Here is a 72,089-nt window from a genome sequence, read left to right as displayed (position 1 = left end):
TTTATTTTGCTATTCATTTGATTCTCTATCTCATTTACTTTTTTCTACTCTGTGTTATTTCATTGCTTCCTTTAATATGAAATTTGGCTTGTTCTCATGATTCACGTTCATTATAATACAGCAAAATGTTGCTTGAGGTTTCCCCCTTTTCTATGTGCTGGCACTGATGAAACTTCCTTAGCACAGTTTTTAAAGCAGCATATAGGTTTAGTTTCTTTCTTTGTTGTTTAATTATTTTATTTATTTACATTTCAAATGTCCTCTTTTTCAATTCCACCTCCATGAGCATCTCACCCATCCCTCCTCACCTTTGCCTCAACAAGTGTGTTCCCACACCCAACCAATGACTCCCCACTGTACTCCTCTAGCATCCCACTTCTCTGGGGCATCAAGCCCCCACAGGAGCAAGCACATACCCTCCCCCGAGGCCAGACAAGACAGTCCTCTGCTACAAATATAGCAAGGCCTATGGACTAGCACATACATATATTCTTTGGTGGCTTAGTTCCTGGAAGCTCTGAATGGTCCAGTTAGTTGATACTGTTGTTTTTCCTATGGGATTGCAATCTCTTTAAGCTCTTCAGTCCTTCCCCTAACTCTTCTATAGGGGTCCCAGCACTCAGTCCAAAGCTTTGTTGTGAGTGTCTGCATCTGTCTCAGTCTGGTGCTGGTAGAGCCTCTCAGAGGACAGCCATGTCAGGCTCCTGTCTGCAAGCACATCTTGGCATTAGCAAGTGTTGGGGGTTTGGTGTTTGAACATGAGATGCATCCAAAGTTGGGGCAGATTCTAGATTGTGTTTCCTTTAGTCTCTGTTCCCCCTTTTCCCCCTGCATTTCTTTTAGGCAGGAACAATTCTGGGTCAAAATTTTTGAGATGGGTGGATGGCCCCACTCCTCTACTGGGGGACCTGTCTATCTACTAGAGGTGGTCTCTAGGTTCCACTTCCTCACTGTTGGGCAGTTCAGCAAGTGTCATCCTCACTGAATCCTGGGAGCTTTTTACATCCCTGGTGTCTGGGAACTTTCTAATAGTTCCCCCTGTACCACACCACACACTGCTGCATATTCTATCCATTTTCCTGACCCTCTGAGCTTCTCTCCTATCTCCTCCCCTACCTGATCCTGACCCCGCTTTTGCTCTGTTCCTCCCCTGTCCAACCCAGATCCCTCATTCCCTCTGTCTCAAGTGATTAGTTTGTTCCCTGTTCTAAGTTGGAATGTAGTATCCACTCTAGGGCCTTTCTTCATTTTAAGCTTCATATGTTTGTGAATTATATCATGGGTATTATGAACTTTTGGCTAATAGCTACTTATCAGTGAATACATTCCGTAGAGTCCTTTTGGGCCTGAGTTTTCTCACTCAGGATGATATTTCCTACTTCTATCCATTTGCCTACAAAATTCATGAAGTTCTTGTTTTTAATGTCTGAGTAGTATTATGTTGTGTATATTTTCTACATTTTCTGTATCCATTCTTCCATTGAGGGACATCTGGATTCTTCCCAGTTTATAGCTATTATAAATTAGGCTGTGATGAACATAATGGACCATATGCCCTAGTGATATGGTAGAGCATCTTTTGGTTATATGCCCAGTAGTGGTATAGTGGGTCTTCAGGTAGAACTATTTCCAATTTTCTGAGGAACTGCATGACTGATTACCAAAGTGGTTGTACCAGCTTGTAATCTCCTGATCAATGGAGGAGTGTTCCTCTTTCTCCACATCCTCTCCAGCATCTACTGTAGCCTGAGTTTTTTTATTTTAATCATTCTGTTTGGCAGGGTTGTTTTTATTTGTATTTTCCTATTGACTACTGTGCTTCTAGGCTATTCAAGAATTCTCAGTTAAGAATCCTCTGTTTAACTCTGAGTCCATTTTTTAATTGGTTTATTTGGTTTTCTGAAGTCTAACATCTTGAGTTCTTATATATTTTGGATTTATCCCTCTATTGAATATAGGATTAGTAAAGACCTTTTCCCCCAATCTGTAGGTTGCTGTATTGTCCTATTGACAGTGTGCTTTCCTTTGGAGAAGCTTTTCAGTTTCATGAGGTCCCATCAATCAATTGCTGATCTTAGATCCATAGCCTTTGGTGTTCTGTTCAGGAAATTTTGCCCTCTGCCACTTTTAATTCTATTAGATTCAGTGTATCTGGTTTTATGAGGAGGTCCTTGATTCACATGCACTTGAGCTTTGTATAAGTTAATAAATATGGATCAATTTGCATTCTTCTATATGCAAACTTCCAGTTAGATAAGCACCATTTGTTAAAGACGTTGTTTCCCACTGTATGGTTTTGGCTTCTTTGTCAAAGACCAATTGTTCATAGGGGTGTGGGCTTACTTCTAGCTCTTCAATTCTATTCCATTGATCAACTTGTCTCTGTACCAATACCATGTAGGTTTTATCACTATTGCTTTGTAGTGAAGCTTAAAGTCAGGGATAGTGATTCTCCTAGAAATTTTATTATTGTTGAAAATTATTGTTATCTTGGGTTTTTTGTTGTTTCATATGAAGTTGACAATTACTCTTTGTATCTCTGAGAAGAATTGAGTAGTAATTTTGATGCGGATTGCACTGATTCTATAGATTGCTTTTGGTAAGATGGCCATTTTACTATGTTAATTCTGTAGATCCATGAGCATCCAATATCCATCTTCTGTGGTCTTCTTTGTTTTCTTTCTTCAGAGATTTGAAGTTCTTGTCACACAGATTTTTCACTTGCTTGGTTAGTTACCCCTAGATATTTTATATTATTTGTGACTATTGTGAAGGGTGTTGGTTCTTCTATAATTTTGTTGAAGATATTTGCTGGCCCTTTAAGTTGAAAATCTTCATTCTCATCTATACCTATTATCCTTAGGTTTGGTCTTCTCCTTGTGTCCTGGATTTCCTGGATGTTTTGAGTTAGGGTCTTTTTGCATTTTACATTTTCTTTGATAGTTGTGTCCAACACAACATGGATATTCTGCAACTGAGATTCTCTCTTCCATCTTTTGTATTCTGTTGCTGATGCTCACATCTATGGTTCCTGATTTCTTTCCTAGGATTTCTATCTCCAGGGTTCTTTCCCTTTGGGTTTTCTTCATTGTTTCTACTTCCATTTTCAGATCTTGGATGGTTTTGTTCAATTCCATCCCATGTTTGGTTGTGTTTTCCTGTAATTCTTTAAGGGATTTTTGTGTTTCTTCTTTAAGGACTTCTACCTGTTTAGTAGTGTTTGCCTGTATTTCTTTAAGGACTTCTACCTGTTTAGCAGTGTTCTCCTGTAATTCCTTGAGGGATTTTTGTGTTTCCTCTTTTAAGGGCTTCTACCTGTTTAGCAGTGTTCTCCTGTATTTATTTAAGTGAGTTATTGATGTCCTTCTTATAATCTTCTACCACCATCATGATATATGATTTTAAATCAGAGTCTTGCTTTTCGGGTGTGTTGAGGTATCCAGGACTTGCTGTGGTGGGCGTACTGGGTTCTGANNATGCCCAGTGTTCTTGGTTTCTGTTAGTAAGATTCTTACATTTGCCTTTCACCATCTGGAAATCTCTGGGGTTAATGTTCAAGCTGTCTCTGGCTGGAGCTTGATCCTCCTGTGATTCTGTTAGCCTCTGTCAGCACTCCTGGGAGACCAACTCTCTCCTGAGTCAGAGCACTCTCTGCAGGCAAGCTCTCCTCTTGCAGGGCAGGTGTTCAGAAGTCTGGAGCTCTGATCAACCTCCTGATTTCTGGGGTCAGAGCCCTTCCTGTAGGTCGACTCTCCTCTGGCAAGGAAGGTGCCCAGGGGTCTGGGTCTCAGCTCTGCCTTCTGGCTGAGGATGAAGGGCCGATGGGACCCTGTCCATGAAGCTCTGTTGCTTCTCTTGCCCACGTGCTCTCTGGTGATCAGGAGGTCCTGGATGTGCTAGGGGTTCTGTGGTGTGGAGAATCCTTTGGAGCCCTAGAAGCCCTTTGCCAGGTTTACCCAGAAGATGGAGGGGCTGGCCATGCCCAGTGTTCTTGGTTTCTGTTAGTAAGATTCTTACATTTGCCTTTCGCCATCTGGAAATCTCTGGGGTTAATCTCTTATGGTCAATTTTGTAGAAGGTACCATGAGGTGCTGAGAAGAAGGTATATTGTTTTGTTCTAGGGTAAAATTTCTGTAGATATTTGTTAAATCCATTTGTTTCATAACTTTTAGTTTCACTCTGTTTCTGTTTAGTTTCTGTTTCCATGATCTGTCCATTGATAAGATTGGGGTATTGAAGTCTCCCACTATAATTGTGTGAGGTTCAATATATATTTTGAACTTTACTAAAGTTTCTTTTGCAAATGTGGATTCTCTTGACTTTGGAGCATAGATTTCAAAATTGAGACTTCATCTCAGTAGATTTTTTCATTGATGAGTATTAAGTATCCTTCCACATGTCTTTTGATAACTTTTGGTTGAAAGTTTATATTAATGGATATTAGAATGGCTACTACAGCTTTTTTCTTGGGATCATTTTCTTGGAAAAAGTTTTTTTTTTGTTTTTTTTTCCAGCCTTTTACTCTGAGATAGTGTCTGTCTTTGAATGCAGTAAAATTTGTGCTCACATATTCAGTCTGTTAGCCTATATCTTATAATTGGGAAATTGACTCCATTGATGTTGAGGGATATTAAAGACAAAGTGATTATTGGTTCCCATTAGTTTTACTGTTAGAGGTGGAATTATGTTTGTGTGATTATCTTCTTTTGGGCTTCTTGTTATATGGTTAATTTCTTGTTTTTTTTCTTGGGAGCAGTTACCCTCCTTTTGTTCAAGTTTTTCTCCTAGTATCTTGCGCAAGGCTTTATTAGTAGAAAGATATTGTTAAAATTTGGTTTATCTTGGATATCATAGATTATCTTCTTTTTTTCCATCATTGGTGATTGAGAGTTTTGTTGGTATAGTAGCCTTGGCAGGCATTTGTGTTATATTAGGCTCTGAAGAACATCTTCCCAGAATCTTCTGGCTTTTAAAATCTCTGTTGAGAAATCTTGTACAATTCTGTATGGTCTCCCTTTCCCTTCACAGCTTTTAAAATTCTTTCTTCTATACATTTAGTGTTTTGATTATTATCTGTCAGGAGGATTCTCTTTTCTGGTCCAATCTATTTGGTGTTCTGTAGGCTTCTTCGATGTTTATTGTCATCTCTGTCTTTAGTTAGAAAAGTTTTCTTCTATGATTATGTTGAAGATGTTTTCTGGTCCTTTGAACTGAGAATCATCCCTCTCTTCTATTTTTATTATTCTTAGGCCTGGTATTTTTATTGGATTCTGAATTTCCTGAATGTTTTGGGTTAGGAGACTTTTGTACTTTGTATTTTCTTTGAGCATTGTTTTAATATCTTCTATGGTATCTTCTATGCCTGAGATTTCTATCTCTTGTATTCTGTTGGTGATGCTTGCATCTGTAACTTCTGATCTCTTTATTAGGTTTTCCATCTCCAAGGTTGCCTTTGTTTGTGATTTCTTCATTTGTGATTTCTTTATTGTTTCTATTTTCATTTTAGGCCTTGGATGGTTCAATTCCTTCACCCATGTGATTGTGTTTTCTTATATTTCTTTAAAGAATTTACTTGTTTTCTCTTTAAGGGTTTCTACCTCTTTGCCTGTTTTTCTCTTGTATTTCTTTAAGGGAGTTGCTTAAGTCTTCTTTCAAGGCCTTTATCATCTTCATGAGATGGAATTTTAGGTCAAAATCTTGCTTTCAGGTGTGTTACATTATCCAGTGCTTATTGTAGTGGGAGAACTGGGTTCAGATCATGCCAAGATACATTGGCTTCTGTTGCTTATATTCTTGTGCTTACCTCTCTACAGTTGGTCAACTCTGGTTGTTTCTGACTACATCCTGTCCCTTCTTGTAGGCAGGTAGAATTCTGTGATTTGGGTTTGAGCATGCCTTCTGGAAGGCTTACAGTGCTGTCTCTGGTTAGGCGGGCCTTTTGTGTCCCTGGTTACCACAGACCTCCTGGGAGATAGTCAGGCTAAGGGGTGTGGGAGACAGGCAGTAGTGCCCTATCTACCTTGGGCAGAATTGCAGAATTTGGTTTCCTTTATCCATGATTTCAATTGTTTGAAGGTATTATTTGTTTATTTATTTATTTATTCACCTTAAATCCTGACTTCAGTGCCCCCTCTTCTCAGTTCCACTCCCACAGACTCTACCTTTCCCTTCTACCTCCCCTCCTCCTCCTCTGCCATATCAACTCACTGCAGTACTAAGCACATCTTTTCCCACTGAGACCAGACAAGCCAGCACAGTTAGGGTAATGAGATCCACAGGTAGGCAACAGAATAAGGGACAGACCCTCTCCAGCTTATGGGAATCTCTTGAAAACCAAGCCAGACATCTGTTACATATGTGTGCGGGCCTATCTCCAGTGCATGATTGCTCTTTTTTGGTGGTTCAGCCTCCTGGAACTCCCAAGGGTCCAGGATAATTGACTCTATTGGTTTTCTTGTGGAGTTCATTTCCCCTGCAGGTTCCTCAATCCTTCCCACAACACTTTGAAAAGATTCTTCGTGCTCTATCTAATGTTTGGATGTAGGTGTCTGCATCTGTTTCCATTTACTACTAGGTAGAGGCTTTCAGAGGACAGTAATTCTAGGTCCCTGTCTGTAAGCATAACAGAGTATCATTACTAGTGTCAGGGATTGTTTCTTGCCCATGCGAAGAAACAATCTTGGTCTCAATTTCAGCCAGTCATTGGTTGGCTATTCTTTTAGTCTCTGACTCATCTTTGTCACTGCACATCTTGGAGGCAGATCACATTTTTGGTCCACAAGTCAGCATTTTGATTGACTGGTTATAGTTTTCTGTAATTATCTCTATCTGTTGTAGAAAGAAGATTCCTTTAAGGTTAGGACTATTGATCTGTGAGTAAAAAAAACTATTTAGATGTATTTAGGGATTATGCTGGCTTAGAAAAATGGTGGTTGTAGATTCTCCTCCAAGATCCATAATTTCATTTAGTTCTGGGTTAATGATTAGGTTTGCAGTACCTGAGATGATTGCTTTCTTGTTGAGAAGGCAATATGGTTACCATTATTACACTCATAGAGTTTGTACACCATGGTGGTGATATACCTGCTCACAGGTGACATGACTGTATAAGACTCTTGGTTGCTTCCCTCCTTTGGAAGCTTGAATAACACCATCTGGTACCATGAAAGCTATTGCTCAGAGAGTAGGCTTTTGCAGACTTAGTTACAGCTTGGGGGACTCTGAGCCCTGCATCTGAAGTAGATGACTTGCCAGTGTTGGAGGATATAAAAGCAATGGAGGGGAAATAGCAGGATACAAGTGATCTGATTTAGGAAATGTGATAAACAAGGAGGAGAGGCTCTAAATGGATGAGGGGGGGTAATTATTAGTAAGGATGTCTAAAAAAGTCAAAAGAAATCATACTCTAAACTCTACTACAGAGAGAGAGAGAGAGAGAGAGAGAGAGAGAGAGAGAGAGAGAGAGAGAGAGAGAGATATATATATATATATAAATATTTAAATAAATGCTTCCTATTTGGGCTAACAATGATCCCTTCAGGATCCAATGAGAATCTCACGAAGATCAGACATGACAAGAGATTTTTGGAGTTATTGGTTAGTGTTTCCCAAGGGACTCACAAACCATGACAGATTATTTCTAGTTCCCTTGTTTGTTCTCCCAGAGGTATAAAATAAATCTTTATTCATAAAGACACCTATAACTTGCACTATTGAAATATTATTTTAGTTCCCTTCTTTCTTGCTTGCACTCTGAGCTTTGGGGTGAAGCTACTTGTTCAATAACATGATTTGATTAATCTTGGTTTCTTTATTGAAAATTTGTGATTTGTTAGAATAAAACCTTCAGAAATGTGTTTAGAGAGTTTGGTAGTGACCCATAAATGTAATCCAAGATTCACGAAAACGAGGAAGATGCTTATTCATTAAAGGCCAGCCTGAATTAGAGAGTGAAACTGGTTATTATAAGAACCTATGTTGAAATAATATCACTATAATAAGAACTAACACCTGCCACCAATTAATTCTCAAGAATGATAGTAACAAAATGTCTTGGAACAAAGAGAAAGGTTGGAATAAATGGATCTGGCAAAAGTAAGTATCCATGCTGTAAAATGAGGTAGACCCATGTCTCACAAGCCACAAATCAAGTCAAGATGAAAAAAGCTCTCCAAGGTCTCAGCCAAACTTTCAGTTTCTGATGTTTCATCTTCCTTCTTGTAATGGTCTATCAGACAGCATATACTAAAAATATCATGTTTCTTTTACTTTGAAGAGTTAGTTTGTCTATTCACCATCTGAATGATGCTTCTTCTGTACTTAGAGAATATTTTACATTTGTGTAGCTACACCTGCATGTAATCAATTGTTATCATTTTTCCAATATTTCTTCTTACTCATAAATGTAGTATCCTTTCATCTTGAAGTTCATAATTCAAGATATTTTATGGGAGAGGTCTGATCAAGATACATTGTCTTAGCTTCAGTTTATCTGGCAATGTCTTATCATTTCGTTTTTTTCTCTTTTTTTTTTTTTTGGCCCAGAATAACTTTTGACAACTCTTTCTTCATAATGACAAAAATGTCAGGACCCCATTTTCTGTCTTGTATAGCTTCTTCTGAGAAGTCTCTTCTAAATTGGTTTCTTTCTTTTTGAAAACCTTGAGTTCCTCTCCTTACTTCTCAGATTTGTGAACTTGAATATAGATTATATTGTAGACAGATGCATCTTCCTCTGCATTTTAGAACTTCGAAGTACCCCCCCCCCCCAAACACTTTTTAATGTCAAGGCCATTGTGAATCCAAACAATTCTGGTAGTTGCTCTTTCTGTACTGTCCCAATGGTTCCATTGAACTCTTTTTGACCCTTGTAATCTTTTTGGTATTGATGACTTCCCTTGTCTCCACCTGGCACCAGGCTGTTTCAAAGACTCTACCTCTAACTATATCCATGAGTTTCTCAGATTCAACAGTTGTTTAAAATTAAGTGTCCCCAGATTAAACACTTAGTTTAATTGCAAAGCCCATAATTAAACTTGAATGGCCTCCCACACTCCTGCTATTCTGCTTGTTGAAACATCTCTTGGTCAACATGGTTCATACTAGGTAGAACCGTGCTTGATTCTCAGTCACAAGGATATCTAAGCTCAAGTTGAGCCCAGCTATGCACTGCCATTGGTAGAGACTTACACAGTGGTCCATCATTTTGTATCTCAGATGTCTGTTTGATTTGGACCAAAGAGAGTGTCTGTGAGTACTTGCCTGGGTATATGCATGTTCCTTACTTTTGGAGATGTGATACTTGGGACAATCTGTCAGCTACCAGAGTTCACATTAAGTTGAGCCACCACTATCCTCCCAGCTGTCAGGACATTCTCAGTCTTGTGCAACCACAGGTAAATTAGAATTAATTTTACTTGTATGTAGGTGTCTTAATGATCTGGGGCTAATTCAAAGGATATACCTGTGTCCTTTGGTGTCAGCCTAAGAGCTTTGATATCTTCCTAGTTCCAGTTCTCCCTCTAGTGGGCCAGGTACTGAGCTCCAAGGTAAAGTCTCATGCCGGTTTTGGTATGTAGTTCCTAGTGAATAAAGGCTAATTTACTGCTTTGTGCTTGGTGCTGGGTTAGTTACATATGTCTATCAGACAACATATACTGTAATAATTATGTTTCACTTCATTTGAATAGTTTTGATTTTCCTATTAACAGTAGACACCTTGGACACTCCACTAACAGAATGCCAGTGACTGTGTCAATAGTATTGACTTGAAGAGATCAGACATGGATATCAACTTCTTACTTTCATTGGCCTGGTACTGAGGTTTGTGTCTAATGTGCTACTTGATTTTTTTTTTCTCTTGTGGTAAATAGAATGTATTTGAGCTATCTTTCTTGGAGTTTTGGCAGGAGGGACACGGATGGCTCCTTCCTACCTTCTTAATTGCTTTGCTTTTTGCTATATATATATAAAAAAATGACACCATGGTCTTTCACTTTAATTTTTTAAATTTACAGCTAATTTTTGACTATCTGTCTGTCTATCTATCTATCTATCTATCTATCTATCTATCTATCTATCTATAAGCTAAAAGAAAATTAAGAAAAAATATCAATAGTGTTTTTCCAATACCCAAAATTGTCATCCTAAATGACACATTTTTAAATAAGCATATGGAAGAGATGTTTTTGTAAATCCAGTGGGAGGGGGGCGGGGAGGAAGAAGCCTTGCCAATTGTGATACAGCTTGTCACTAATCTCTAATTTTCATGTGGTCTTAAAGAAGATCTCTTCATGTCCGGTCTGCAGCATGAAGAGATATTCTTTAAGACCACTTGAGAATTTATCAGACACCTTAAGTTTAATAGGCATTATTTAAAGTCTAATATATACTGAGTAATAACAGAAAATTATTCTATTCTATTAAACTATATTAATAGAAAGATGTTGGCAAAAATTCAGTAAATGCAATAATGCTAGATATTATAAGGAAATTAAAAGTAAGTTATCAAAAAAAATGTGGGTTGGTGGCTTGTTAACACATGGAATTCAAAGGAGAGTTCTCTAGAGAATTAATACAAGCATTTCCCCTTAGACAGAACCAGGATCCCTTAAGCATAATTTAGTACATATAGATTAATAAGCATTTGAAGTTTCCATGAGCAAAGATTAATATGCTAAAGATACATTATAAATATTATTTTTACTGGCCATTGAACCATTTTATTTATAAGCTCTTTAATAATTGTTGCTGCTGTTGTGCTTTAAGAAAACATAAGTACACAGATTTTGTGTAACTATCAAGGTAGAACTGTCCCTATTATACACTTAGCGTGAATCACTGCAATGTTTCATATATCTTACATCTTTAACATAAGTTTCTACTTCCCTTTGATTGAACTGCGTTAATTTGGTGCCTTTGCAGAAGTGGGATAAGCAAGCATATTCTTTCTGCTTTAAGCAATCTTCATTGATTTTAGTCCTTTTAATATTCACTGCTCAGTACACCAGCAACCTTTCATTGGTTCTGTGGGGTTTCCCTCCTCATTAATCAGTCTCCTGGCACTGTGACAAAATGCCAGAGATAACTCACTTAAAGACAGAAAGGCTAATGCAGGTTTGTAATTTCACAAGTTTCAGCCCCACATTACTTTGTGCTTTATGGGAAGGTACATTGTGATAGTGCCTCCTAGATGAATCTATTCCTAGCTTAGTAACTGAGGATGAAAAAGAAAGTTTTGTATTTGTGTGTATAGAAATGGTCTTTGGGGCCTTGGGAGTGGAAGTGGGTGTGTATTGTGTCCATATAATAACAAGAAGCAAGTCCAAGTCAACATCAAGTACTAGGTTTAAGAGTGGGTTTCTGGGGGTAGCCACTAGAAAGTCCCAGATGCCAGGAAAGCAAGAAGTTCCCAGGACAAAACAGGGATGAGATTAGCTGAAATACCTAACAAAGGGGAGATAAAACCTGTAGTGATCTTACCCAGAAGTTAGGTACTGCCATCTGATTGAAGGATGGGACCACCCACACATCTTAAAAATATTAACCCAGGATTGCTCCTGTCTAAAGGAAATGCAGGGACAAAGAATGGAGCAGAGACTGAAGGAAATACCATCCAGAGACTGCCCCACCTAGGGATCCGTCCCATCTGTAGACACCAAACCCAGACATTATTGCTGATACCAGGAAGTGCTTGCTGACAGGAGACTGGTACAGTTGTCCCCTGAAAGGCTCTGCCAGCGCCTGATCAATACAGATGCTGATGCTTGAAGCCAACTCTTGGACTGAGCATGGGGACCCCAATGGAATAGTTAGGGGAAGAACAACAATATCAATCAACCAGACCCCCCAGAGCTCCCTGGGACTGAAACAACAACCAAATAATACATATGGTGGAAACCATGACTCCAGCTGTATATGTAGCAAAGGAATGCCTTATTTGGCATTGATGGGAAGGGAGGCCCTTGGACTTATGAAGGCTTGATGCCTCACCATAGGGGAATGCTAGGGTGGTGAGGTGAAAGTAGGTGGATAGGTGGGGGCACATCCTCATAGAAACAGAGAGTGGGGGATGGGATAGGTTGCGAAGGGGAAACTGGGAAAAGGGATAACATTCTAAGTGTAATAAATAACCAAAAATAAAAAAATAAAATAAAAAAGAGTGGGTTTCATCAAGTAAAAGGATAGGATATGATTTTTTATTTTTATATTTTACTTTTAGGGTATTTTCTATATTTCAAAATCAAAGAATGTATTTATTATATAATGATGGAAAGGGGGAAACTTAGCTAATAATGATATTACATAGGGGAAAGAGAAACCTTAAGATTTTTAAAAAATGAAGTAACAGCAACCAAACTTAAACAGAACAAACACCAATGTTTTCCACTGTTAGCCAGTAGGTTAGGAACTTTATTTCAAGGTGGGTAGTCAGCTTGGCTTTGCTCCCTGGCCTCAAGATGAACTTGAGCTCTTACACACAGGAAATGAGCTAGTGTTCCACTCAGAAGTGGATTTTGCTCCCTGTTCTGTTTTTCCTACGTGAGCCACTCTTAGTGGATCCATCTGACCCTTCACAACCTTGCCAGAATCTCTACCCGTTGATTCTTTTTGCACAATGAGCTGAGCAAATGCTAACCATTAAATCTAGATGTCAGTTATTCAATACTTGAAACCATTGAACATTCATGATTCCTAGGTACAGTTTGCTAGTGAATTTCTTTTCTATATCAACACAAGTCCAGTGTCTGAATTCTGAAGATCTTGAAAGAGGCAAATGCTTGTCAACACATACGAATACCCAGAGGCTCATGCTTAGACACATTTTGAACCCTGAAAGAAAAAGATGGATAAGAGAGGAGGGAGGAAATGAGAGTGATCAGGAGTAAGAAGATATTCCCAGAAGAAAACTAAAATGAAACATGAGACTGTCTGGTAGCAAGCTGTCCTTCTAAGTCAGAATTGGAGTACAGAATCTGAGAGCACTTTTCATAGTGCAATAGAGGAAAGCATCCAAGCTTTCTGAGTCCCGGATCCTCTATTTAAAAATAAAATTAAATAAAAATGCAAGCTGGGCATTGATGGTGCACACCTTCATCACCTCTACACTAGGGAGGCAGAGGAAGGTGACTCTCAGTTAGTTTAAGGCCAAGCTGGTCTACAGAGTGAGTTGCAAGACTCTACAACAACAATAACAACAACAACAACAAATAATAATAATAATAAAAATAATAATATCCAAAAAGAAAAAAGCATGTGATAAGCCTTCTTTCCATCAATGGTGTCATTTATAATTAAATACCGGGTACTAATATATGTCCTATTTTTAAAATGAAATGAATCTATTCAGATCTTTATGTTTATGACTTTTACCCCAATTGAACACTTCCTATAGAGATTTTCAAACAAATATGTAGAAACAAAAGAAGCCAAAAAATGTTAAACAGAGAATAGTAGAAGCCATGCATTTGTAAACTCTCAATTTTTACTTTGCCAAGTTGAAACTTCATTATGTGTAATTACAGTCCTTCTGTTACTTACCCTAACTCTATGAATAATTAAGGTTTTGTCAGAGGAGCTATAAAAATTCACTTTGTGAGTATAAAAGACACTTTGCCCTACAACACACACTGTCATTTCAGAGTGAGTGGAAAGCCTAGGAAAGATTCTTGCATACACTGGCAGTATTGTAGTAAACACTGCAGAACCTAACCATGGCTAGCCTTTCACTGTTGTCCAAAGGAAGAAAGCCATTCTTGGAGTCTCAGTTATTTGAGAGCTACACTAGAGCAGGAGTGAGCAGATTCATCTCTGAACTGCAGAAACCATTTTCAACCATTTTTAATATTCCTTTGTTGTAATTATAATACATGACATGAGATGCATGCTCTCAACCAGATTTTAATTGTAGAACAAGACATGGGAATTGAGTCTTAATTCAGTGTTGCACTGAAGATCTCCACAGTATGTTCCTTCATTGACACAAGTTTTATACCAATTGCTTAGGAGCTTTAAAGACCTCAGCTGCTGGGAGGCTGCACATTATCAGCCCATAGAATGTCCTCTATCTCTCTTTCCCTTTTTAATAGTCTGCTTTTGTTTTGCTTGCTTTCTGCTTTTATTGTTCGTTGTTGTTTTCTTGTGTATTTGCTGTGAAACAGGTTTTGATTTTGATTTGAAACCCAGGCTACTCTTTAACCCCAAGTTGCCTCCTGAGGTAGTGGGTTAGAGTTATTAGGCCCCAGTGTCTGTCCTTCTGAGAGCAGATTATTTTACTTGGGAAAATGCTTTCAGAATCTAAGTATGCAGAAAAAATAAAGGATGCCTAGATATTATTCCATTATATATACATAACACAGCTACTTCTCAGTAGGCATTTGATTCATTTCTTCTTTATCTTGGCTGTTGTGAAGAGAACCAATGACTGTAGAAATGTTAATATTGGGGGAAGATCCTCATTTTTATTAATTTGGATTTCTGTATCTCTGTTTTCTCTGAGGAATCTCCATATTTCTTTCTACAGGACTACTCTATTATTTTGCATTTACACCACCAGTGTACAATTCTGGGACTTCTCCAACTTTTGACCAACACTTATTTTGTTATTTTATTAGCTAATTAGCTATACATTCTGACCACAGTTTAACCCTCCCTCCTCTCCTTCCAATCCTCTCCCACACCACTCCTCTCCGTCTATCCGTTCCCCTTCAATTTATCTTCAGAAAAGGGGAAGTCTCCCATGGAATTTAACCAGGCCTGAAATATCAAGTTGCACAAATATTAGGCACGTTTTCTCCTATTGAGGCTAAACTCAGCAACCCAGTGGGAGGAAACAGTCCCAAAAGAATGCAACAGACTCAGAGACAACTGACTTCAACTGTTAGGAGTCCCATAGGAAGACCAAGATACACAACTGTAACATATGTGCAGAAGGCCTAGGGCAGTCCCGTGAAGATGCCCTGGTTGGTTTTTCAGTCTTTGTGAACTCCTATGGGTCCAGGTTAGTTGATTCTGTAGGTTTTCTTGTGTGTCCTTGACCCCTCTGTCTCCTATATTCCTTCCTCCTCCTCTTCCACAGAATTCCTCATGCTCCACCTAATGTTTGGCTATGGGTCTCTGAATATCTTCATCAGTTGCAGGGTGAAACCTCTCTGATGACAGTTATGTTAGGCTACTGTCTACAAATATAGCAGAAAATCATTAGCATTGTCAGGTCGGGCTCCCTGCCATGGCATGAGTCTCAAGCTGGACCAGTCATTGGTTGGTTATTCCCTAAATTCTGCCCCATCTTTACCCCAGCACATCTTATAGGCAGAACAAATTGTAGGTCGAAAGTTTTGTGACTGGATTGGTGTGTCAATCCCTCCACTGGAAATATTTCCTGGTTACAGGAGATGGTTGGTTCAGGCTCCTTATTCCTCATTACTAGGAGTCTTAGCTATGGTCACCCTCATAGATTCCTCAGTGTTTCCATTGCCTTAGGTTTCTAGCTCATCCTAGAAATGCGCTGCCTCTTCTAATTGTCTCCTCCATTACTCTCTCATTCTGTTTTGCCTCAAATGGGTCTCCCTTGTTCCCATGCCCACCATTATCCAACCCCCCCATACTATCTAACAACAATGTCAACTCCATTTGTCCTTAGTGAGATTCACATGCATCCCACCCCCTCTAGTCCTCCTTATTACTTAGCTTCTTTGAATCTGTGGACGGTAGTATGTTTATTTTTTATTTTATGGCTAATATCCACTTATAAGTGACTACATACCATACTTGTCTTTCTGGGTCTCAATTCCTTGAGTTAGGATGCTCTTTTCTAATCCATCCATTTGCCTACAAATTACAGTAATCCTGAAGAAGTAGGTTCCAACAGATGTGTTGGCAGGTAAGTTCAAGCAGGAAAAGAAGAACCAACACTTCCTTTTTTCCACTGACCTTATGTAGGTCTCCAGCAGAAGGAATGGCACAGATTAAAGGCATGTTCCACCATGCCTAGACCTAAGCTTTTCTTTACTTTGAACTTTCTCTGTCCCAGGCTGGTCTCAAAGTCAGAGATCTGCTTGCCTCTGTCTCCTGGGATTAAAGGTGTGTACCACCTTGCCTGGGCCTAAGGTTTTGCTGTCTGCTATGCCTCAAGATCAGAATCAAAAGCATGTGTCCCATGGCAAGATCTGGATCAAAGTTCTGTGTCTTCTAGCCTCAAGATCTGGATCCCAGGTATGTCTTCTATTTCTGGATTATAGTTTATTTCAGATATAGTCAATTTGACAACTTGGAATAGCCATCACAGAAACCCAGTGTGATGAGTTGTATATTCTTGGCCTAGGGAACAGCACTATTAAGAGGTGTGGTCTTTGGAGAAGGTGAGTCACTTTGGGTGTGCTCTTTAAGATCCTCATCCTAGATGCTTGGAAGCCAGTCTTCTCCTATCTGCAAGAGATGGAACTCTCTGTTCCTCTAGCCACACGTCTGCCTGGACACTGCCATGCTCCCACCTTGATGATAATGAACTGAGTCTCTGTTTTTTTCAGGGTGGGATAATAGGTAGATTGTGAGGGTATGATAGGGGTAGGATGCAATCATGGCAACTAAGGTACTGTTTTCTTTCACTTTAACAGGCTATGCTAGGTTGCTCCGAGCTTTAAGATTGATAAGAGAGATAGTAGCTCTATGGGAAGCTTGAGAGATATTTCATCTGTTCATACCATTTCTGACCCAGACTCATATGTTGGGGTAAACTGACTAGAGTTCAGAGACTGGTAAGCCACTAGTCAGTATTCAGAAGAGCCCCTTCTGATTAGGTGGGTTATGAGACATGTGAATCAATCATTCCTTTCCCTTGGTGAGGCTTGGAATTGGGGTACTCTTCTAATCATATGTCTATTCAGGCACATTCTCCAATGGGAATTTTCTAAATATCCCTGTAGCTTTATATTTTCAGATAAGAAACCTTTTTTTGTTTTTTATTAATTTCTGATTTCTCACAAAGGGAATTTGCTCATAAATGATTGCTGAATCGATGTGGACTGGAGGAGGGTTCAAGTTTTTGTGCACTGAAATTTTGCTGACAGCATTTTTTTTTTCTTGTTGAAGCAACTTTCAGTGCAAGTGGATTGGAATGGGAATATATCTTCTCACCTTTAAGTTTGAACCTAAGCACAAGGTGCTCAGTTTTCAAAGTGCTAACGCTGTTCAGCAATAAAAGGATGGAAATGAAATAAATGGCTTTGTACATGTACACAGCTTATGCCTTTTGATTTGCAGTAAGAGGGAAGAGGAGACTCGAAAGATGAGAAGTGCAATATACCAACTTGAACAGTTTTATTTTTATACTCAGAAATTCAGTTCTCAGTGGTGCTGAACCGAAGAGTATCTCTCTTGTGCAAAGATCATATATGAAGGGAGTGAGCCTGGAGGACTCTTTTCAATAGAGAATTTGAGAAAAGAAAGTTGAAGTCTGAAGTTGTAACTTGGAAGTTAAAACATTTTTAGATTTTAGATATAAGGCTTGACATCTAGATATAGATTTCATGATTTCTTACTGCTGATTTAGGTAAGCAGGTTCCTAAACCTCAGTTTCATGAAACACTTAATATGATCTCTGACATCTATAGAATAGACTCCAAATCCAGCATGAATTGCTATACTTATGGCATCTTGAAGTGTCAGGTGCTGCATTGTCTGTGTGCACTGAGCAGCAATAATAACAGTCATAGTACAGTAGGTTTCTTCTTATACCTGTCGACTTCTTTCTTTCTTGGGAAGGAAAAAACCCAATACATTCTTTAGTTTTGGCTCCCCTTTAATTGGTTGTTTCTACAGATGCATTTTCTTTTTGTTATTATTGTTTCTTTTTCATTCTCTGTCACCTCCATCTTCTAACTTTTGTGTTTTCATTAACAAAAATAGAAGATGTAGAATATATGAGAAGGACTTTCCAATGTATCAATCATCAAGAACATCACCCATTCTGATAATGTCTTCTGGGTGTTTGTATAGGGAAGCAGACAAGAGAATTAAATTTTAAAGTGCAGTTCTGTTTCCCAAGCTACCAGAACACACTTTAAAGAAAATCATTTTCTTTCTTCAGTGGCACCGTGCACTTTGTGTCTTTATGGAAGTTGATTTCTTTTAGGATACATTTACATCTATAACTATGGATTCCCTTTTATGGTGAGAATGTCTAAATGCTGAGCTCATATTCTAATGGCATTTAGGTAGCAGTGAATCTTGATCCTTTTTTACTTTTATTAAAAATAGATTCTTTTCTCATAAAATATATCTCAATTTCACCTTGCTCTGCTCCCCCATATTTCTCTTCCACTCCCCTCCCCACTGAGTCCAGTCCCTCTCTGACACTTATTAGAAAAGGACAAGTTTCTAGGAGGTCACAATAAAGCAGGACAAAAAAACAATACAATAAGAGAAAACAAAAACTATCACAAGGCAACCCAACAAAAGAAAAAGAGACACAAGAGTGGGCATAAGAATCAGAAACTCACTCATATATCCACTCACACATCCCATAAAAATACTATACTGAAGGCTATAGTGTATACACAGAGTACCTGCTGCAGATCCACACATGTCCTGTGCTTTCAATCTCTGTGTTTTTACATGAATCTTGCTCAGCTAGTTCAGAGGACCCTATCCTCCTGTGAGCCTCCATCTTCTCTGACTTTAACACTTTCTGCCTCATCTTTCTCTCAGTTCTCTGAGCTCTTACAGGAGGAAATTAATGAAGATAGCCAGCCCATTTAGAGCTGTGTGTTCCAAGGACTCTCTCTATGGATAATGAATTGTTGTGGGCCTCAATATCTGTTTGCTTCTGCTACAGGAAGAAGATTCCCATAAATCTATTTCCTTCTCCCAGGCATATTCATATTTCAGCCCCTCCCCTTCACATACAGTTTTTTCCTTTATATTTAACATTTCTGGGTCTATGGATTGCTGTTTGTTATCATTATTTAATGTCCAATATCAAATTATAAGTGAAAATGTACCATATATGTCTTTCTGGGTCTGGGTTACCTCATTCTGGCTGATTTTCCTTTTTCTACTTCCAGCCATTGCTTGTAAATTTGATGATGTCATTTTAAAAAAATAGCTGTGTAATACTTTATTGAGTAAATATACCACATTTTATCTATCCATTCTGATGAGAGACATATAGGTTGTCTCCAGTTTCTGGCTATTATGAATAAAGCTACAATGAACATGATTGAGCAATTGTCCTTGTGTTAGAAAGGGATATTCTTTGGTAATAGATCTGTGGTGGTTTGAAGAGGTGTTCTGCTCTCTCATGTGTTTGAATATCTGGTCTATAGGGAGAGGCACTATTAGAAGATGTGGTCTTAGAGGAAATTTGTCACTGTGGTGGCCAGCTTACAGGTCTCCTATGTTCAAGCCATGCCCAGTGTGGTTCACAATCTTCTACTGCCTACAGATCAAGATGTAGAACTCTCAGCTCCCTCAGCACCATGTCTACATACAGTCATGTTTCCAACCATCATCATAATACTACACTTCTAAACTATAAGCCAGGTCCAATTAATTGTTTTCTAAGAGTTAGCATAATCATGATGTCTCTCCACCATAATAGAAACCCTAACAAAGAATATGTCTATGAGTGGTACAGCTGGACCTTGAGGTAGATATATCCCAAAACTTGGAGAAAGCATTATATTGATTTCCATAGTGGCTGTATAAGTTTGCACGCAAACTAGCAATGGAGGATTATTCCCTTTGCTTCAAATCCTTACCAGCAGAGCTGTCCCCTGTGGGTAAAGTACTTAGCCATACTGACAGGTGTAAGACAGGATTTCACAATAGTTTTAGTTTGCATATCCCTGACAGCTAGATCAAGTGTTCCTCAGTCATTTGAGTTTCCTCTATTGAGAAATCTGTATTTAGATCTAGATCACAAATTTTAATTGAATTATTTATTGTTTTGATGTCTAGTTTCTTGAGTTTTTAAAATTATTAATATTTTTACTGTTAGCTCACTATACCTTCTAGAGTACACAAAAATATTTTTCCGTTCTATAAGCTGTCACTCTCTCCAATTAATGGATCCCTTTGTGTTACAGAAGCTATTCAGTTTCACAAGATACCATTTATCAATTGTTGATATTAGTTTTTAAGCTGTTGGTGTTCTGTTTGTATAAATTATATCCTGTGCCAATGGGTCCAAGGCTATCCCTCAATGTTTCTTCCATCAGGTTCAATGAATTTGATCTTATGTTGAGGTCGAGGTCTTTGATCCACATAGACTTGAGTTTTATGCAGAGTGATCGGTTCATTTGCATCGTTTTTCATGCAGAAATTCAGTTTGACCAGCACTAATTTTTTTTCTTATGAAGATGCTGTTCTTCTTTTTTTCTTTTTCTTTTCTTTTCTTTTTTTTTTTTTTTTAAGTGTGTATGTCTGACTTGATGTTTTTATTATACAAGCCTTTCACTTGTTTGGTTAGAGTTACCCCAAGATGTTTTATATTATTTCAGGCTTTTATGAAAGGAATTGTTTCCCTGATTTTTTCTTAGTCTGTTTGTTATTTAAATATATGAAGGCTACTGATTTTTGTTTTTGAGTTAAATCTTTATCCAACTAGATGTTTAAAGTGTTTATCAGTGATACGCCTTCTATGGTGAAACTTTTAGTTTCATTTAAGTATAGCATCATATTATCTGAAAATGATGATACTTTGATTTTTTTTTTCCTTTCAAATTTGTATTCCCTTGGTCTCCTATAGTTGTCAAACTGCTTTAACTAAAACTTTAAGTACTACATTGAATACATATTGAGAGTGGAAAACGTTTTCCTATATCTTGTTTTAGTGGAATTGCTTTGAGTTTCTTTCCATTTATTTTAATGTTGGCTATAGGCGTGGCTATAAATTACCTTTATTATGTTTATGTATGTCCCTTGTATTTGTAAACTCTCCAGGATTTTTATCATGATGGGTGATAGACTTTTGTTAAAGGCCTTATTTGCAGCTAACATGATTATCATGTTTTTTTCCTCTCAGTTTGTTGATATGGTGGATTATATGTACTGACTGTTATGGATTGAAGTACCCTTATGTCTCTGGGATAAAGTCTATTTGATTGTGATGGATGATATTTTTGATATGTTCTTGGATTCTGTTTGCATATATTTTATTGAGAATTTTTTAAATCAAAGTTCATGGAAAAATGGTCTGTAATTCTTTTTCTTTTTGGTTCTTTCTGTGGTTTGGTTCTCTGAGTAATTATATGCTCATAAAATGAATTAGGAAGGGTACCTTCTATTTCTATTTTGTGGAATCATTTGAGGGTTATTAGCATTAACTTTTCTTAAAAGTCTGGCATATTTGTATGCTAAGACCACATGGCTCTTGGAAGGCTCTGGCTTGCTGATTTTTAATGACTGTTTCTATTTCATGCAAGGCCTCTTTAAACTGTTTATTTTGGTCCCTTAAACTTTGGTAACTGGTACCTATCATGAAAATTATCCATTTCTTTTAGATTTTACAATTTGGTATAGAATAAGTTTTTAAAGTATGTCCTTATGATTTTCTGGATTTTCTTGGTATTTGTTGTTATGTCCCCCTTTTCATTTCAGATTTTATAAATTTGGTTATTCCTTCTCCATCTTTTAGTTAGATTGGATAAAGGTTTACTTATCTTGTTGATTTTCTCAAAGAGCTAACGTTTTACTTTGTTATTTCTTTGTATTGTTCTATTTGTTTCTGTTTTATCAATTTTGCTTTTTGAGTTTGTTCATTTCTTACTGTCTACTCTTGTTGGGTGTGGTTCATTCTTTTTGTTCTAGAGCCTTCAGGTATGGTGTTAAATTGCCAGCACTAAATATCTCCAGTTCTTTTTGTGGAAGCACTTTATAGTATGAACTTTCTTGTAAGCACCCTTTTATTGTGTCATATAAATTAGGGTATGCTGTGTATTCATTTTTCTTGTATTCTAGAAAGGCTTTAATATCTTTATTTCTATCTTAACTCCTTTCTTAATTTCTACAGAGTTGTTCAGTTTACATTACTTTGTAAACTTTCTGTTATTTTGTTGTTGTTGTTGATATCTATTTTTATTAGATATTTTCTTTATTTACATTTCAAATGTAATCCTGAAAGTTCCCTATAACATTCCCCTACCCTGTTCCCCTACCCACCCACTCCCACTTCTTGGCCCTGGTGTTCCCCTGTACTGGGGCATATAAAGTTTGCAATACCAAGAGGCCTCTCTTCCCAATGATGACCGACTAGGCCATCTCCTGCTACATATGCAGCTAGAGACACGAACTCTGGGGGTACTGGTTAGTTCATATTGTTGTTGTTGATATCTAGCTTTAATCATGTTGGTCTGATAGGATTCAGGGAGTTCTTTCAATGTTTGTGTCTGCTGAGCCTTTGGTTTGTGTTCAAGTCAATTTGGAGAAAGTTCTATGAGATGCTAAGAAAAAAGTATATTCTTTTGTGTTTGAGGGAAGCGTTCTGTACATATCTGTTAGGTCTATTTGGTTTATAATGTCCAGTATTAACTCTAGTATTTATCGGTTTAGTGTTTGTCTTGATGATCCATGCGATTATCAGAGTGGAATACTGAAGTCTCTCATTATCAGTGAGTGATGCTCAGTTACTTAATCTCTAGTAATGCTTCTTTGGCAAATTTGGGTACCCTTGGATTTGTTACCTTGATGCTAAGAATTGAAATGTCCTCTTGCTAGATTTTTTCCATTAATAACTGTGCGGTATTCATCTCATTCTCTTCTGACTGGGTTTGGTTTGGTCTATTTTGTTAGATATTAAAATGGGCACACCAGCTTACTTCTTAAGTCATTTTGCTTGGAATACTATTTTTAACCCTTTATCTCCAGTAATGTCTATTCTTATTTTAGAGGTGAATCTTGGATGAAGCAGAAAGATGCATTCTCTTTTCTCACTCATTCTGTTAGTTGTTGCTCTTCTTTGAGAATTGATGAAGACTATGATATTGAATGATATCAGTTACCAATGTTTGTTGATTCCTGTTACTTTGTTGTTGGTGGCTGTGGTATGACTGTGATTCTGGTGAGTGTGTGTGCTTTCCTTCTTTTGATTTCGCTCTTGTGAAATTATATATTTTGTTTGTTTTCATGGGTGTAGTTAACTTTCTTAGGTTGGAATTTTCCTTCTAGCATTTTCTGTAGAACTAGATTTCTAGATAGATGTTATTTAAATTTGGCTTTATTGTAGAATGTCTCTATTTATGGATTTTATTCTCTATTTATGGTTATTGAACGGTCTGTTAGACATGGTAGCTTTGGCTTCCTAGAATCTGTGGGATAAGGGTCCAAGCCTTGTTTTCCTTTTAGAGTCTCAACTAAGAAGTCAGTTGTAATTCTAATAGGAATTCTGTAGTGTGTAGTTATAAAAAACAATCCATGCTATGGCCATCTAAGCACCACCAATGACAGTCTCTCCACCCCCATGGGGAGCCCCAAGTTGGACTGCCTAGGGTTCTGGGGTTAGCTGCAGCAGAATTGCTCTAATTCCCAAGCCATCTGCTACAGAGCTGGAGGTGAGAGTGTGGGTTAGGGGAGCATCTAGATTTATAAACTAAATGCTGTTCCTCAAATAGTGAAGGTAGAAAATGTGCCCAGAGACCATATGAAATTTCATTTTAAATGAGAGTAAAATATTTTTATAAAAAAAGAACTTTCATGTTTTGTTTTGTCTTTATTTTCTCTTTTAAAAGTAATCTTGGGATATGATTTATTTAACCATGAAACAAAGAACATTTGTGCTTTTCTCTTGAAGGAAGACAGTTGCTTGTTACTTCTTGTTGGTGTTTCTGTATTCCTAGTGCAACTGCCCTGTGCATTGTGACCAAACTGGAAAAATTCAGTTTAATTGAATACAAGTTCAGAACACTAACCCAAACCTGTCTACTGAAATGGCTACTGGGAGGGGGTATTTAAAATGTATAATATGAACAAAGAGATTATTTTCTCCTTTTTATTAAAAATAGATTCTTTTAAACATAATATAACCTGTTATCTATTACCTCTCACTAGAAACTCTTACGGTTTACCCCTCCATATCCCCTCCCATCCAGATCCATTTTCTTTATCTCATTTGAAAAGAACAGGCTTCTACAGAATCATAATAAAATACAACAAAATAAAATAACTAGTACACACAAAAAAATTACAAGACAAGACAAAAGAGGGGAAAAAGCCCAGAAGACTCAAAATTGAGAATCACTTTTTTTGTAACTCTGGCATCCCATAAGGACACTCCACTGGAAGCTATAATATGTGTTCAGAGAACCTGATGCAGACAGGCAGGCCCTGTGCATACCTCCTCAGTATCGGAAGAGAGTTTTCATGGACATCAGAACTACTTAACACATGATTTTGGAGACAATTAAGGACCTTTTCCCCAGTCTCTGGCCACATGCAATTTGATTAATTCTATAGGTTTCAAATTGTGTGTGTGTTCATGTAAAGTGAAAGACAAGAGAGTTGTTATTCTAGAAGCCTGTGCAAAAAAAAAAAAAAAAAAAAAAAAAGAGCAAGGCCAGTTGTATCTATACTAAAATTAATGAAAGTCTCTTTTCCTACGGCAGGGCAGGGCAGGACAGGGCAGGGGAAGGCTGCCTGGTTTATAGAGTTTTCATTAAATCTGTGCTTACGACATTATCCATGCTACACTCAGGCACTAATTCTATACCGATGTATCAAGAGCCAATGAAATGTCAAGCATCCTGATTTAGATAAGTCTGAAAGATAGTTTCTGTAGGATCTTTGCTAGGTTTGCTTCAATGTGTTAGGTGCATTCAGTGCAGAAAGGTAGAACCTGATCCTGGATATGCATGGAAACATGACTCACTTAGCATGTCTGTAGAGGAAGTTTCCAGAGGTTGCATTCTCAGAGTATGGCTGGTCAAGTACAACTACGTAAAGGAAGAAGTTTTGAGTAATTCAAAGACATCATACTAACATGGTATTACACCTTGAGAAGCTTTGCGCTTGTGACAAGCTCTGTCCTTCCTATTTTAACAACTGCCCAATTTCACCTCTGCTTCTACAGTCCAATTCTCTCTGATTAGCAGTTTCAGTGGCAAATGAAATAAAAATCCATGGTATTAACCTGTCATATTAAGAAACTCTTTTCGCTCTGGCGCATACATTTGGCACAGCTGTGAATTTTGCATTTAAATATCCCTCACCAGTGGGCTGTTCAAAACTATTGCTTTTCTACGGGAAATTAAACAGGGAGCTGCTTAATGCTCCTTGTTAGTTTTTTAATAAAAATGAAAGTGAGAAGCTAGCAGTATGGGAGCAAATGTCTCTAGGACCCCATGGCTGTGCTAAAAGCAGAGAAGAGGAACCAAAATGCATATGACTTTAAACTACCCCTGCATTGGTGGCTATGGAAGATCCAGTTCTCTGTGAGCCTACAAAATTGCCTCACAAATGTTGTTTAGAGGTTATGTTAAATTGGGAGAGTCTTCTCCTGGGATCATTAGGCAGCTCCCACTTACATTTCCTAATAAAATATTGAAAGTTGCAATTCAGAGGATGGGATGCTGGTTTTGAATTTCTATGGTTTCTGTGAATTAAAGACTGCAGAGGCGATTGACAAAAATTAAGGGGAATGGACAAAACGTTAAAGGAAGTATAAAGTTGAGGATATCCAAATTCAGGAAAAGAAAACTAGAAGAGAGAGGCTGAGATATAGATTGGTACTGAAAGGAGGAAAATAGTGAAATAGAGGGAGAGAAAGACAGAGAGAGAGACAGAGACAGAGACAGAGACAGAGAGACAGAGGGAGAGAGAAGGGAAAAGAGGGGAGAGGATGAATTTTCAATATTAAAAGAATATCCAGAATCCAGCACCTGAGCATGTGGTGCAGGTGTGATCCTCACCACATCCATTTTTAAGGCCAAAATCCATCATGATTTCAAATATTTGTAATTCTGTCATCCTTATTTCAAGTATAGAACATATCTAGTAGGCAATTATAAATATGTATAATTAGAAATAGAAATATAAAAGTTCTTTTTTATCAGAAAGCTGGTTCAAAGAACAAAAACTCTGTTTCTTTTCTCCCACTTTGATTATTATTATGCTAACAGTGATCTTATCAGATATATTAAGAACACGAATAGCAAGTTTTGAAGATAGTTATACATCAAAAGACATAGCAGTCAACTTTCTGTAAGCAGCACAGAGACACTGGTGCAACTGTTCGCATATACACTGATATGTGACAACTGTCAAACACAAGAGGAAAAATGAATTTTCAACTTATGACAGAATTAATGCACAAGAAAACAGATACCAGGATGGAGTTAAGGTGAGGGAAAGCCATTGTTATAGGACAACCGTACTATCTATGCAACCTTCTCACTAAGCTTCTAAGGGAAAGCAAGTGTTCATTTTTTCCCTAATTATACAATTAAAATATTTCTAGCTCATTTTTCACAGAAATAGAAAAAAAAAGCCTAAAATTCACATGGAAACACAGAAGATACCTGATAACCAGAATCTTCATGAGCAACATAAATAATGCTGGTAAGCTTACAGTTCCAGATTTTAAGATATGTTAGTTTCATAGTTATAAAAGCAATATGGTATTGGCACAGGAAAGACATGTTAAATAATGGAACAAAATTAAATTTCTGTAGATAAACAAGTTTAACTTCATCCACTTAATATTTGACATAGACACCTAAAACATAAGCTGGAAAAAAAGAAAGAATCTTCAACAAATGGTGCTGGCAAAACTGAATGCCCACATTTAGAAGAGTGAAATTAAATACCGTTTCTATCACCTTGTACATAACCGAACTCCAAATGTATTAAAGACCTAAGCCTAAAACGTGAAACATTGAAACTGCAATAAGAAAACATTGGCAGTGCATACATGATATAGTTGTAGAAAGGACTTACTGAATAGGATTCCATTTGCCTAAGAGTTGAGGCAGTCAATTGAAAAGTGGGACCTTATGAAACAAACTGGGTATATAGGAAGCACCAAGGATAGCTTCTCAAACAACTGTAGAGGGAGCTAACTACCTGTACAGCCTCCTAGTTCCTGATAACATTGGAGCATCAGTCTAGCCTTTTGGTCCAGGATCATCTGAAAGACCTTTGCAAAGCAGAACTACTAAGGACTGCTTACCTTGTAACAGTTGATTATTCTATATAATGCATCCTTTTCCTGGGCAGTATTTTGTCTGTAGATGAAATAGGCAATTTCTGCCCAGTGGCTCCTTTGCCACAATAAGCAAACTTGCCTGGAGGTGAAGATGCTCAGTTTTTTTCTTTGAACCAGGAAAAGGATGCTATCAAGAGCAGATATGGGCCATTGTCAAATAATTAAATAAGATTAAATGTTATATTTTGTGGATTTCTGATATTTTTGAAGACTACATATAAGACAATCTGAACTGTTACACCTTGTCTATTCTTAGCTATTTCTAATTAAAATACATTGAAAACACCCTTTTATAAGTAAATCAGAATCTAACATAACCATGAATTTGCTATCTGGCCTTTAACTTGTTGTGAATCACCTATAAATAGTTTGTAATAGCAGTTATTAGAACTAGGTCTAAGCTTTGTAGGCAATTCATTCTCAAGTGAGTTGAGAATAGTCACAATGCTTATCTAAGAATAACAATATTAATCTCAAATTTTATATCAATATAAGAAATTCATACCAATGAAAACCATATCAAAATAAAGTTTGCACCAATTTACGAAATAACTTCAATTTGCATCAATTATAAACATTGCACAGCCACTCTTGTTTGAGGCTTTTAGATCCTAATAGTAAGATATGAATACCTTAATTCTTCTTCATCTGCTTCTTCAGTTCTCTACATATTTATCTGGTAAATAGTTTCAGTCACAGGAGATAACAAAGAGTAGAATTTTCAGACAGTGTTTGCAAAGTTTTGGATTCTAATTTTTAAAATTCTAATGGTTTTACATTATCTTTAAAATGCAAATGTAAGCTCTCACATTTTAAGCATATGTTTCCATGTTCACCTAGGCTGTAAATATAAGGGATGAAGGATAAAGAGATTACACTGAAAGAGATACACTGAAAGACAGATATCTAATGGGGCAAAGTAGCACCCTTGAGATATGAAAGATTTTAATTCCAGATTCCTTACATTTGGCTTCTTAAAAGAAATTAATTTGTAATGATGAATAAAAGAGAGGGGGTTAATGGATAGAAGAAATGAAGAAAAGCATTTTGAAAGAATGGAATTCTAAATAGTTGATATGAACACTGGTTTTTGCTGCTAAATGAAAAAGAAAAAAAAATGTGGGAAGTTCTCAAAAATCTAAAACTAAATCGACCATATGACTCAGCTACACTACTCTTTGGTAAATGTCTACAGGCTTTCATGTTATATTCTAGAGTACTAGTTCAGTCATGTTCATTGCTATTTTATTCACAACAGCTAGGAAATGAAAATAACTTATATATCCTTGAACAAATGAAATGATAATCAAAATATATAAAACAAAATAGTATTCATCTGCAGAGAAAAATGAAAACATGAAAGTTACAGGTGAATGGATGGATCTAGAAAGGATCTTCACCTATCCTAAATCAGATAAGGGACTAATATCCAATATATATAAAGAACTCAAGAAGGTGGACTCCAGAAAATCAAGTAACCCCATGAAAAAATGGGGCTCAGAAATGAACAAAGAATTCTCACCTGAGGAATACCGAATGGCAGAGAAGCACCTGAAAAAATGTTCAACATCCTTAATCATCAGGGAAATGCAAATCAAAACAACCCTGAGATTTCACCACACACCAGTCAGAATGGCTAAGATAAAAAATTCAGGTGACAGCACATGCTGGTGAGGATGTGGAGAAAGAGGAACACTCCTCCATTGTTGGTGGGATTGCAAGCTTGTACAACCACTCTGGAAATCAGTCTGGCGGTTCCTCAGAAAATTGGACATAGTACTACCGGAGGATCCAGCAATACCTCTCCTGGGCATATATCCAGAAGATGTCCCAACCGGTAAGAAGGACACATGCTCCACTATGTTCATAGCAGCCTTATTTATAATAGCCAGAAGCTGGAAAGAACCCAGATGCCCCTCAACAGAGGAATGGATACAGAAATTATGGTACATTTACACAATGGAGTACTACTCAGCTATTAAAAAGAATGAATTTATGAAATTCCTAGCCAAATGGATGGACCTGGAGGGCATCATCTTGAGTGAGGTAACACAGTCACAAAGGAACTCACACAATATGTATTCACTGATAAGTGGATATTAGCCCAAAACTTAGGATACCCAAGATATAAGATACAATTTGCTAAATGCATGAAACTCAAGAAGAATGAAGACCAAAGTGTGGACACTATGCCCCTTCTTAGAATTGGGAACAAAACACCCATGGAAGGAGTTACATAGACAAAGTTTGGAGCTGTGATGAAAGGATGGACCATCTAGAGAGTGCCATATCCAGGGATCCATCCCATAATCAGCTTCCAAACGCTGACACCATTGCATACACTAGCAAGATTTTGCTGAAAGGACCCAGATATAGCTGTCTCTTGTGAGACTATGCNGGGGCCTAGCAAACACAGAAGTGGATGCTCACAGTCAGCTATTGGATGGATCACAGGGCTCCCAATGGAGAANCTAGAGAAAGTACCCAAGGAGTTAAAGGGATCTGCAACCCTATCGGGGGAACAACATGATGAACTAACCAGTACCCCGGAGCTCTTGTCTCTAGCTGCATATGTATCGAAAGATGGCTAGTCAGCCATCACTGGAAAGAGAGGCCCATTGGNCTTGCAAACTTTATATGCCCCAATATAGGGGAATGCCAGGGCCAAAAGAATGGGAAGGGGTGGGTAGGGAAGTGGGGGGGGTATGGGAGACTTTTGGGATAGCATTGGAAATGTAATTGAGGAAAATACGTAATAAAAAATATTAAAAATTAAAAAAAAAGAAAACATCATATTGCTGGAGATAACCCAGACCCAGAAAGAAATATGCTGCATGTCACATATTCTCTCTCATCTGGGGATCCTAATACTGAAGATTCGAGTAAATATCCTGCAGTAACTTCAGATCCCAGGTATGTAAAAATGGACCATTATAAGGGCTTAGGGAAGCAATAGGCAGAGGAACAAGAGGGTAGATATGTTGTGATCTGGGAAATGGGAAAAAGGTTGAGGGCTTTAAGAAGGAAGTGGGAGATGAATACAGAAAAAAAAGAGAAAACAAATGCTAAAATTGCAGTAAAGATGTTTGAAAAAAGAATAAGGAATTATATTACTAAATATCCATCAACAAAAATGAAAAACACAACAAAACAAACAAAACTACAACAACCTGTAGTACATATAAGTCTGCTTATAAATTTAAGCTATTGCTATTCTCCTTGCCTGCCTCTTAGAGTTTGAAGGTAACTGCATCTTATTGCTGAAGGCATAGCATGCACTTCAGAGTTAGAGTCTAGAGGCCTCTGAGCTAGATCTGGTCTCAATGCCTTTTCCCTGGAGACAAACTTTTATAGTCTCAGAAGATACCATGAACACTTCCAAAGGTGGGAAACAACGAACAGTTTTTCCCAGGGATGATACCTATTAATTACTGCAACACCCAGCATGACACAATAATGCTAAGGGTGAAATAGTAACATACATATCTGGATGTTAATCAACAGCTCTGTATTAGGACTTAAGACCAACTCAACAGTAAGGAAAATTATGCCTGGTACTGGAACTCTTGCCAGTCACTCAAGGCTAGTGAAGTCAATGAATTTTGGAGGTGAACCTACAAGTACAACTTTACTAAACCAGCATATCCTTAAGTACACCCTAACATTTGTCCCAAACCCTCAGATAGGCATAGTGTTTACTCATGAAGGAAAGTTCTTTTTGCAACAGATAAAGATCATTACAAAAATCTCAAACAATTAAAATTCAGAATCCTGTACCCCAATTCCAAAGGATACATCTACAAAATAAAGACTGCCCCTAAGGCTCAGGAATCATTGCAGGAAAGAGAAGAAAAAATTGGAAAAAAAAAAAAACAGAGAATAAAGGAGTTTCTGTGAAACTGTGTTTCATAGAACTTTAAGACACATATTCTTAAAATCTCACCAACATGACTGCCTAAACACTGGAAGGACTTAAATTGATTCTCACCAACATGGCCGCCTAAATTTTAAGGACAACAACAATAGACATGCAAAATAGGTGGCAGACATCTCACATGTATATAACCCTGCTGAAAAAACAACAGGAGATGCTGAGAGTGGGAAAAATGGTGTTCTCCAGGAAAGAGCACACGAATTAGTTATCCAGTACTAAATGATTAACTCTGAAAACATACAAGTAACAGTATTCAGACTGAGGTGTGTGTGTGTGTGTGTGTGTGTAAAACAATGAAAAAGGAGACCATGAATTTGAAAAAAATTGAGGAGGGTTATTGCAGAGAGTTTGGAGGAAGAATAGAGAAGAGGAATATGGTGCAATTATATTAGGATCACACAAAAAAAGTTAAAATATCAGGCTAAATGGAAAGCAGAAAATAGGGCTACATGAGAAGACTCATTTAGCTGACTGCCAAGGGATTTCAAGAAAGGTGCTAAGATAATGAAAAGATTTTCATCTCCTTTTCAACATTATTTGAAGAGTATTTCTTCTGTTTTTACATGCTTTCTGGCAATAATAAAGACACAGGATTATTTTCCTCTGCCTATCCTGAACAAAGACCTCCCCCTAGTCCCACACTTACATATCTCTCCCCCCATTACTTCTTCAAAGAAGGGATAGCCCCTGTTTCATATCACCTCACCTTGGGACAACCATTCACAGTAGGACTAAGGATATCTTCACCTATTGAGGCCCAATAATTTTTAACCTGTACTCTTTCTTATCTTTGTCTTCTGACCTTTTGCTCCCAATGCACTCACATCCAGCATAGCAAGTGTCCTTTGTGGAACTTAGTTCTAAAGTAATTGAGGAGATTTTAGGTTTTCCTAGGTATGGTGCAGTATAAAGTTGTTTATTTAATTCAGAGGAAGTTATGAACTGAGGACTTATTGCAGATGAAATATTGTAAATACAAAATGTTGACACTTTCCACTTTTTCTTTCCCTTCACAAATAGTACACTGTATTAGGTAGAAATTGTTAATGTCTTAGGAAGACAAAGAAATTTAAAACACGTACAACACAGTGAAATGCTGTAATTGGTAGAAAATAATAAAATTGCTCAGTGAATATAGGGTATTTGATAAAAAAAAAAAACATAGTCTGGAAATACATTTAAAAATTACAAGATTCTAGCTTTTGGCCTTTAAACCAACATGCTTGTTAAAATGGAAAAAGTGAAGCAATTATGTTTTTCTTAATTCTATTATTTTTTCTTCCTCACTGCTTACTCCATATTGACTTATTCAAGAAGCAGCAACACTGTTTCTTTAAAGGGGGTTCCTAATGTTCATTAATTACCTGATTTTATGTTGGTTAGGCATTTTCTTCTCAAGACAGCATACCATAGCAGGATGTCTGGTGAGTAAAACCCTGGAATCTGAACTACTTCATCAGATGATTAATTGTTCATTGATCACCTACAGGGTCCAGGGAAAGATTGGTCTGCCAGCCACACACTTCTCCTTGCTTTGCAAACACCAACTAAATGAGGCAGATGACAATGTGACCAATTTGTCCTTGTGCATATTCTGCATCCTCAAGAGGAAATGTGGGTTGATAAGTTGGAATTAGTGTCTGTCATCATTTAGAAGCATAACAAAATTATTCAAAATTATTAATGATTAGTGTGATAGCTGAAAGTCATGAATAATTCTAGTAGATATTCATCAGTGAAATTACACTGAGAGCTTGGAACCTGACAGTCTGATAATACCACCATAGCTTTGTATGTGGTTTTAAAGCACCATTCCTTAGCAGTTGTACACAACAGCATTTTTAAATGGCTGATGATGAAGATGATTATACAAACTTCCAAGTGAAGAGTAGAAATGTGTCTAACTTCAGCTACAGAGGACATAAATGTGTGGGTAACTTAGCCACATTGACAGGAGATAGTACCCAGGATCTCAAAGTACCACTGGAAAACCTCATTCATAACCTTCTGCCATACACATTATTTGCCTTTGAGGCATGAAGTCTAAATACTCTCCACAGGCTATTGCAACAAGCCCAGTGTTCTGTCTCTCAATTTCTCTTTATAGATGTCTCAAAGAGGCAAACTTCCTACAAATATACACAACATTTTCACTTTTTCCATAGTATATATAAGATTATACTGAGGAAATGCTTAGAAGGTGTTCCTGCATTTAGAGAATGTGTATATGCTTAGACAAATGAAACTGTATAGAGCCTGAAAATAATTTACACTTAACACAGTTGCCTTTTTGAGATTTTTTAAAAAATCACCTAAATCTACTAGGTTCACAGAAGTCTTTTCAATCCTAATTTCTTTTGCTCATTTTTTTTCATCATTACAAAATATGTACAGCACAGCTAAATCAGCAGCATTTTTCCAATATGCTATAAGTCATTTAAAACAAAGTTTATCAATATTTAAAAAACACTGATGGAGATGAGTTCTATAATCAAAGCCAAATAAAGATAGTGTCATTCAGTGGTAATGATTAGATAGATAAGATAAGAGAAGAATAGTTGTATATGCCTTCCTCTTAAGTGAGGCCATAAATATGATTTATGGAATCTCTGCCTGCAGTAAATTTGTTGGAGCTAACCATATCACCTTCACTTTAAGGAAACTCTTTACCTTTCATGATTGATATGCTTTGACCAAGAAATATATTAACATGTCTGATATTGTAGTGATCGATAGTAGAAATTTCCACATATATTTTCTGAATTCTAATTATTCCACCATTTTGTGTTCAATATTCTCCATATGATCTCTGTTTGAAATGTTTTCTCAAGGATTGAAGAATGAAAAAATAGAGTCTCCATGAGGGGATTATTTAATGGGAAGTAACCAATAATTAAATAATTTTCAAAGCATTCACTATTTATGTGAAATTTAATTAAACTGGGCATTTTGCCACTTTATTGGCAAGTAACGTCAATTCTTGGACAAACTAACCTGCCATCCTCTCTTTTTATAGCTAAATATTTAAATTAGGAATGTTGAGGAGTGTGGACAGCCCTGAGAGTGCAGGTAGGACTACCACTACTGCTCAGAGGAACTCGCTTGGAATCCTCAGGACCAAGGAACCAAAGGGCAAACCTGGAACTGGAGACTTCCTGTCCAGGAACCTGCCTGGAACCCTCAGGACACAGAAACCTAGGGATACCCTGGGACGGGAGCCTTTTGTTGTCTATCTCCTCCAATAGCAGATCTGCCACAGAACTCCATACCCTCCAACAGGAGGGTGCACACCTCCCAGGAGTGCTGACAAGCCTGTGAGTATGGGTAGGATCACCACTGATGCTCAAAGGAACCCACCCAGAATCCTCAGGACACAGGAAATGGGGGACTACCTCAGATAGGAGTCTTTGGTCTTCTACTGCAGACAGAGCTGATCCTGTGCCACACAGCTAAATACACAAATATGCCCGGAGAGACCTGGTCTCCCAGGATTGCCTACACACCTGTGAGCACAGGTAAGATCGTCACTTCTCTTCAAATTCATGGCCCAAGAGGAACACTCACAGAGCCATCAGGACACAGGAACCAAGGATCAGATGAGAACAGAATCATTCTGGTCTCTGTCTGCACCCCAGAGCTGACCCTATACCACAGCTCTCCATACCTAAATTCCTCTAGGAGAGAACTGGTCTCTCAGGAATAGTGATTGAGGGGCTTGAAAGAGGGACAAGCCAAAGTCAGAGGCAGAAAGACCAGTGAACACCTGAGATAACCAGGTATTGAAAGGTGAGCACAAGAACATAAGCAACAAAAACCAAGCATACTTGGCATCATCAAAACACAGTTCTTCCACCACAGTAAAACCTGGTTACCCCTTCACACCAGAAAAGTAAGACTCTGATTTAAAATCACATCTCATGATGATGATAGAAATTTAAAGAGTACATAAATAACTCCCTTAAAGAAATACAAGAGAACACAAGCAAACAGGTAGAAGATCCGAAAGAAGAAACACAAAAATCCCTTAAAGAATTAAAGGAAAAAACCAACCAAACAGGTGAAGAAACTGAAGAAAACTATCCAGGATCTAAAAATGAAAACAGAAACAATAAAGAAATCACAAAGGGGGACAATCCTGCAGATAGAAAACCTGGGAAAGACACCAGGAGTCATAAATGCAAGCATCACCAACAGAATACAAGAGACAGAAGGGAGAATCTCAGACACAGAAGATACCATAGAAAACATTGACACAAGACTCACATAAAATGCATAATGCAAAAAGATTCTAACCCAGAACATCCAGAAATTCAAGTCACAATGAGGAGACCAAACCTAAGGATGATAGGTATAACAGAGAGTGAAGATTCCCAACTTAAAGGGCCAGAAAATAGCTTCAACAAAATTATAAAGGAAAACTTCACTATCCCCCCCCAAAAAAGAGAGATGCCCATGAACGTATAAGAAACCTACAGAACTCCAAATAGATTGGACCAGAAAAGAAAATCCTCCTGTCACATAATAATCAAAACAAAGAAAGAATACTAAAAGCACTAAGGGAAAAGGTCAAGTAACATATAAAGGCAGATGTATCAGAATTACACTAGACTTCTCAACAGAGAATATGAAAGCTAGAAGATCCTGGGCAGATGTCATATAGATGCTAAGAGATCACAAAGGCCAACTCAGACTACTATACCCAGCAAAACTCTCAATTACAGGAGATGGAGAAACCAAGATATTCCATGACAAAACCAAATTTACACAATATCTTTCCACAAAGGATAATAGATGGAAAATGTCAACTCAAGGAGGGAAACTACACATGGAAAACCCAAGAAAATAATCTTTTTTCAACAAACCAAAAAAAAAGACAACGACACAAACATAAAAATAACATCAATAATAGCTGGGAGCAACACTCACTATTCCTTAATATCTTTCTCTTAACATCAATGGACTCAACTCACCAATAAAAAGACATAGACTAACAGACTGGATATGTAAACAGGACCCAGCATTTTGCTGCATACAGAAAATACACCTCAGTGTCAAAGACAAACATGACCTCAGAGTAAAGGGCTGGAAGACAATTTTCCAAGCATGTGTTCCCAAGAAACAAGCAGAAGCAGCCATTCTAATATTGGATAAAATCAACTTTCAACCAAAAAAATAATTAAACAAGATAAAGAAGGACAATTATATTCATCAAAGGAAATATCTACCAAGAAGAACTCTCAATTTTAAACATCTATTGCTCCAAATGCAAGGACACCCATACTCATAAAAGAAGCTTTACTAAAGCTAAAAGAACACATTGCACACAATAATTGTGGGGGACTTCAACACCCCACTCTTATCAATGGACAGATCGGGGAAACACAAACTAAACAGAGACAAAGTGAAACTAACAGAAGTTTTGGACCAAAATGACTTAAATGAAATCTATAGAACTTTTAATCCTAAATTACTTAAATATACTTTCTTCTCAGCAGCTCATGGCACCTTCTCCAAAATTGAACACAAATCAGACCTCAACAGGTACAAGAAAATTGAAATAATCCCATGCCTCCTATCAGACCACTATAGATTAGGGATAGTGTTCAATAGCAAGAAAAACAAAAGAAAGCCCCAAATACACATGGAAGATGAACAATGCCCTACTCGATAACTTGGTCAAGGAAGAAATAAGGAAAGAAATTAAAGACTTTTTTGCATTTAATGATAACGAAGATACAACATACCAAAACTTATGGGATACAAAGAAAACAGTTCTAAGAGGAAAACTCATAGCTGTGAGTGCCTCTAGAAAGAAACTGGAGAAAGCATACACTAGCAGTTTAACAGCACACCTGAAAACTCTGGAACAAAAAGAAGCAATACACACAAGAGGAGTAGACAGCAGGAAATAATCAAGCTCAGGGCTGAAACAACCAACTAGAAACAAAAAGAACTATAAAGAGAATCAAGAAAACCAGGAGCTGGTTCTTTTCGAAAATCAGCAAGATAGATTAGCCAGACTAACCATAGGGCACAGAGACAGTGCCCAAATTAACAAAATCAGAACTGAAAAGGGAGATATAACAATAGAAACTAAGAAAATCTAAAAAATCATCAGGTCAACATAACTGGAAAATCTGGATCAAATGAACAAGTTTCTAGACAGATACCAGGTACCAAAGTTAAACCAGGATCAGATTAATGATNTAAACATTCCCATATCCCCTAAAGAAATAAAAACAGTCATTAATAGTCTCTCAACTAAAAAAAGCTCAGGACCAGATGAGATTAGTTTAGAGTTATATCAAACCTTCAAAGAAGACTTAATAGCAATACTTTTCAAACTATTCAACAAAATAGAAACAGAAGGAACTCTACCTAATTCATTCTATGAAGTCACTATTACACTGATACCTAAACCACAAAAAGACCCAACAAAGAAAGAGAACTTTAGATCAATTTCCATTATGAATATCAATGAAAAAATACTCAATAAAATTCTTGCAAACCAAATCCAAAAACACATCAAAATGATTATCCATCATGATCAAGTATGCTTCCTCCTAGGGATGCATGGATGGTTCAATATATGGAAATCCATCAATGTAATCCACTATACAAACAAACTCAAAGGAAAAAAAAACTTATGTTCACTTCATTAGATGCTGAGAAAGCATTTGACAAAATCCAAAACCCCTTCATGTTAAAAGTCTTGGAAAATCAGGAATTCATGGCCCATACATGAACACTGTAAAAGCAATACACAGCAAACCAGTAGCCAACATCAAAATAAATGGAGAGAAACTTGAAGCAATCCCACTAAAATCAGGGACTAGACAAGGCTGCCCACTTTCTGCCTACCTATTCAATATAGTACTTGAAGTTCTAGCCAGAGAAATTCGAAAACAAAAAGAGATCAAGGGGATACAAATTGGAAAGGGAGAAGTCAAAATATCACTATTTGCAGATGATATGATAATATATTTAAGTGTCCCCAAAATTCCACCAGAGAACTCCTAAACCTGAGAAAGAAATGCAGCAAAGGAGCTGGATATAAAGTTAACTCAAACAAATCAGTGGCCTTCCTCTACTCAAAGGATAAACAGGATAAGAAATTAGGGAAACAACACCCTTCACAATAGTCACAAATAATATAAAATTCACGGTGTGACTCTAGATAAGCAAGTGAAAGTTTTATATGACAAGAACATCAACTCTCTGAATAAAGAAATTGAATATTTCAGAAGATGGGAAGATCTCCCGTGCTCATGGATTGGCAGGACTAATATAGTAAAATTGGCTATCTTGCTGAAAGCAATCTAGAGACTCAATGCAATCCATCCCCATCAAAATTCCAACTCAACTTTTCATAGAGTTAGAAAGAGCAATTTCCAAATTCATCTGGAATAACAAAAAACCTAGGATGGCGAAAACTATTCTCAACAATAAAAGAAGTTCTGGTGGAATCACCATCCCTGAACTCAAGCTGTACTACAGAGCAATTGTGATAAAAACTACATGGTATTGGTGCAATGACAGACAGGTAGATCAATGGAATAGAATTAAAGACACAGAAATGAACCCACACATCTATGTTTACTTGATCTTTGACAAAGGAACTAAAGTCATCCAGTAGAAAGAGAAAGCATTTTCAACAAATGGTGCTGGCTCAACTGGAAGTTAGCATGTAGAATAATACAAATCGATACATTCTTAACTCCTTGTTCAAAGCTCAAGTCCAAGTGGATCAAGGACCTCCTCATAAAACCAGATACACTGAAACTAATATAAAAGATTGTGGGGAAGAGTGATGGGCACTGGGTAAAAATTCCTGAACAGAAGAACAATAGCTTATGCTCTAAGATCAAGAATTGACAAATGGGACCTCATAAAGTTGCAAAGCTTCTGTAAGTAAGACAAAGGACACTGTCAGTAGGACAAAATGGCAACCAACAGATTGGGGAAAGTAAGAATTTTTATCAACCCTACATCTGATAGAAGGTTAATATCCAATATATACAAAGAACTCAGGCAGTTAGACTCCAGTGAACCCTATTACAAAATGGGCTACAGAGCTAAACAAAGAATTCTCAACTGAGGAATACTGAATGGCTGAGAAGTATGTAAAGAAATGTTCAACATCCTTAGATATCACGGAAGTGCAAATCAAAACAACCCTGAGATTCCACCTCATACCAGTCAGAATGGTTAAAATAAAAAACTCAGGTGACAGCAGATGCTGGTGAGGATATGGAGAAAGAGGGACACTTTTCCATTGTTGGTGGGATTACAAGCTGGTACACCACTCTAGAAATCAGTTTGGGGGTTCCTCAGAAAATTGGATAGAGTACTACCTGATAACTCAGCAATACCATTCGTGGTCATATACCCCAAATGTATTCCAACATGTAATAAGGACATATCCTTCACTATATTCATATCAGCTTTATTTATTATAGTCAGAAGCTAGAAAGAACCCAGATGTCCCTTAACAGAGTAATGAATACAGAACATGTAGTACATTTACACAATGGGGTTCTACTCAGCTACTGAATACAATGAACTTAAGAAATTCTTAGACAAATGGATGGAACTAGAAAATATCTTCCTGAGTGAGGTAATCCAATCACAAAAGAGCACACACACATGGTAGTCACTCAATGACAAGTGGATATTAGCCCAGAAGGTCAGAATGCCCAAGACACAATTCACAGACCACATAAAAGAAGGAAGACCAAAGTGTACATACTTAGGATCTCCTTTGAAGAGGGAGCAAAATACCCATTGGAGGAGTTACTGAGACAAAGTGTAGAACAGAGACTGAAGGGAAGGCCATCCAGAGACTGTTTCACCTTGTGATCCATCCCATATACAGTCACCAACCCAGACTATATTATGGATGCCAACAAGTGCTTGATGACAGGAGCCTGATAGAGCAGTCTCCTGAAAGGCTCTACCAGTGCCTCACAATACACAAGTGGATGTTCTCAGCCAACCATTGGATTGAGCACAGGGAACTAGAGAAAAGACCCAAGGAGCTGAGGGGTTTGCAACCCCATAGGAGGAACAATATGAACAAACTAGTAGTCCCAGAGGTCCCAGGTACTAAACCACTAACCAAAGAGTACACATGGAGGGACCCATGGCTCTAGCTGCATATTTAGTAGAGAATGACCTTGTAGGACATCAATTGGAGGGGAGGCCCTTGGTCTTGTTACGGCCCTATGTCCCAGTGTAGGGGAATGCCAGTGCCAGGACGCAAGAGGGAGTGTGTGTGTGTTGGTGAGCAGGGGAAGGGGTCAGGGGATGGAGGGATTTCAGATGGGAAACCAGAAAAGGGGGTAATATTTGAAATGTAAATAAAGAAAATATCTAATAAAACAACAACAAAAACAAAACAAGACAGAGAAACAAAAAAAGGAACCTCTGGGGAATGTAGCTCTGTGGTCAAGTGTTAGGTTAGCAAATACCAGACAAAAATATGATGGCCAGAATAACAAAGAGAAAGAAAGAAGAATAGGAAAGAAAGAAACTTGATGAAAATAATACATATATTTCTGTCTCTAACATTAGGAATTAATTGATTGCTAGAATCTCTTTATTTCCTCCATTGCTGGCTTATTTGGAATAACTATCTGAAATGGAGACTGCGGCTGTGTAAAGATGTTAATGTAGTGCTGGAGAAGTTCATGTGGCTTTTTCACTAACCACTGCCACCATTAAACTTCCACTTCATTTATTTTCAATTCCTGAAGTTACAAAACACATAGGGAAAGTTCAGCAAGGTAATTGTATAACAGTCGACACAGGTGATGTGGTACAAAGTTACAAGCATTGTAGCATGAAAAATATAATAATCAATGAGACTTCTTACTTGATGATGCAATTCATTTATTTACAACCATCTTGAGGCTACATGTGATGAAACAGTTGGCCAGCTTTGGAAGAGAATTGCTATGTTGGGGAAAGGGGTCTTTACCTTTGAAAGAATTGCTTTTAAGGGGCATTTGTTTTGCATATGCCTAACTTCTAAAAGTCTCTTGAAGCTGGGCTTGGGGAATGGACAGATGCAGTTGGGAGAATGAGGTAAGAGAATCTTAAGTTTAAGGCTATCCAGTCTTGGCTACTTAATGTTCTGGCTTAAAACTGAAATGTCTCTTACATGCTCATGTTTTAAAAATGAGTCCCAGTTTCTGGTGCTTTTGGGAGAACTTCTGGAAACTTTAGGAGATGAGGTCTTGCTGGTGAAAATGGGTCAGTGGGAGTGTGCCTTTGAAGGTAATACCCAATGCTGGGCCAATGGCCCATTTTCTCTGCTTTTGTTTGTCATGAAATGAATTTCCCAGATACATAGGATTGTAGCCATGATGTTCTGCTGTCGTGCAGAAGGCAAAGCCAGCATATGTCAATGTTCTGAATAAAAAAGCCAAATGAATCTTTCTTTATGCAGGTTGTGTCCGGTATTTTGTGAAAGAGAACAGAAACAAGACACTAATTATGAAATATAACAAAAGATGTTTATAATATGTCATGATTTACAGCCCTCCACCGATATTTTGAAGATTTAAAAAACTCTTTGTCTAAAACATTCTTATTAATGATCTTATTTATTTGGTCTTTTATCTTAATAATACTGTCCTCCTTTTTGTAGAACGATATTAAGTTCATAATTCCTGGTTTATAAAATGAAAAAAATAATACCTCCTTTACATGTTATGAGGGTTAAATTGGACAAATATTAAAATCTTTAGCTTAGTTCTGAACTACAGTTATTTAATAGATCATTTGAGTCTGGTTTAATTAAATACTTTCTTATTCTGAGCCATTTTGCAAGTAGACATTCATAAGTTTATAAAACATTACTTTTCTCCACAGACAACATTTCTGACAGCAGATGTGTGGGGTTTTTTTATTTAACCTTTTAGCAAATCTCTAACTCTTCATATTAGCTGAATGTCCTGGTTTTCAAACTAATTCTGACACTGTTTACCTAGAGTAAAGAGCTAAAGAGCTCAAGAAAATTCAAAGTCTGTTCCTCTTTTCTTTCTGACTAAATTATAATTTAGTGTCCTTTGTATCTATTTTTCAATTTAGGAGCTTGGTCAAATGGCTGAAGAACTCAAGACAACAAAATTTACACTTACCAGCTTTTTATATAAAAGATAGCACATCAGAAATAGATGGATAAAAAGATTCAGAATCAAAACTTCAACTAGACAAAAGCATTCACAAGTAAAGGCTCAGTGAGAGGTTACCTGTACCATTTGTCTACTTTCTTGATGTGTTTGCCAATCCATAAATTGTTCTTCACATCCTGTTCAAGAGAATGCTTAGAATTCAGTCCTAACCCGCTTTCCTCCTAAGATCTCTGAGTAAGACTGAAATACCCAAATTGGTCACTACCTTTTCTTTCTAGTGATAAGAGCTATCCTAAGGCTCCTTAAGGATTCTAAAATGTCAACAACTTTAGCAAAATTCAGATATAATCTAAGGGAAATTATTATGAGCACACAATAGTGCTTTGTGAAAATTCAAATTTATTCTGACCTCTGTGCCAAAACTTGAGACTAAAAACTAAATATAAGTATCTTTTCATACTCTCAGGGACCACAAATAGTTATTTAAGCCAACAAGGGAAGAGAAAGGCAGTGTTATCAATTTTCTTTTTATAATAAGTCAGCGTGTCACTCTAAATAAATTGCTTTCTTCAGATTATTCTCTCAATATATACTGGGGAAAAATTTTCAATCATTCAAACATTGCATATGTATATATATGTAAGCATATATACTTTAGTAGCTTAATTATTTAATCTATAAATTGTTTAAATTATACAGGAAGTGTAGGTAAATAAGAACACTAGAGGATTTTATATGGTACTGAAGTATCCATATGATTTGATATCCACAGGGATTGTGAAGTCAGACTTCTGCAGACAATAAATAATGACCCTATATGGTATCCATACACTGTTAAATATACTACAGACTCCTCATGAAATTCTGCATCTTGTCATTGTCCTTGAGTAGAAGAGTGGATGATTTAAAATCCCAGTGGTGCTTTGTATTTGACCTAATGGACTTGAGTTTTTTTATTATTATTATTATTATTATTTTGTTGTTGTTATGCTGTTGAGATTCTTCATCAGGTTGACATTTTTTATGATCATTCTCTTTCCTACTTCAGACTTGTAGTCTTAACTGATGGGAAATTCAAATGGAAAACAGTTGGAATCTTGCTTAACTCTATTCCTTTTTGTTGAAGACAATTAAGCAGTTTGAGGAACCTCTCAGAATGATTGAAAAATTGCCTCCTGTCTATAATGAAAGAATAATCTGAAGAAAGCAATTTGTTTAGAGTGACAGCCAGATTTATTATAAAATGAAAATTGATAACACAACAGATTGTGTAAGCATACCTGCCTCCTCTAACATGACAGCCTGAAGAATGAATTTCAGCATGAAGTGTTAGTCAACTCATCATAATTGGAAGTGTTTTCAGTAACATGAGATTTTTATCATCACTATACCTTCAAAAATATTACTAGATGTAACATTAGGTTTTGTGCTCCATAATTCATAATATAACAGTTGTATTATGAAAGTACAAAGAAACACAAATAATATTCAAAGGAAGATAAAATTTTAAAAATCAACATCATTATAAATTTATTTGTGTGATTAACAAGAGATATTTAAAATTAAAATATAATTATATTATCTTCCTTCTTCCCTTTTCCTATTCAGTTCCTTTTATGCCCCCAACATCTTCCATAACCTCTTTATTCCATCTTAAATTCATGGCCTTTTAATAATTATTGTTACATATTTATATGCATAAATATATAAATACAACCTGTGAATCCATTTAATATGGATTGTATGTTTATAAATCCAGAGCTGATTACTTGGTATTAGCTACCCTACTGGGGGCTTATTCCCGGAGAAGAGTAATTTTCCCTCTATAACTGTTATTAGTGGCCTCTATTTCTTTGTTTAGGGATAAAATTCTATGAGACATCCTTCTCCCATGCTATCATGCCTTTTAGAATTGCTGCTTCAGTTTTTTTTTTTTTTAAGATTTATTTATTTATTTATTATATGTAAGTACACTGTAGCTGTCTTCACACACTCCAGAAGAGGGAGTCAGATCTCGTTACAGATGGTTGTGAGCCACCATGTGGTTGCTGGGATTTGAACTCTGGACCTTCGGAAGAGCAGTCGGGTGCTCTTACCCACTGAGCCATCTCACCAGCCCGCTGCTTCAGTTTTATTCAGCCATATTTTTCTAGTATCACAGGTGAAGATTCTCTAACATTTCTAGGAACACAGTCTCACAGCAGATTTTTTGGTACATACACTTAATATCTTTCAGATTTCTTCTCCATGCTGTTATGTGAGTCTTAGGTGCAAAAATTCTGTTGTCCATACATTCGCTCAGGCTAGGCACCCCTTTGTAAGTTGCTGTTTGCATTTTGACCAGTTGTAGTTTTTCCTTAATGGTCTCAGTCTGCTGTAAAAGAAAAACAAAACAAACAAACAACAAAACAAAAACAAAAAACAAACAAACAAAAAAATCTTTGTTGAGGGGTGACAGCTACATTTCCATATGGGTATAAGAATAATTATTTAAAGTACAGTTATGGATTAGGCTGCCTTAGTAAAGTAATGGTGATGGTAATAGGGCTACATCCATGACCTTATCAGTCATGAGTGTTTGCCTAGCTTTACCAAACCAAGCATGATTTCTCTCCGTGCTGAATGTTGCTTGAGTCGAAATAAATAGTAAGTGGTTATCACTAAGATGGGAATACTGTGCTACTTCACATTTAGGAATACCTTGCCATGCTCATGATTGTTGTGAGTCAAAGGTATCAGAATTGGATAGAAATATTGGTTACTTTTCTCCATTGCCAGCTTGGATAGTAGCTCCTGACACTGTAAAGGCTAGTCCACAGAGAGGAGTATTTCAGGTTAGATTCAGATTAAATCTTTTGAGTTCTATATCTGAAGTACACGGTACCTTTAGTAACATGGGGCCAACCTTCTGCTTCTGGGAGACAACCAAAGGCAACAGAGATATGAATATTGTTTTATGAATCATTTAGACTCATTTACCACCAAGTGGAAGAGTTTTTCATGCTTGGTGCTGCGTTTTGTTAGGTTCTTGTGGGGAACTCTTTCAGCCCAAGTAGCAGAACTTTATTTTCACACATACAGCCTCACCCCTGCACTTTTATGTATTGTGCATAATTTTATATAAATATAAAGTAAAATAATAGCAGTCTTAAACAACTTTTACAAATACCCTTAGTGTTTTTTATCACTTTGTCTGGCCTGCACAGCGTGAGCTACACAGACACATTCAGATAAAATATTCATTGTCATAAACCTGACTGTACAGTCTGAGAACACTTCCATAGAGAAAACTCCCACAAAGACTAGCTAACCCTTTCTCTGTATGCTGTATATAATATACCTGCTGAGTTTCCAGGTTGTATAACAGGATCAAACATAGCCTACCTCATAGACAAATTTTAGTGCAGCAACATGTCTGCTTGGGCAAGAGGTCACATCCAAAGACATCCTAAATCTATGTAATCTGGCTGAAATGACTACCTTTAATCCTTCTGGAGAAATATACACACTTTTAATACCAAACAATGAACATAAAGTTAGTTTGTAGATGGAAACATCCATGTTTGAGAGTGACATCTAATTGAGAGACAAATAAAGTGATGAATCGGAAAAAAGGAATAGCAGAAACAGAGATAGGATACACCCAACTCTCAGTAGAAACAGGAAAGAGAGGTGACTTAACAGAGCACCTAAGAGAAAAAGAGGAAGGCAGGATTTATAGAGACAGTTTTATAGAGACAGATTGCAGGTAAATACAGAATGAGCCAGAGGATGAGAAGAGCCAGAAGGGTAGCACAGATTACCAGAGTTAGTTTGAGGCCAAGCAGAACAATCCAGCCAGAAGCTGAGAGAAATCAATTTGAATCAGTCAGCTTGGAGAGGAGTTTGAGCCAGAATATCCGAGTTGAACCAGAGAGATGCAGAGTTCAGAAAGAGCTAAAAGGGTGAGTTTATTCAGCAGTAAGCCTTTGAGACCTGGTGAATAAAAGTTATATTTACAATCCCTACTAGAGCAAACTGGCCTTTATTACCAGGCACAGAACTTATGTTAGTAAGAATGCCGAAGACCCTATAAAGACTACAGATTCATCCAGAATTAATAATTGAAGATTATATAGAAGAAATTTTAACTCAGGTGGCCTAAAGTTATATTTATATGACATCTAAATTAAAATAAATACATAAACAAAAAACTAGTGGCATTCTTAATTGAAAATAAAAGGAAGACATGCATTGCTCAGTACTATAAAGATGCATAGCTCAATACTGTAAAGATAGGTTTGGGTATTCAAATCACGATTAATAGGTACAAAGAACAAAGCAAAATCATGCAGAAATGAAGCTGTACTTTAATGGGATTATTTTTTCTTCAGTTTCTTTATACTGGGTCTAGTATCTTCATAATTGCAGAGTAACATTAGCTGTATTATAGCCACTTGACATAGCTCTGACATAGTACAGGGAGATGGTGACTCTTGGGCGCCATCACAGAGTTCTATCATTATTAGCTGGTGAGGTACTGAAGGTCATCCAAGAGTTCTTTTGTCATATGTCCTGCCACATATGCCTTTAAATTTGTGGGGTTGAGATATCATGAGATAATTGGGAGTCCTTTTATATAGCCCAAACCATACTGTCTCTGATCAGATGTCACCCCAGGGATTTCACTGTTTATGGTACAACTACCTTCATAAATCTTCCAGGTAATTAAATATGAAAGGCTTGGATTGGTAGATTCCATGACTAGCTCTTTTTTGCTACTATCCATGATTGATTTTTACAAGGTACTTCCCAATAGAATTGTGTCCTGGGACACTTGGCTGTTAGAGAAACCTTTCAGAATAGATGGATGGCAGCTGATAAGGGGAAAATGAACACTGCTTCATTGGAAAAACAGTTATAGACGGGTCATCGAAGGGTCCCGTAATCCCTGAAATCTCTCTATCTTTATCCCAAAACAAATGGAAATGGAGCTGTTGCAGAATTTAAGAGCTTTTAAAAAAGCCATTCTTGCAAAGATGTCTACATAGCCAGGACTGCCTTCATCTACTTTTATGCACTTACATTTTCATTTGATTATAGTGGTTGTAAAGGACTGTGGGTTTTTTTTCCCCCACCATTATACTAATGAGCAGAACTCTGGGACTGCAGGTAGAGCTGTGGTCTAGGAACTATAGTGCAGAGGGGACATATTGGAGGTTACTGCTGCACAATTTTCAGGGGACATTATGGGGGAGGGTAGGAATACAACCTGCAGGTAGAAGATTAGGGCCTAGGGTTATTACCCGGTTTTGCCAGGTGGCAGCACACCTCAGTGGTAGAGCTGTGCAGGAAGAGCTGTGGCCTGTGGAGTGACTGCACAGGATTAATGGGAGAAATATTAATCCAAGGTTTGACCAATGTAGGCCAACTCTAAAACTTGTATCATTCCTACTATGGAGCTATCACTATAAATATTCGTGGGACAAAAAGCAAAATTTTCAATAACCATGCCGACTGCAGAGTTCTGATCATGTTGGGGCTGGGGTAGGTAACGTTTTTCTTGAAGTTGTGAAATGACCACTTTGAGTACGTTCAAGACCTGCAAATACCTATGGATCCAGTGAAAAGCCAGATGCCAAGTATAAAGAGGCTGAGATGCACCTGACAGAGAAAATGGAATGGCAACCTTAACATTCTATTGAACAGACAGTCTCAGAGTAGCAAGGCTCCTGTACAAGCTATCAGCAATGTGGTAGCACCATCATGAGTCAGATAAAAAGACTCATATTCATGATCAAGGATGAAGCACTTTGGCTTCATTTCTCATGTGCCTGGTTATCATATCCGTGTAGGTAAGTTTGGCCTGTGCTAAATTCCACTGGCCCTATTGCTCAGGCCAATACTTTTCGTTCAGTGTCTTGACCACACCTTTCCACATCTGCTTTTACTGACCACGTTCTCCATTTTAGCATTACTACTCTATTACTGGAGTCCTGATAGGTGTCATTCAAATATGTAGGGGTCAGCTACAGTCCTGTGATTTAGCATTCAATATGTCACACAGATTCCTAACACATATGTGATACAGAAGCTCCTTGTAATGAGAGCAAATATAATTGTTGCTTCTTCAGTGTTGGTCCTTTATTTTCATGTTGCCCAATCATGTTTCTAGGAAAAAGTCATTCACAGGAGGCAACAAATACCAGTCTTTCCTTTAAATTATTTTTATTATTTTTATTATTTAATTAATCATCAATTAATCTATTTATTTATTTTACACTCCATACTTTATCCCCCCATCCACCCTCCTACTGCTCCACATCCCATACCTCCTCCCCACCTCTGTGTCTCCACATGGTTGTCCCCACCCCCATGCCACCTGACTACTAAACTCCCTGGGGCCTGCAGTCTCATAAGGGTTAGGTTCATTATCTCTGAATCAACACAGACCTAGCAGTCCTCTGTTGTATGTGTGTTGGTGGACAAATATCAGCTGGTGTATGCTGCCTGTTTGGTGGTCCAGTGTTTAAGAGATCTCAGGAGTCCAGATTAATTGAGACTGCTGGTACTCCTCAGCTTCTTTCAGTCTTTTCCTAATTTAACAACAGGAATCAGCTGACTTTGTCCATTGGTTGGGTGCAACTATCTGCCTCTGACTCTTTCAGCTGCTTGTTGGGTCTTCTGGAGTGTGGTCATGCTAGGTCCCTTTTTGTGAGTGCTCCATAGCCTCAATAATAGTGTCAGACCCTGGGACACCCCCTCCCCTCTTGAGCTAGATCCCTCTTTGGGCCTGTCGCTGAGCAGTTGACCCCATTTCATCAGGTGTTTAATTTACTTTTCCAAACTTGTAAAACAAAGAAAGTAAGTAATTATGTCATAACTATCTTTAATTAAAGTAGAATTCTACTGGAGCATGGTCATCTTACCAAATGCTACCGTCTTAGAAAAAAATTAACTTTCCTTTTCCCAGCTATTTTCAGTTGCCAAACTGCTAGGCAAGGAGTGAGACTTTGGTGCCACTTTCTGTCTCTGCAGTAGGAATTGTTTGGGCTTGTGCTTGCATGTATCTTGTGCATGTTATAATATCTATGCACTCCTGTACAGGTGGCCTGCTGAGTGCAAAAGACATTTTTCTTCTTACACGCACCAGTGTTGGCTCTTACCCTCTACCTTCCCCTGAGTCTTGGAAGGAGAAGGTGTGATAAATGTGTTTCATTTAGGGCTTTTAACACAAACTGGACTTATTGTTAAAAAAATGGTGGACACAAAAGTTAGATGTGTGGGGAAGGTGGTGGATCTTGAGGGAGTTGGAGACATGTATATGATCAAAAGAGGCTATACAAAATTCATAAAGAAGTAATAAGATTATATATAAAATATATATGCATATTGCATATACCTACTAAAATAGACTACTGACTTGAAGAACAGCTGATAGAAAATTGACCTCATCATCCAGACACAAAAGAGGAAACATTTTATGGGGTCTTTCCCATAAACAAAGAACTATAGGCAAGTAGTAAATGTAGAAAAAAGGGAGAATTAGTATGAGCCCCTAATTGGTTAATTTGATCCAAAGTGGTCATCTTTCAAATTATATAGACATGACGAACAAAAGTGAAATGAGCATATTGCTTTCATATATTTGTGCATATATGTATATATATATGTGTGTGTGTGCATATATATATGTACTTAGTATATATAATTATATATTTTAATCTATATTTATACTTTGTTATTTGTACAATATAAATCATTTTTACCAGAAAGTGTTGGAAGTGAAGGCACTAAAGGAATTTGTATCTGTTTAAACACAGTACAAATATGGTTCCAAAAGAAAGATTCACTACATTTTATTACATTTGAGAAGTGGAAAGAAAAGAATTAGTGCATGGGTGAATATTGACCCAAAAACCCAACAGTAGCAGTGCTTTCCTTTGCTGCCGGTAACATGCAGGGAACTCTTATGATCTTGTTTATGGATGAAGAGACAGAGTGATTTGGTTATATAGATATTTTACCTAATTGTGGCAGCTATGTCAAACTTCAGGTATGTTTTCCTTTTTCTTTTTTTTCCCACATATTTTTTATTAGATATTTTCTTCATTTACATTTCAAATGCTATTCCAAAAGTCCCCTATACCCTTTCGCTGCCCTTTTCCCCTACCCACTCACTCCCACTTCTTGGCCCTGGCATTGCCCTGTACTGGGGCATATAAAGTTTGCTAGACTAAGGGGCCTCTCTTCCCAATGATGGCTGACTAGGCCATCTTCTGCTACATATGCAGTTAGAGACACGAGCTCTGGGGGTACTGATTAGTTCATATTGTTGTTCCACCTCCTTCACCTCTTGGGTACTTTCTCTGGCTCCTATATTGGGGGCCCTGTGTTCCATCCAATGGATGACTGTGAGCATCCACTTCTGTATTTGCTAGGCACTGGCATAGCCTCATATGAGACAGCCATAACAGGGTCCCTTCAGCAAAATCTTACTCGTGTATGCAATAGTGTCTGTGTTTGATGGCTGATTATGGGATGAGCCCCTGGGTGGGGCAGTCTCTGGATGGTCCATCCTTTCATCTTAGCTCCAACTTTTGTCTCTGCAACTCCTTCCATGGATATTTTATTCCGTAAACAAGGGAGGAATGAAGAATCCATGCATTTTTCTTCCTTCTTGATTTTCTTGTGCTTTGGAAGTTGTATCTTGGGTATTCTAGGTTTCTGGGCTAATATCCACTTATCAGTGAGTGCATATCAACTGACTTGTGATTGGGTTATCTCACTCAAGATGATATCCTCCAGATACATCAATTTGCCCAAGAATTTCATAAATTCATTGTTTTTAATAGCTGAGTAGTACTCCATTGGGTAAATGTACCACATTTTCTGCATCCATTCCTCTGTGGAGGGACATCTGGGTTCTTTCCAGCTTCTGGCTATTATAAATAGGGCTGCTATGAACATAGTGGAGCATGTGTCCTTACTACCAGTTGGGACATCTTCTGGGTATATGCCCAGGAGTTGTATTGCTGGATCTTCCAGTAGTACTATGTCCAATTTTCTGAGGAACTGCCAGACTGATTTCCCTACTGGTTGTAACAGCTTGCAATCCCACTAGCAATGGAGGAGTGTTCCTCTTTCTCCACATCCTCACCAGCATCTGCTGTCATCTAAATTTTTGATCCTGGCCATTCTGACTGGTGTGAGGTGAAATCTCAGGGTTGTTTTGATATGCATTTCCTTGATGATTAAAGATGTTGATGTTGATGTCGGTATTCCTCAGTTGAGGATTCTTTGTTTAGCTCTGTACCCCATTTCTAATGGGGTTATTTGAATTTCTGGAATTCAGCTTCTTGAGCTCTTTGTATATATTGGATATTAGTCCCCTTTCAGATTTAGGATTGGTAAAAATTCTTTTCCAAACTGTTGGTGGCCTTTTTGTCTTATTAACAGTATCTTTTGCTGTACAGAAGCTTTGCAATTTTATGAGGTCCCATTTGTTGATTCTTGATCTTCCAGCACAGACCACTGCTGTTCTGTTTAGGTATTTTTTCCCTCTGCCCATATCTTTGAGAGTTTTCCCCCACTTTCTCCTCTATAAATTTCAGTGTCTCTGGTTTTATGTGGAGGTCTTTGATCCATTTAGACTTGAGCTTTGTACAAGGAGATAAGAATGGATCAATTCTCATTCTTCTACATGATAACTGCCAGTTGTGCCAGCATCATTTGATAAAAATGCTGTCTTTTTTCCACTGGATGGTTTTAGCTCCCTTGTCAAAGATCAACTGACCATAGGTGTGTGGGTTTATTTTTGGGTCTTCAATTCTATTCCCTTGATCTACCTGTCTGCCACTGTACCAGTACCATGCAGTTTTTATCAAATTGCTCTGTAGTACAGCTTGAGGTCAGGCATNGTGATTCCCCAAGAGGTTCTTTTATTGTTGAGAATAGTTTTTGCTATCCTAGGTTTTTGTTATTCCAGATGAATTTGCAAATTGCTCTTTCTAACTCAATGAAGAATTGAGTTGGAATTTTGATGGGGATTGCATTGAATCTGTAGATTGGTTTTGGCAGGATAGCCATTTTTACTATATTAAACCGGCCAATCCATGAGCATGGGTGGGTGATCTTTCCATCTTCTGAATTCTTCAATTTTTTTCTTCAGAGACTTGAAGTTCTTATCATACAGATCTTTTACTTCCTTAGTTAGAGTCACACCAAGGTATTTTATATTATTTGTGACTATTGTGAAGGGTGTTGTTTCCCTTATTTCTTTCTCAGCCTTTTTATCCTTTGTGTAGAATAATGCCACTGATTTATTTGAGTAAATTTTGTATCTAGCCACTGCACTGAAGTTGTTTATTAGGTTTAGGAGTTCTCTGGTGGAAATTTTAGGGTTACTTATATATACTATCATATCATCTGCAAATAGTGGTATTTTAACTTCTTCCTTTCCAATTTGTATCCCCTTGGTATCCTTTTGTTGTCTAATTGCTCTGGCTAGGACTTCAAGTACTATATTGAATAGGTAGGGAAAAATTGGGGCAGTCTCATCTAGTCCCTGAATTTAATGGGCTTGCTTCAAGTTTCTCTCCATTTAGTTTGATGTTGGCTACTGGTTTGCTGTAGGTTGCTTTTATCATGTTTAGTTAAAGGCCTTGAATTCCTGATCCTTCCAAGACTTTTACCTTGAATGGGTGTTGGATTTTGTCAAATTCTTTCTCAGGATCTAGTGAAATAATCATGTGGTTTTTGTCTTTGAGTTTGTTTATATAGTGGATTACATTGATGGTTTTCCATATATTAAAACATCCTTGCATCCTTGGAATGAAGCCTACTTGATCGTATTGCATAATCATTTTGATGTGTTCTTGGATTTGGTTTGGGAGAATTTTATTGAGTATTTTTACATCACTATTCATAAGAGAAATTGGTCTGAAATTCTCTTTGTTTGGTCTTTGTGTGGTTTAGGTATCAGAGTCATTGTGGCTTCATAGAATGAATTAGGTAGAGTACCTTCTGTTTCTTTTTGTGAAATAGTTTGAGAAGAATTGGAATTAGGTCTTCTTTGAAGGTCTGATAAAACTCTGCACTAAATCCATCTCATCCTGGGCTTTTTTGATTGGGAGACTATTAATGACTGCTTTTATTTCTTTAGGGGATATTTGACTGTTTAGGTCAATAATCTGTTCCTGATTTACTTGGTACCTGGTGTCTGTCTTGAAATTTTTCCATTTCATCCAGCTAATCCAGTTTGTTGAGTATAGACTTTTATAGTATGATCTGATGATATTTTGGATTTCCTCAAATTCTGTTGTTAAGTCTCCCTTTTCATTTCTGATTCTGTTAATTCTGATACTATCCCTGTGCCCTCTAGTTAGTCTGGCTAAGGGTTTATCTATGTTGTTGATTTTTTCGTGCCGGGTGTGGTGGCGCACGCCTTTAATCCCAGCACTTGGGAGGCAGAGGCAGGTGGATTTCTGAGTTCGAGGCCAGCCTGGTCTACAACGTGAGTGCCAGGACAGCCAGGGCTACACAGAGAAACCCTGTCTCAAAAAACCAAAAAAAAAAAAAACCAGTTCCTGGTTTGGCTGATTCTTTGTATAGTTCTTTTTGTTTCTACTGGTTTGATTTCAACTCCGAGTTTGATTATTTCCTGCTGTCTACTCCCTTTTGGTGAATTGGCTTCCTTTAGTTCTAGAGCTTTTAGGTGTCCTGTCAAGCTGCTAGTGTATCCTCTCTCTAGTTTCTTTTTGGTGGCACTTAGAGCTATGAGTTTTCCTCTTAGGACTGCCTTAATTGTGACCCATAAGTTTGGGTATGTTGTGGCTTCATTTTCATTAAACACTAAAAAGTCTTCAGTTTCTTTATTTCTTCCTTGAACACTTTACCATTGAGTAGAGTGTTGTTCAGCCTCCACATGAATGTTGGGTTTCTATTAGTTATGTTGTTATTGAAGATCAGTCTTAGTCCGTAGTGATCTTAATAGGATGCATGGAATAATTTCAATATTTTTGTATCTGTTGAGGCCTGTTTTGTGACAAATTATGTGGTCAATTTTGGAGAAGGTACCATGAGGTGTTGAGAAGAAGGTATATCCTTTTGTTATAGGATAAAATGTTCTGTTACCACCATTTGGTCTTGGATGGATGTTCCTGATATGAGCCAGTCTCCTCTGGAATGCAGGTGGAATTTGATAATGAATCTCAGGAAACTGGATGCTGTTCACCTCTTCTGGTTGTGCCCTCATTTGGATGTGGCAGGCAGCAGATTGGCTGGGGAGTGTCCACCTCCAATACTCTTTCACCCTCATGTCCTCCTTTGGAAAGCAGGAGGCTCCTGGGGTTTGCAAGGCTCTTTGTGAAGGCAGAGAGATCTGTGAGTCAGAGGATGGAGGTCCAGGGAAGTATACATCTTATCTCTGCTGGCTGTGCCCCAGGAATACATGACTTAATTTATATTATTCTGCAGTATGTAATATGTAATTAATTTCATGCAATATTTTACTTAATGTAATAGATATTTATATCTATATAAATCTATAAATTATATATTAAGCATAGAAAACATTTCCATTGATCTTTGAGGGGAAAATTGTTGTACATAAATTTGGGAAAGGCTGGAGAGCCGACAGGGAAAGAGGAAAGAGATATAAATATTTTAATTAAACATATTAAATAAATAATATGGCTTCTCAAAAGTAGATTTATAGTCTCTTTTTCCAAAAAGTCAATACTAATGCCAATTTTTAAAAAAAAGTTCCCTAATACAATGATCATATCAGGAATTGCTATATGATTACGAATTTTGAGTATGTAGGTACTTTACTACTTAGTATCTTACATTTCCTAAAGTCCTCACTCTTAGCAGAGAGCTCTTGTCAGCAAAATAGTTATACATGGCATACAGATAAGGCATTTACATATGATAATCTCAGTTTGCAAAAGGTAACTACACTCACTCTGAACAAAAGCTAGAAAATAAAATCATACAGTGCATCTGGCTGGAGAGGAAATGTGCCTATCGATTCTTTCATTTCTAGCCTCAAGATCAGAAAGAGGAGGCACTTAGTATGAAAATTAGGGGACATCTTCCCTAAGAAGGCTATGTTGGCACAAATAGCAACAACTGAAAACAGAATTATTGAGAAGAGTTCACCATGCAGAACTGGTAGATTCACTGTGCAGTTGGTTGTAGATACAGTGGTTATCTGCACCCATTACTGTGGTACAAATTAAGGAATTTGTTTCCTTTTTCTTTTTCCATTCCTTTTAATCACATGAGTTGTTCATATAGTTTGATGAGCATCAGCAGAAATTTTAAAAATCATACTACATGGCCTGGAAGAGAAGTTCATGCCTACAAACCTGTCTCTTGGGAGAGTAAGACAGAAGGTATGCATGATCTTGACCAGCTTTGTTAATACAGTTAACCAAGATTAGCCTAGGCTAAAAGCTACCCAATATAATAATTATCTCACAAATATACTAATAGAAAAGTGTATGTCCTCATATTTAAAATAAGTAAAGTGATTTCAATTACAATTCACAGTTTACCTGGAAACTAAATTTAATGAATATTTAAAATAGCAGAAAATAATTCTGAGGAAGGCTTGGATGCACATCAGGACCCCTTTCTGGCAAAATTTCTAATTTGATATTTATCCATAAGTTTCCTAAAGTCTCGGGAACCTTTACAGGGGGAATATCAATTCCTATTCATCATCATTAATTTATGTCTCTTTTCATATTTTTCTTTCCTTTTATTTCTTAAAAAATATATTCTGTCCTCCATAAGTTTTGTGAGTGCTAGGATTACATGTTTGTATATATATTCCAAGACCAACCAATGGTTTAAAGCTATCTCATATTCTGTATTATATTCTGAAGTATGGAGTCCTAATTACTTTGTTCAAAGTTGAAAAAAAGTAACTCAATACATATATAATGACTATATTTTTTGAGCAAGACACTGAATCAATTAAACCATTTGCAAGTTGACCATTTGAAATATGTTCTTATTTTGTTACAAGAGATTCTTTTGTGACTTCCTTTTAGGCCCCATGTGGACATTCATTGCTATCAATAGAAAACTCTACAGGTTGGTGAATGTACTTTGAAAAATGTTGAAAATTCATAGAGCAGCATTTCCAATTTTAAAACTTCTACCTTGACTCGCTGTTTTCCTCCCGACCTTCCTTCTTTATACTTTGAACAGAAGCCTGCTTACTCCCTGAATGGAAAGCTATCTTCACTTTATATTATGACCAATATCCTAAATGGTTTTCGAGTTGTTTCGATGGTTGTTGTTGGTCCAGCCATTTCTGTCTCTGTTTAAAATAAAAAAACAAAACAAAACAAAACAAAACAAAAAAACACCAAAATGTACTTCAAGAGACAGTGAAGTAAAACAAGTACGATACATTTAGTTCTCTCTGCAGTGCTTAAAAGAACAAGTGAAGGGCTTTCAAGATGGAGAAAAAAAATAACACAAAACAAGAACTCTCTTGGATTTGTCATTTTCTTTATTTCTTGTCAATACAATCATTTTTGAAAGATAAAGAGTCTATTGTGGACATTTCTCTTGCAACAACATAGCGATGATTCTATACTAAGGAGCATCAGCAAAGTAAATGCAGAAAATAACTTTAAATCGACACATTTACCTGTAAGAATTTGAGTGCAGTTGATACAGTGCTAAGAAGACTCTGAAGGAAGAAGCAGAAATTATAATTGCTCCATAGTTTCCAGCAGATAAATGAATTTAAGTTATGAGGAGACAACAAGCTTCTCCATATGAATGTTAAAAGAAATGCACTGGACAAAAATATTCCTGTTTAAAAACAACTTCATATTTTAATGTAGTCCTTCCTTGTAATTATATAAGAATTCTTTGTAATTAATTATTACAAGAGAAATACCACATCCATTAAGGCATCAAGTAGCTCTATATCATTTTCATGAGCACAGATTATCTATCAGTGCTACTTCAGCAATGTCTGCCTCTCCTTTCCCTATGAGTATGAATTGGTACAAATTTATTTAAGTTTTTAATAGCACAGGTTACCTCACATTTACTATTTTATGGTTTCAAATATTTTTAATATAAAATAGATTTTTTCATAAAATACTTTCTAATTATGTTTTCCTTTCCACCAACTACTCCCAGATCCTTCCATTTCCTTATCAAAGTAAATCTGCGCACTTCTTTTTCTCTTTTTCTTTTTGTTGAAAAATAGATTGTTTACTCATAAAGTATATACTGATGATGGTTTCCCCTCTCTATACTCCTATTTTCTGCTCACCTCTTTGACATCTATATCCACTCATTTTCTGCCTCTCATTGGAAGATAACATGTTTAAAACAGATAACAACAAATATAAAATAAAAGATTAAAAAACAAACAAATAAAAACAAAAATCATCACATAGAAGTTGGGCAAGACAAAGCAACAGAAGGAAAGGAAAGGAGCCAAGAAAAGGCAGAATAGTCAGAAATGCACTCGTTTATATATTTAGGTATCTCATAAAATGTTAAACTAAAAACTATAGTATCTATAGAGGACTAGCTGCAGGCCCTGTAAGCCCTGTGCTTGCTGCTTCAGTCTCTACTGGTTTATAAGAGCTTTAGTCAGTTAATTTAGAGGGCTTTGATCTTTTGGTATTCCTATACCTTCTGGCTCTTATACTCTTTTTGTCTCTACTTCCACAGGTTGCTTTGAGACCTGAGGGGAGGCATTCCACTTAGCACTATGAGTTCCAAGGGGTTTCTCTCTCTCTCTCTCTCTCTCTCTCTCTCTCTCTCTCTCTCTCTCTCTCTCTCTCTCACACACACACACACACACACACACACCATAATGTCCACATATGGGTCTCTGTAGTTTTTCCCATCTGTGTAGGAAAAACTTCTCTGATGAGTGAAAAGGGCACTAATCTATGAGAAAAACAATACAATTATGACAATACAATTATGAGTCATTTTAATATTACATTATTTTTAACCAGTAGTATTTGGTTTTAACCTAGTTCCTGGGCTATCTAGTCTCTGATTCTTGGTCACCAAAGCAGATTTGAGTATACTTTTTATCTTGGGCAGTGGCCCTTAAGTCAGATCAGTTATTGGCTAGTTATTCCTACTTGAAAAGATTCCACCTAAATCAGGCACAAGACAGGACTGCCTACTCTCCCTGTATCTATTCAATAGAGTACTCAAAGTTCTAGCTACAACAATAAGAAAACAAAAGGAGATCAAGAGGATACAAATTGGCAAGAAGAAGTCAAGGTATCACTATTTGCAGATGATATAATAGTATACATAAGAGACCCCAAAAATTCTACCAAGGAACTTCTACAGCTCATAAGCAACTTCAGCAAAGTGGTTGGATATAAAGTTAACTCAAACAAATAAGTAGCCTTTCCTTATAGAAATGATAAATGCACTGAAAAAGAAAATAGTAAAACAATAACGTTCAAAGTAGTCACAAACAATATAAAATATCTTGGTGTACATCTAACCAAACAAGTGAAAGATTGGTACGACAAGAATTTCAAGTCTCTCAAGAAAGAAATCAAAGATCTCAGAAAATGGAGAGATCTCCTATGCTCATGGATTGGTAAGATTAACATAGTAAAAATGATCATCCTGCTAAAAGCAATGTACATATTCAAAGCAATACCCATTCAAATTCCAACAGAACTCTTCACAGACATTGAAAGAGCAATTCTCAATTTTATATGGAAAAACAAAACAAAACAAAAACCCAGGATAGCCAAAACAATTCTCAACAATTAAAGAACTTCTGAAGGAATCACCATCTCTGACTTCAAGCTGTACTACAAAGAAATAGAGACAAAATCACATGGTATTGGTACAGAGACAAACAGGTTGATTAATGGAATAGAATCAAAGACCCAAAAAGAAACCCACACACTTAGGGACACTTGATCTTTGACAAAGAAGCCAAAACTATACAATGGAAAAAAGGAAAGCATCTTCAATAAATGTTGCTGATTTAACTGCCAGTTTGTATGTAGAAAAATGAAAATAGAACTCTTACACAAAGCTCGAGTCCAAGTGAATCAACATAAAACCAGATACACTGAATCTAATAGAAGGGAAAGTGGGAAAGAGCCTTGAACTCATTGTCATAGGGTGCAGGGGGGGATTTCCTAAACAAAATTCCAATGGCTCAGGCTCCAAGATCAAGAATTGAAAAATGGGACCGCACGAAACTGAAAATCTTCTGTAAGGCAAAGGACTTAGTCAATAGGACAAATTGGCAATGTACAGAATAGGAAAAAAAAAATCTTCATTAACCCCACATCTGAAACAGGTTTAATATCCAAAAATATAATGAAATAAAAAAGCTACCCTCCAAAAAACCAAACAACCTAATCAAAAAATGTTAGATCTGTATACAGCTAAACAGAGAATTCACAACAGAGGAATCTTGAGTGGCGAGAAGCACTTGAAGAAATGTTCATGCCCTTAGTCTTCAGGGAAATGCAAGTTAAAATGACCATGAGTTTCCACCTTACCAATCAGATGGATCTTACCAATGGGTAAGATCAAAAGCTCAGGTGACAGCACCTGTTAACAAGGATGTAGGGAAAAAGGAACACTTCTCCATTGCTGTTGGGATTGCAAGCTCATACAACCAGTTTGTAAATCAATCTGTTGTTTCCTCAGAAAATTGGAAATAGATCTACCTGAAGATCCAGCTAAACCAGTCTTGGGCATATACCCAAATGATGGCTCACCATGCCACAGGGCATATTTCCACTATGTTCATAGTGGCCTTATCTGTGATAGCCAGAGCTGGAAACAACCCAGATGTCCAACAACAGAAGAGAAGATACAGAAAATATGGTTCATTTGCACAATGGAATACTATTCAGCTATTAAGAATGAGGACATCAAGCCAGGTTTGGTGTCGCACGCCTTTAATCCCAACAAAGGCAGGCAGATTTCTGAGTTCGAGGCCAGCCTGGTCTACAAAGTGAGCTCCAGGACAGCCAGGGCTATACAGAGAAACCCTGTCTCAAAAAACCAAAAAAAAAAAAAAAAAAAAAAGACATCATGAGTTTTGCAGGTAAATGGAAATATCATGCTGAGTGAGATAACTCAGACCTAAAGGGACATGCATGGAATATACTCACTAAAAAGTGGATATTAGTCAACATAGTACAGAATACCTAGTATACAATCCACAGAACTCAAGAAGGTTAACCAGCCAAAGGGCCCAAGTGAGGATGCTTCAATTCCACTTGGGAGGAAGAAGAAAACAATCATGGGAGGTAGAGGGAGGGAGAAACCTTGGAAAGAAAGAGAAGGGGGAGGGGGAAAGAAGAACTTGATAAGGTAGAAGGAGAAGTCAGAATAGAAGCCCTGAAGGCCAGCAGAATGAATGGAAATATGCAACTTGGGGTGGGGGAGAGGTGGGAGGACCCTCTAGATAATTCTAGACATCTAGGAAGTGTGAGACTCTCAGAACTCAAACAGAGGTACCTTAGATGAAATGTCCAATGGGTGTGTGTGTAGGGGGTGGACCCCTAGAGTTCACCTCCAATAGAAAGACAGGCCATCATGTGAAGAGATGGGGTTGTCATCCCACAGTCAAAAATTCTGACCCAGAATTGTTCTTGTTTAAAAGAACTGCAGGGACAAAAAAGGAGAAGAGACTAAAGGAGAGGCTGTCCAGTGACTGGCCCAACTTGGGATCCATCTTATGAGGAGGCTTCAATTACTGACATTATTACTGAGGCTATAGTGTGCTTATAGACAGGAGACTAGCATGGCTGTCCTCTGTGAGGCCTAACAAGTAGCTGACATATTTACACCCAACCATTGTACTGAAGGTGGGCACCCTTGTGGTTAAATTGGGAAAAGGCTGGAAGAAGCTGAGGAGGAGGATGGCCCCATAGGAAGATCTAAGGTCTCAACTAACCCAAACCCCTGAGATCTCTCAGACACTTAGCCACCAACCAGGAATCATACTTGAGCTGGTCCAAGGTCCTGAACACATATATAGCAGAGGACTGCGGCATCTATCCTCAGTGCGAGAAGAGGTGCTTAACCATTGAGAGACTTAAGGCCCCAGGATGTTGAACGTTTCTTTGTTTCACAGATACTTGAGTTTCCTCTATTGAGAATTCTCTATTTTTATTGGTACCATATTTTTAATTGGATGATTTGGGGTTTTTTTGATCATCTAGTTTTTAGAGTTCTTTAGATATTTTGGATACTAGTCCAATATCAGATATATAGTTGGTAAAATCTTTTCTTGTTTTTTAGATTACTATTTTGTTTTGATTGTGTTGTTCTTTCCCAAGAAGAGGCATCTCAGTTTCATGAGATCCTGTTTATTAATATTTCAATTTAATGTATGTGCTAATAGTGTTCTCTTCAGAAAGTCTTCTCCTGTGCCAATAAGTTCAAAGATTTTGCACACTTTCTCTTCTATAACATTCAGTATATCTACTTTTATATTGAAGTCTTTGATGCATTTGGAGTTATTTTCGTGCAAGGTAAAAATTATGAATTTATTTGCATTTTTCTACTTGGAGACATTCATTTTGAGCAGCACCATTTGTAGAAAACATTGTCTATTTCTGGCTTCTTTATCCAAAAATCAATCTCCATAGTGGTGTGGATCTATTTTCAGGTGTTTAAATCTATCCCATTGATCAATATTATGACAATACTAGACTGTTTTTATTACTATTAAAACAAGAGCCAATAAGTTAAGGTCACAATGATAAAGAATAGGGCTAATATTTACTTTATTATTAATGGTATCTTTAGAACAACCTCTGGGAGCAATCAATACTTATCCGTTTCTTCCAGTTTACTAATTATGGTGAAAATGGTGTTCTTTCTCTTAATCTTTCCAATTTTGGACATCATCTTTCTCATTACTCCTCTTTGTCATCTTATTCTATATCATCCTTTTTCCCATTTAGTACTTAACAGGAAATTCTGCTAGAAAAACAATAATGGCCTTACTTCAACTTTTAGTCAATATTTCTTTCTTAATGCTTTGAAATTAATATATATTAAAATCATTTTCCCCTTTCCTTTCTACTCTCTAATGCCTTGCATTCACATTGCTTCCATTCTCATAAATTCATGCCTCTTTTTTATTTGTTGTTATGCATTTCTAAATATTATATAAATACATTCTTTTCCGTCCATAACGTTACACACACACACACACACACACACACACACACACACACAGATGCACACATTTTCTGAATGACCCACTTATTTGGAGGTTTATCCTTGGGGAAAATTCTTTTCTTTGAATTTCTTATTTTCCTGTAGTTCTTTGTCTAGAATTGGTGCCTCATGTGATCTTCCACTTCTGTATTAGAATGTATACTTGTTTCATTCTCTTCTGTATGTTGTTTAGGTAGTCATATTGATGGGAATTTGTGGCTGTAGCTTTTGTGATATTTCTTGGAGACACAATCTTACAGCAATTTTTTTCTTCTGGATCTTTATAATCTTTCTGCCTCCTCTTCCATAGTGATCACTAAGCCTTGATGCAGGAGTTGTGTTACAGGTTTAACAGTTGAGACTGGGTATCATATTTATCTCTGCATTTTGCTTGGCTATGCTTTTCTGTACAGGTCTCTGTTGCAGAGAGATTTGATTCTTGTTTTGTTTTGTTTTCCGTTTTGTTTTTGTTTTGGATGAGGGATGTAATGGTTTGAATGAGAATGTCCCCATCTGTTCATATATTTGTATGTTTGGTCCAAGGTTGCTGGCTGCATGGAAAGGACTAGGAAGTATGTTTTCTTTGTTGGAAGAAGATCACTTTAAGCAGGCTTAAGGTATTAAAAGCCTCCCATCTCCCCCACTGTACTCTCTGCTTGCTTTGTGGTGATCAAAACAAGAACTCTCTGTTGGTTCTACACCATACCTGACTGCCTGCCCCCAATACTTCCCACTATGATGGTGATGAAAAATTATGTCCTTAAAACTATAAGCCGCAACCCTATGGGTGGAACAACATTATGAACTAACCAGTACCCCGGAGCTCTTGACTCTAGCTGCATATGTACTAAAAGATGGCCTAGTTGGCCATCACTGGAAAGAGAGGCCCATTGGACATGCAAACTTTATATGCCCCAGTACAGGGGAACGCCAGGGCCAAAAAAGTGGGAATGGGTCGGTAGGGAAGTGGAGGGGGGAAGGGTATGGGGGACTTTTGGGATAGCATTGGAAATGTAATTGATGAAAAGATGGAATAAAAAATAAAAAAAATAATAAAAAAAACCCTGTAAGCCCAAATAACCCCTCCTTCTATAAACTGCATTGGTCATCATGTTCTTCCCATATAAATTTTAATATAGTTTTTATGTCTTTGAAGAATAATATAAATGTTTAGATTGAGATTTTATTGAACCTATATGTGGCTTTTGGTAGAATGGTCAGTTTTACAATATTAATTCTACCAAACCATGAACAAAAAATGCCTTTCCACTTTCTTTTTCTTCAGTGAAATTAAATTTCCCTTTAAAGCTATATTATCTCCATTGTTAGGTTTATTTTTAGTTTTTTTTATTTTCTTTAAGATATTGTGAATAGAAGTATATACATGATCTTTTTCATTGTATGCAAATTGTGCATAGAAAACAATTTAGTTTGCACATAGTTTCTGTAACTTTCAACATTGCTAAAATTGTCAATGGTGTCTATAACTTTTCTAGCAAAAATTTTAGTCTGTTATGTAAAATATTATGGCACCTGCAAATAGAGACAGTTTGACTTTCTATCTGTATCCCTTTGTTCTCTTGCAATATTGGTCCTGAAAGTGCTTGAAAAATATATTAAAAGGGACTGGTGATATTGGACAGCAATGTTGTGTTCCAGATTTCAGTAGGATTGCTTCAAGATATTCATCATTCAGGATAATGTTGGCTTTGGGTATCTTATTTATAGTTTTATATTATGTTAAAGTATGCTCTCTTTGTTCCTATTTTCTCTAACACTTTTATGAACGTTGGCTTTGTCAAATATATTTTTATCATCTATTGACATGGTCATGTAACATTTGTCTTTAAATCTATTTATGTGATTTATTATATTTGTGGCCTTCAGTGTGCTGAAAAGATATTGATTCTCAGGGATAAAGTCAACTTGGTTATGGTAGATATCTTTTTGATGCCTGTTTGTAGTTGTCTAGGAATTATTTTATTGAGGACATTTGATGCTATGTTAATCAAGGCTGTTAGCCTGTGTGTGTGTGTGTGTGTGTGTGTGTGTGTGTGTGTGTGTGTGTGTTAGTTAATGTGGTTTGGTATTAGAGTAATACTGGCTTTATAGAAAGAGTTAAAGATGTTCTTTCTCCTTCTCGAACTTTGAATGATTTAAGAATTGTCTGTGGTTATTCCTTGAAAGTTTAGTAAAATACTGCTCTGAATTCATCTGGGCAAGCAATGGTAAAGTTGGATGCATTTTAATTACTGTAGCAATCTCCATGTTAGCTATGGGTATGTTTAGGTTGTTGTTCTTTTCTTGTTTTAATTTTGGTGGTTGGTTTGAATCTACAAACTTGTTTATTTCATTAAGTTTTTCTAACTTAATGGGAATTGAACTTTTAAAAGAGTATTCCCTTATAATCTAAATTTCTTTGATGTAAAATTGTTTTAAAGGTCATTTCTGATTCTGTTCATTTGAGTCATTTTATACTTTCTTTTGATGGTTGAGCCAAGGGTGTATCGGTCTTGTTTATCTTTTTGAACACTCAGTTTCTATATTACTTAATTGCTTCATAGTTTATTTATTTACTTTGAGTTCTGAATTTTATTATTTTTCAGTAATATTTTCAGTTTGGATTTGTTTGGTCCTTGTTTTTCTATATTTTTGAGTTGCATTGTTTAGTCTGTTATGATTTCTTAAAATGCATACACTTAAACCATTAATTTCTCTTATTGAAGTAGATTTAATGTATCAGAGAGAATTTTGTGTATGTTTACCATTTTAATTTAGAAACTTATCAAAAAATTTCTCTTGATTTCTTTAATCCATTCATAATTCAATAATAAGTCATTTAATCTCCATAAATTTGTACACTTACTAGAGAATTTGTGTTCTGTTGGTCATAAATTCCAGCACATTGTGGTCAGATAGAATATACAAAGCTATTTCATTATTCATGAATTTGTTAAAATTTGTTTGTGTATGCGTGTGTGTGTGTCCCAGAATATACTCCTTTTTAGAGAACTTTCATGACATCCTTACTAAAATTTATATTCTTTGGTGTTTGATGGAGTATTCTGTAGATCTCTAGTAAGTCTATTTGACATATGAGGTCATTTAATTTGGATGGTTCTCTGCTTATTCATATTTTGTCCAGATGACCTATCTACAGAAGAAAGTCGAACATCAGAACCAATTATTACTAATGGGTTGATGTTAATTTGTATATTTAATCATAGTAGTATACATTTCATGAGTTTGGATGCACCACAGTTGGGTGCATACTGTATTCTTAGTTAATTATTTTCTTGATTAGAATGAAGTATCCTTCTTTATTTCTTTGTATTATTTTTAATTTTAATTATATTTTGCCAGATATCGTTAATTGCTTCCTTCCTGGTTCCATTTGATGAGAATGCTTTTCTCCATCTTTTTACTCTTCATCTGGATTTGGTAATAGGATGATACTGGATTCACGAAAATAGAGAGTGTTCCTTCTCTTTCTATTATTTGGATATAATTAAGAAGGACTGGCTGTGTTTCTTCTTTAAAGATAAGCTGTTTTTATTAAAGACTGTAAAAATCCTATGTCTTCTGACTGGAGAATTGAGGGTACTAATATTAAAAGATATTTGATCTTTTCATAGATTCCGACATTTCTTCCATGATCCTTCCTGTGCCTTTCCTTTTTTTTTTTTTTCCTTTTAGTATTCAATACCTGTTAACTAAGTTTTATGGTTATTCTTGGTTGTTAAATTTGTTAGATTTGGAGTCCATTATAAGACAGGCAACTGGCTGGCTACTTGTGTGAGAAATTCTCTTGATCACAGTATTTGAAGTAAAATGACCCACTATAAATATGGGTAACAACTTCCTTAACAATGTAGCTCCAAAGGGAAAGGTTTCCTTTTGTTTGCTTGCCTTCCCTTTAGTGGTAGGTCCATCTATCTATTGTTGCTACTGATAGATAGTCTCCTCATAATAGAGTAATCTTCTTTGGGCTACCACAAACTGAAGGCCATCTGCTTACCAGAAATTCGCCATACCTTCCTTAATATACTAGGGCTTCTGCAACACCCAGCTGTGTAAATTGAGCAGCTACTTGATTCTGGGCCATTTTTTTTTTTGTTAACATTTTATTGAATTTTTTGTGAATTTCACATTGCACACCCCAATCCCACTCATCTCCCCCTCCCTATGTATCCTCACTCTGCCTTTGCAACCTACCCCCAAGAAAATGAAAAATAAAAACCCCAAAACAAAACAAACAAGAATTCGGACAAATAATCTCATCATGGAAGCTGTAGTCTGTCCCACAGTATAGCCTTTTGTCCTCACATCTTCACTTGCAAAGAGTCATTGGTCTGTTTTGAGGCCTCTGGCTTCTGCTACACTATCAATACTGGGTCTTCACTGGGGATCCTCTTGGATATCCTGTTATTACCCTGTGTCATGGAGATTTTGAAGCTTTGGGATCTGCAGGATTGGCCCCTTCAAGCACTCCAGTAGTCACAGATGGCAGCCCGACCAGAGATGGCTACATGGTCTTTCATGGTAGCATAAGGATTCTGGGCCATTTTTTAAAATTATTTGATTTGTAATTCATTTTCCCCCACCCCTCTCCTCCTTCCTTCCAACTGCTCCACATTCCACACCTCCTCCCCTCCATACCTGTCTCCACATGTAGATACCCTCCACCTCATCTGACCTCTAAACTCTCTGGGGCCTTCAATCTCTTGAGAGTTAGGTGCATCATCTCTGAATGAAAAGGGCCACACTTTTTTGAGACAGCCATTGTTTGACTACTCAGAGTTTTTTTGTGAAAGCCATATGTTACACCCTCTTTGAATATGTGTTTATTCCATTGGTTCTTGTCATCTAGAAATTCTAATATACTAAGCTCATCAGGCTTTGGGTCTCATGTCTAGCCAGAAAGAAACAAGAAAGCAGCAATTGAAAAAACTCACATTGTCTACAGGACCACTCTGAGATATTTCAAACCTGCCATCCTTCAATGACTAATTTCATGTAATTGGTTATTTTAACCAAAATGTTGTGTTAGAAACATGGTTACTTCTGTGGTACATAGTCCATTTAATAGATTAACAGTCTATTCTAAGGAACAATGGAATTGACAATAGATTATAAAGTAACATTCTTTGTGTATTTTCTACACTTAGTTTTAAAAAATGTAGTAATTATATGACTATTCTGGCTTTCATGAATTCCAACAATGTCAAGTTAAATTTATATCTCTATAATATTACTATATCAAAAATATTTCTGTTAATTTCTGTTGCTTCTAAGTAATAAAAGACAGGACTTGATCTCAGTGATTTTAGAAAAATAAAGTACATAGTTGTTTCCTTTCTACTAGAAAATACGATTATAAGAATAGGTGATGGTTTTATGATGCCCAATAAGTTTCATCTTTCTTTTCAACTGAAGTTTGCATGTACTAGCATTTTGGAGTTTGACATGCATTGCCTTTCTCTAAGGTAAAACTTTTATCTCATCTCCAGTGTCTAGTTTTGGCAAGTGGCTTACTTTACATATAAAATGACCTGGAATGGAGGAGGTATATTATTAGAGGAAACTACATGCTGTTATCTGTCTCTATCTGCCATCTGTTTCTTCTACTAGCTATTCCTTCACTGATACTATTCATCAGCCTGTGCTCTAGAATGATATAAATGTAGAACAAAACACAGCTTACCACACAAAGATTACAGAACCATGCAATATAAGATCACTAAATAGTCTCATAAGATGCTAGAATTATTATCAAACATTTTTGAAAATGCTGACTATTGCACAGAATACAACAGACTTAATTGTCATAAAACTGATAGAAAAATGCTCAGAACTTGGTGATTTTGTAGACATATTTTATAAATAGCAGTAATATGAATTTGAGAAGGTAAAGAAAGACACTCTTAGAACTTTTTCACATTCCTTCCTTGGAGCCTAGCCTTCATAAGATGTGGGCATATCCAGTCAGAGCTAGTTATTTTTAGAAGCAAAACCTATTTAAGGAGACATTGTTGACAAATACTATATATACACCTAATCTCCTATGAGAGTGTAGTAGAAACAATACTATCTGGTTGCTGAGGTAGCCTGAACAATGGATTACAAAGATATTTAAGTGCTATTTTCCCAAATATCCATGTCCTGCCTTGCCAAATATATGGAGGGTTGGGGACAAGAACGGAGATCAGATGGAGTTGAGGGAGAAGATAAGAAAGGGAGGGAATATGTGAATAGACATGTAAAATTAAAGGCCACTGGAGAGGTACAATGGAAACCTAATATAGTAGAAACTTCCTAAATTATATACAAATATGAAGGCAATCAAACTAAAATCTCCAAATGATGAGGGGGTTAGAGTCGCTCCTGTCCATCTCTTGTCACGAAGTAAGCCTTCCAGCACTGAAATTAAGTTATATCTAATTGAGATTTTGGTCAATGAACTCTCATAGAAATTCCTAAGCAACACAGGCTATTGCCACGATAAAAGTGTGCTATCCACAAACTGAGAGCAAGGCCCACTACTAAAGACAGTATATATATATATATATACAACCTTGAACTTGGAGCATTAGAGCTGGTGCTTACATTATGTTCTAGAGTCTTTCACATAGGAAGGTATTCTTCATGCTATCAAAATAGAAATATAAACTTTAAGCCATCCACAAACATTTTGATCTACAATGATTGCAAGATATGCTTGAGCAATGGTGGCACAAAGCTCATGGAAGTAACTCGATTTAACTTAAGACCTGCACTGTGAGATTAAACTCATACCTGACACTGCTTGGGTGAGCAAAAATCAAAGACTAGGTCGCCAAGAGACACAGGGTATGATCAAATATTGCTGTTCTAAAAAATAAAGAAAGAATGAAACAAGTAGCAACAACATGGCTTCTAATGGCATTCTTTTATACTCATAGATCAGATCCTTGTTTAGCCATATTCAGGGAGGATTCTTCTTATAGCAGATGTGAACAAGTACAGAGATTCAGTGTCATACACTATGCAAAGAGACAGAGAACTTGGAACATTCAGACTGAAATTAGATATTTCTATCAAATCTCTCCTTGATGAGCTCATATTGTAAAAGCCAGAAGGAATGGAGGAGACCAAGAATACAAGGCCCTCTAAATCAACAATAAGAAAAGCTCAAATCACCAGGCATGGTGGCTCACACCTTTAATCCCAGCACTCAGAGGCAGAGGTAGGTGGATTTCTGAGTTCAAGGCCAGCCTGGCCTACAAAGTGAGTTCCAGGACAGCCAGGGCTATAATGAATTATGGCTTCCAGTTTAATGGTTTTTATTTTATTTAATTTTAAATTATTTTATTTTATTATATATCAAATGTTGACTCTCTTCCTGGTCTTCTCTTCATGAACCCTCCACCCCATCTTGCCTCCCTTTTGCCTATAAGAGGGTGCTCCCTTCCCTACCCACCCACTCCAGCTTCCCCACTCTATTGGACTTGAGGTTTATACAAGGAGATAAGAATGAGTTGCTTTGCATTCTTCTACATGCTGACCTCCAGTTGAACCAGCACCATTTGTTGAAAATTCTGTTTTTCCACTGGATGGTTTTAGCTCCTTTGTCAAAGATCAAGTGACCATAGGTGTGTGGCTTTATTTCTGGGTCTTCAATTTTATTCCATTTATCTACCTGCCTGTCACTGAACCAATATCATCCAGTTTTTTGTTTTGTTTTTGCTTTTTAATCACTATTTCTCTGTAAAATACCTTGAGGTCAGGGATTGTGATTGTACCAGAAGTTCTTTTAATGTTGAGAATAGTTTTTACTATCCTAGTTTTTTTGTTATTCCACGTGAATTTGAGAATTGCTCTTGCTAACTCTATGAAGAATTGAGTTGGAATTTTGAAGGGGATTGCATTGAATCTCTAGATTGCTTTTGGCAAGATGGCCATTTTTACTATATTAATCCTGCCAACCATGAGCAAGGGAGATCTTTCCAATTTCAGAGATCATCTTTGATTTCTTTCTCCAGAAACTTGAAGTTCTTGTTATACAAATCTTTCACTTGCTTGGTTAGAATCACACCAAGGTATTTTATATTATTTGTGACTATTGTGAGTATTGTTTCCCTAATTTCTTTCCCAGCCTGTTTATCCTTTGAGTAGAGGAAGGCATTTGATTTGTTTGAGTGACTTTTATATCCAACCACTTTCCTGATGTTGTTTATCAGGTTTAGGAGTTCTCTGGTGGAATTTTTTGGTGTCACTTACCTATACTATCATATCATCTTCAAATAGTGATATTATGAGTTCTTCCTTTCCAATTTGCATCCCCTTGACGTCCTTTTCTTGTCTAATTGCTCTAGCTAGAACTTCAAGTACTATATTTAATAGATAGAGAGAGAGTGGCAAGCATTGTCTAGTTCCTGATTTTAGTGGGATTTCTTCAATTTTGATGTTGGCTACTGGTTTGCTGTATATTGCTTTTACTATGCTTTGGTATGGGCCTGAATTCCTGATTTTTCCAAGACTTTTAATATGAAGGGATGTTGAATTTTGTGAAATGCTTTTTTAGCAGCCAATGAAATGATAATATGTTTTTTTTCCTTTGACTTTGTTTATGTAGTAGATTGTGTTTATGGACAGTAGCTTTTTAAATTTTAAGAAAACATGGTATGATGTTGCTGAATAAAGTGTTAATATTTATTGCTTTTTATTTCTATGCAGTTTTATTTTATTAATATGTATGTACAGGTATGGGCATGTTACAGAATAAAGAGGAAAGGTCAGAGGACAAATTCTAGGAATTGGTTCTCTTCCAAACTGGAATCAGGAGATTGAACTCAGGTCTTCAGGCTTGCATAGCGCATGCTTTTTCTCCACAGAATTGTATGCCTGAATCTTCATTGATTTTCAAGTACCCCTCTTTAAAAAAATCAGTTAAATTTTTATATTGTGGATATTTTACTTATGACTGATGTTAAAAATTGAAAACTTCACAAAATCGTGTATCTCCTTTCCTTTTGAAACATCATTAAAATAGGCGTGCAACTATATTTACAATTAATCATACCAAAATAAAAATCAAATGGTAATCTAAAAAATCATGAGATCTGTAAGCAAATTTCTAGAAGAAAAAATGTGGTAGGAATGTTTAATTGTGAAAACAGAAGGTACAGTTGTATTCATTGAGATAACAAAATACTAAATTATTTATAGGGCTGAACTTGAGTCCATATTCAAATTGACATCTAGCTTAGAACACTATTTTGTTTCTTTGCACCCTAATTTAATAATTTTGTACTTTACCTTTTAATTATATATGTAAGAACATTTATCTAAGAATGATCAATATGCATGCTATTTTAAAACTTAACATTCAGTATTTATGTAAGCCTATAAAATGAAATTGAAGTAAGATTTTGCTCACCCTAAATCCAATTTTTTAAAATGTTATGTACATACTTGTGATTAATCTATTTAATCTTTCCAATTCTATTTTTAACATCTTTACTTTATAAGTTAGAGATAATACTTATGTCACTATGGTTATTACCAGAAAATCATTATTTAAAATACTGGAAATATTCCTTGCACATACCAATACTCCTAGTTACCCAAGATTTAAGTC

At 36.8% G+C, this 72,089-nt stretch overlaps 1 long non-coding RNA gene across 1 annotated transcript in view; it reads right to left on the bottom strand.

The window, feature by feature from the left end:
* Positions 1 to 71,150: 71,150 nt before the first annotated feature.
* LOC110309472 overlaps positions 71,151 to 72,089 on the bottom strand; it is a 2,908-nt gene continuing 1,969 nt past the window's right edge. Inside the window, exons 3-4 of the long non-coding RNA XR_002379705.1 lie at positions 72,060 to 72,089; positions 71,151 to 71,381 (exon numbers count right to left, since the gene is read on the bottom strand). The exon at positions 72,060 to 72,089 is cut by the window's right edge and continues 40 nt beyond it. This is a non-coding gene — a long non-coding RNA (uncharacterized LOC110309472). The remainder of the gene's footprint in view (positions 71,382 to 72,059) is intronic.

This window comes from Mus caroli, chromosome 2 (genome assembly GCF_900094665.2).
Source record: "Mus caroli chromosome 2, CAROLI_EIJ_v1.1, whole genome shotgun sequence".
Lineage (NCBI taxonomy): Eukaryota > Metazoa > Chordata > Mammalia > Rodentia > Muridae > Mus > Mus caroli.
This window is presented reverse-complemented; position numbering and strand designations above follow the sequence as displayed.